Source organism: Hibiscus syriacus, unplaced genomic scaffold (assembly GCF_006381635.1).
Source record: "Hibiscus syriacus cultivar Baekdansim isolate YM2019G1 unplaced genomic scaffold, ASM638163v2 tig00112124_pilon, whole genome shotgun sequence".
NCBI classification, from domain to species: domain Eukaryota; kingdom Viridiplantae; phylum Streptophyta; class Magnoliopsida; order Malvales; family Malvaceae; genus Hibiscus; species Hibiscus syriacus.
In genome coordinates, this window is record NW_024063258.1 from 366,175 (window position 1) to 425,045 (window position 58,871).

Genomic DNA, 58,871 nt, shown 5'->3' on the forward strand with positions numbered 1-58,871 from the left:
GCTATGATACGATCTATGTGATTACATGCACATATGATATGTTATATGAAACGACATATGAATAGGCAATACGTGATACATGTGATGATATGGAATACATGGTTACACATACATGTGGTATGTGACAGAAGAGAAATGACAAGTAATGTGAACTGTTAAATGATAATGCCCATGTTATGTGATATGGATCTAGGGTATAGTTGGCATGCCAAGGGTCGAGGGTTTACCTATGTTCTTCGGGACATATGGACTGTTTACCTATGTTCTTCAGGACATATGGACTATTACCTATATTCTTTGGGACATATGGACTGTTTACCCTATGTTCTTCGGGACATATGGACTGTTTACCTATGTTCTTCGGGATATATGGACTGTTTTACCTATGTTCTTCGGGAATATGGACTGATTACCTAGGTTCTTCGAGACATATGGACTGATTACCTAGGTTCTTCGGGACATATGGACTGTTTACCTATTTTCTTCGGGACATATGGACTGTTTACCTTTCTTCGGGACATATGGACTGATTACCTAGGTTCTTCGGGACATATGGACTGATTACCTAGGTTCTTTGGAATCTATGGACTGGTCCTTCGGGACATTGATCGGCTTGGTGACAGCATATGTGTGCACAACCTCAATGTACTCACATACCTTAAGTTCTCACTAGTGTACATGGCTAATAAAGTGATTAAACAAGCATACTGAATGTGATATGTACGATGGGTTTATAAATGGTTTCAAAGGTAAGTGGTTTGAAATGTGTTTCATGAACCATATGATGTTATGTGTTTTTTAATGATAATGATAGAGATTATAAATGATGATATGTTTATGTATGCTTTATGTTATATGAAATATTATATGTTTTATTATGCCTCACTAATTCATCGACTTAGCGTGTGATTGTTTCACACGTAGGTTTGGAAAGCGAAAAGAAAAGTAAAGGAACAAGACAGGTCAGTTCTCCTTACCGAATGGATCAGAGAGAGAGAAAATATATATTTTTGTATATAAAGTTCTAGTGGCATGTAATCAAAAGAATATATTGTATAAGCTCTGAATAATTTTGTAAATGTTTGAATAATTTAAATGTTATAAAAGTTTTTAAATTACTCACTATTTTATAATAAATTTTTGAAAAGTCAATGTGATACTTCGGACTCGTATCCTGGTCGGATTGGGTTGGGGTTACATAGTGCTTGAAAGCAATGATAATGCTAGTAGACATCATTAAAATATGATTTTATCATATCCTAGTTAGCATTTATGAATGAACTCTTGCATATCATAGCATAAATAGATATTAAGGAGCTTAATTGATAAATGATGTTTGAAAGGCTAAGTTAAACTCCCTTGGTTTTTGAAATGTGTTTGTATTGTGAATAAATGATGCGGGATAATTGTAGAGGGATACTATTCTTTGCTATGGAATTGCTTGGAAACCCCTTTGAATAATTGACAACTATAGAATACGAGTGAATGAAAGTAGTCATGGGATGACTCTACCTACTAGCTCAAGGATTGAATGTTTGCTCCAGTTCATCTAGAGTGTGGATGGTAGTTGTGATAGGTTAACTCCCCTCATAGAAGTAAAAAAATTGAACCTTAAATAAATGGGAGTAAACTTGTGCTTAATGGTTAAATAATGCATAGCATAGAGGACTTGATTAGAATCTTTCTAACTTTTTTAAGCAAAGACTAGATACAATCACGTACACACAAGCATACAATCTTGTTATAGGGAGAAATTCTTGAATTCTTAACTATTCTAGCATGTTGAAGCCAATTGTTTCCGAGGGCTAAAATTTTGTGCTAAATTAATGCCTTGGTCAAAATTTTTCCATATCATTTTTCTTCTGTTGACTACTATTCATTTCTTGAGGATAAACAATAGCTTAAGTTTGGGGGTGTGATAACCCCATAAAAAGGTTATATTTTGTGCTTTTTTAGGTTATTGGTTGTTTAAAAGCCATGTCATAGCATTTAGTTGCATTTAGAGTCATTTAGTTTCATGTGGTGGTAATGTTTTGTTTCAGTATTTTAATGCCAAAATTGATACTACTAAACGGGAAAAGTCTTGTTTTATTGGTGTTGTGCAGGTGAAGAAAGCTAAAGGAGAAGTAGTGACTTGCTGTAGCATTCTGGATAAAGAGATATGAAGGACTGTTGAAGATGATGGAGAAGGAAAAATGTCGCAGCATTGTGGATAGTAAATCTGGGCGCAAAAAAATAAAATAAAGGAGAAAAGATATTATGTTGCCATGCTATCCAACCACACGTGAATGCCCTGTCATGCTCTCACTTTTGGGACCACTTGCCAGCCTTCCCCATTCTTCATATGAAGAGTATGAAATCATAGGGTACAAAGGGAATTTTGGGCCTAAAACCCTAGGAAATTCCCAAGTATAAATAGCTAAGTATACCCTACAATTAAGGGAGCTTTTTGGGGAGAGTGGCATAAGCAAGAAAAGGAGGCGATAACACATAAAAACTTCCATTGTGTTTCCTTCTTCCTTTTCATGGTGTCCTCTATCGCCAAGCTTCAAGGGCATATCAAGCTAGGCCTTTGAGAGAATCTAACTTGCTAAGGCGGTTCTAAGTCACGACAGTCGTTCACGTTGGGAGTCTTCTTCTTCCTTGTGCTTTAATTTCAATCTTTTAAGTGGGTTTGCATTTAACGAATGATGATGGTTGAACTTAGCCCCGCCATGAATTAATTTATTTGGCGCGAGTTTGCTTTGGATGATTTTAGTTTGTGTTTAACAAATGGTTGATTTTTTTTTATGTTTAAATGATTGCTTTGTTCATTGTTTATATATTTAATTGCTTAGACTTGTAAGACCTTGCAAGAGTTGGCCATTTTCTAAGTATGGATGCTTAATATCAAGAAAGTTGTGCTAGGTTGATGTGAGCAATAGAGCTAAACCGGGATGGTGAGGTTTTAATCCGCCTTAAAGATAAGGAGAGGGTTTTAATTACTAAAAGGGATACGACTTAATCAATAAGACTGTGTTGCAGTTTATACTAAGAGGTATTGCCGTAACATTTTCTCTATCAAGTTCCTTACTAGAGATAGCCCAAGAGCACTAATAGTAAATCCTTTCGAGCAACATATTCATGGAACCATTCTTGATACAAGATATTAATTGACTTAGCAAACCCAACCATTTATCCCTATTGTTGTTTGATTGTGTGAGGTTGTCAAGTCTTATTTCACACTATAGAGTTCAACTTTATTTTGCTTTAGCATTTTCTAGTTATTTGTCACAACATTCTTATACTGGTTGCCACAACATTTTACTTCAACACTTGCCACAACATTCCATACTTATACCTTGCTATACATTTCCATCTCACCTATTCATACCATTATATACTTAGCTAGTGACAACCCTGTGCATAAACTTCACTTTAAATCCCACCAATCCCTATGGGAATGATGCTCACTAACTACTATATTATTTGTTTGATTGTGTATACCTGCACAGTTTAACGTGTCATAGCATACATTACACACACAACAACATAACTTGTCTTACCTAAAATTAATCTCATATTTGGTAGTCAACATGCTTAAACCATTTGCAGAAGCAATCTTGATATCCAGATGAACAACTTACCAATCTTGATAACAATTGAAACACGTATAGTGGCTCCAATTAGGCAACACAACCATGTCGTTTGTCTCCATGCAAATCCCACACTCCTTTTCTTTCAAACTCCATTTCTATACCTCATGGTGCAATCTTCTTTCTTTTTTCTATTTGTCAACTCAGTGACGCCTCTTTGAAGTTGTAACAAAGAAGGAAATATAATCGTTGCATACGAAAAATAAGCCACTGAGTTGGACTTTATTCAACGAGTTAAGCAACTAAGAGCAAGCATTTACCATAGAATTCTCTAATGTTGGCTATTCTCTCGTAAATGGACATGGAGGTCTTACCATCACCATAAGTTTACATCAGTAACTAATAGGTACGAAGAGATGTGAAGGTGTTAAATATAAGAATTGCACTGTGACAAAAAGCAACATCTTCTTGTCGATTGCACTGTGACAAAAAGCAACATGTCATATACATACACACATATATGGGGCAAACCGAGCAGTGGCCATTTTAGGAACGAGGCTTTCCATCCTATCACAGAATACAGGGCTACTGGGCTTAGGGTTGAAGGCTCAATTATTTTTTGAATAATTGGATAATTCTAAATTGAGATTTCTCTTATCTGTATCTAATATGATTATTTGAAATTTTTACCGAATATTTGATTCGAATTATCCAAAATAAAAATCAGATCGGATATCTAAATTTTTGAATCAGATATTTTCACACGCCCATAATTATAACAATAATATTTTCAATAGTGCACTGTAAAGGACACTTTATTCGTTAAGCTAGGCCAATTACTTTTCATAACGTTACACGACACTGCAAAATAAACATATGACAAGAACTAATATACCTTGCTTAGTATGATAAAGATTGCTTTACCTTATCAAAATAAACAAACTTTTCTTCGGTTAATCTAGGTGCTTACAAGTGGTAGTATATGTTCTAAAGATTCTTATTCATTTGATAATTAATGCTCAAATACATTACAATCTCTGATGTTCGAACCTAAGACATTAAAAAACAACAACCATTCTTTTAACCATTGAAATAATTTAGTTCGTGCTCAAAATAAACAAGCTAAAATAGAAGAAAACTAAATAAATAAACACTGAATTTGTTAAAGCATCAAAAATTAAAAAATAATGTAGTTTACATAATTACATGTTAGAGAACCAAATTCAGCTCTACAAGTAAGTATAAACTTAAAAGAAATAGGATTATGTATTTAATCATTAAATTATGAGATCGATTATACCTTAATCATTAAATAAAAAAATATTAATTAAAACACAAACTTTACCTAACTTAATCAATTCAAGAACGTTATTGTCAAATGATTAAGAATATTTAGAACATATATATTTTGTGATAACCTTAGCTTAATAAAATATTACTAATAAAATTACTAACATTATAATTTCTTAAAATTTATATATAATACATTTTATCTTCACTACATACATGAAATATTAATGTGATCATAATTCTAAATAAATCAATAAATTTACCATGTCTTATATCAATTTAATCATCTGAATTTAATTTCAAAAACCAACAACCATCGTTCTCGAAATTTGTTTTATTTTTTATTATTAAAATTATATATTCAATAAATTATTATTATTATACTTTTACATAACTATCCCTCTCAATATTTATTTTAACTGGTATAGATATTATAAATATGCATCAGAAAATACAAAATGCAATCAGATTTGGTCCCAGCAAATCCTAAATATTATTGATAGGTATAGTAAAATAATGGTCTCTTATAAAGTTTCAACTTAATATTATTGATAGGTATAGTAAATCCAACTGTCGATAAATAAAATAAAATCCTTAGGCATTTATCATGAATAATTTCTTTTTTCCAAATTTAATATTATTATATTTATAGATTTATTAAGTGTTCTCGGTACTTAAATAAAAATCATTTTTTGAGGTCTTGAATTCGAATAGCTTTATAAATATATATATTATCGAATAGATTAAAAGATTCTAGATAAATATTACCTTGTAATCATTTAAGATTATTTAAAAAAATTAAAAACCAAACACCAATGAAGAATCAACAAAGAGAAAAATGCAATGAAGGATTCATGAAACTCAACAACGAAAGCAATCAAGGGCTAGTTGAAGCAAGCAAGTTGCCAAATAGACAAATTATTATTCCATGGAAGAATAGGTAGCAAGGATTTAAATAACGTTATACTTTTGGAACGGTAACAGTTATATCACGGTAAAATTATCGTTCAAAATCGTTTATATATAAGTACTATATCCATAATAATACTCGCTACTGATATAATCACGATAAACACAACACAATTAAAAATAGAGAAAATAACTTCAGTGACAGAAAATACCTTATAATATACGATTTTAACCAACTTTTTTTGGATTTGCGAAAATGACCAATAAATTCGCAACGCGAACTCCAATTTCGCAACACAGGTTCCAAAATCGCAACGCGAATAGGTAAATCGCAACGATAATAAATCGCAACGCGAATATGTAAATCGCAACACAGAAGTCAAATTCGCAACACGGAATTTTAAATTCGCGACGCTAATTACTAATTCGCGATGCGATTTTCTAATTCGCGATGCGATTTTCTAATTCGCGACGCTAATTCCTAATTCGCGATTCGCAACGCGATTTTGTAATTCAGAATTAGCGTCGCAAATTAGGAATTATCGTCGCGAACTAGAAATTAGCGTCGCGAATTAGGAATTAGCGTCGCGAATTAGAAAATCGCGTCACGAATTAGGAATTAGCGTCGCGAATTAGAAAATCGCATTGCGAATTTGGAAAATCGCATTGCGAATTTGGAAAATCGCATTGCGAATCGCGAATTAGGAATTAGCATCGCGAATTAGGAATTAGCGTCGCAAATTCGGAATTCGCGTCGCGAATTTGGAAAATCGCGTTGCGAAATTGGAGTTCGCGTTGCGAATTTGAAATTTGTGTTGTTCCTAATGCGCGACGCTAATTTCGAATTCGCGACGCTAATTCCGAATTACAAAATCGCGTTGCGAATCGCGAATTCGAAATTAGCGTCGTGAATTAGGAATTAGCGTCGCAAATTTGGAATTAAGTCGCGAATTAGAAAATCGTGTTGCGAATTGCGAATTAGGAATTAGCGTCGCGAATTCGAAATTGGCGTCGCGTATTAGGAATTAGCGTCGCAAATTAGAAAATCGCGTTGCGATTTTAGAATTAGCGTCGCGAATTAGAAAATCGTGTTGCAAATTTCACAATCGCGTTGCGAATCACGAATTAGGAATTAGCGTTGCGAATTCGGAAATCGCGTTGCGAAATTAGAGTTCGCATTACAAATTTGAAATTCCGTGTTGCGAATTTAACTTCTGTGTTGCAATTTACATATTCGCGTTGCGATTTACATATTATCATTGTGATTTACCTATTCGCGTTGCGAAATTGGAAAATTGCGTTATGATTTTGAACCTATGTTGCGAAATTAGAGTTCGTTGCGAATTTGAGATCACGTTGCAAATTTGTTGGTCATTTTCGCAAATCCAAAAAAAATTAATTAAATATGTATATTATAAAACATTTTCGATCACTAAAATTATTTTCTCTTAAAAATATCACGACTACCATAATTTAAAACCTCAATAAGTAAGGTCATTATGATTTGGGTTCAGTGAAGAACTCAAGCAACAAGTTCGACCTTGATTAGGGTTCATGTGACGATGGGACTTGCATTTAATAAAAAAAATATCTTCCCTTGGGGAAACAGATATAACAGCAGAGAAATGGGAGATGGATTTGTCCAATATATCTGAATCAGCTTTAGACTACTCAACCTACTTCCTGCATGCATCAATCTTGCAGTGGACTGATGGGATTTTTAGCTGTCCGCAACATGAAACCTTCTCATTCCCAGATCTGTACAGTTTCACTAGCTAACGAAGGAAACAAGGAAATAACATAAAACGATACTAAAACAGAAATCCTTCTTTTGAAAACAACTGACACATGATTCTTTGCAAACCCTTTTTAGTGCCTGCAGATTGATCTTGGCTAGAAGCTACAAGAAAAGACAACTTTGATCTGCAAATCTTAAGTTGTCATAAATGGCTTATCAAAGGTACTTATCAATGACAATTCCAGATGTTAAGTCACGTTGACCTTAATTTGTAGGGTAATATCCATTAATGAAGAGATATATACTTTATAAGATAATAAGATCTCATAATTAAGATAGAATAATATTGGAAAGAAAAAAAAAACCCATGCAGCTGGTTGATGATCTGATCACACCTGTTTTCAGTTTTCGTGCTTATTTTGAACTTACTGGTTTTGATTTCCATTTAAGAAGTGGAAGAAGGAGGTGGCTGAGGCGCCACTTGAGGTGTTCGCTTTCTTTTCTTCTTCTCGTAACTTATGCCTCTTGCTTTGGACTGCGAATCACGAACCTCACGTAGGTAGAGCCTAACAGCTCTAGCTCCGAAAGGGTTTGCTTCCGGCTTGCCGCCGTGTTCCTCAAAAGCGGCTCTGAGGCGTCCGATGAGAGCATCGAGGCTTCCCCAAGCTTGACGGAGGGGACAAGGGCATGGAGCCGGAGGGTTAGGGTCACCGAAGAAAGGGCACAGTGGAGTGTGGACTTTGGTTTTTCCGAACTGGTCGAGGTAGCGGAGGAATTCGAGAACGTGGGCGCCGCTGCAGCGGGAGAGGAAAGAGGAGGGCGGTGGTTACGGAGGTATTGCCCGAAAGTGTTCCAGTCACGGCGTTTTTGGTTCTCGTAGCGGCTGATGGTGGTGGAAGAAGAAGTGGACGAAGTGGGAGGGGGGGAGAAGGAGATGATGGCCGCCGCCGGTGAGGGGTTTGTGTTGTTGGTATTGGCGTTGCTCATGGTGGACATGGAAAGACTTGCAGGGAAATTTGAGGTTTCGAAATTCTGAAGAGAATCCATGTAAGACCTATGAAAGCAGAAAAGGGTTTTGCAGAATTTAGATAAACCTGAAAAACAAAAGAGAAAGAGTAGATTCAAAAAACAAAGCTATCTATAGAAATGAAAGAAAACAGACCAAAAAAGTCTTTGAAAAACAAGTGGGGATTTTTCAGCAGGGACTTAAGAATGCGTTGAAGGTGTGAGACATTAAGAGATGGGTTTGTTGATATAAGAGTTTGAAGAAGATGATTGAAGAGGATAATAAATGCTAGGTCTAATTCTTTCCCCAGTCCTCCTAATTGTTCAGATCATTGAAAATTTTGTCTTACTATGTTCTTTGAACTTTTAAAATTTAGTATAATTTTAAAAATTAAAAATACAATATTTTTTTAATATATTGGTCACAATTATATAGTAATATCTGTTAAGGAGTTTAATAAAAGTAATTACATATTTATCATCTGAAAAAAGTAATAAATTTAGTTTAATGTGTTAAGAAAATAAAGAAATTTACCTATTTTTTAAAAAATTTATCAAAATTTTAAATCTTATTTTTAAATTTTTAGATCATATGTTTAAAATTTTTTAGTCTATTAACAAATCACACACACCCTACAATAAGTCAGTAAATGCAGTTGTTTAAACTTGGATCTTTTAAAAAGAATAATATTCTCTTTTACCACTAAAATCACTTAATATGTTTAACTTCAACAAAAATTAAATGTAATAAGATTAGTTAATAATATTGTCCACCAAAATTTTATTTTTAAATAAGAGGATACAAGGAAAATTTCCTTATATATATGGTGAGAAAAAAAGAATGATTTATATGGGTGTAGAGAAAATTATTTTCTTAATTAAGGTTGAATAAACAGTGCATGGGAAAAATGATCAAACCGTTTGACACTTTTGAAGAAGACGTCTGGAAGGATCGACATTTTATGGATTGATATTTTATTAAAATTGACGTTTAGACTACATGTAGTTTAAGAAAGTCGTGTTTTCTAGACATTTTCCTAAAGAATTTAGGTAATTCGGTCATCTTTTCACATGTATTGTTCGCTCTACCTTAATTGAGAAAATAATTTCTACAACATCCCATACGAGTCATTTTTCTAAACTATTATTCGTCAACTTTAAATACGATGATCAAATTCATGAATTTAAAAGCAGAGGAAAAGACTTCTAAAAGTTGAAAGACTAGAGGGATTGAAGGAAAAATTAAACTCAAATAGTAATATAATTCATAAAACAATATCTATTTTAAATACTTTCAACTCCAAACGATAACAGATAACAAATAGGAAAAAGAATAGTTAGATCAGGCATTTAGGGGGAAATTAAGCAGCAACTGGGGTCTGGCACAGTTCATTTCCTTTGTATCTTCTTGAATCCTTGGTTTGATCAATCCTAGAAAACTTGAAAGGCTTATGATGTCTACTACTATGGCGGGCTTTTCCCTTTTCCCAACATTGTTTTGATGTTTAAAAAAGGAAAAGAAAAAACATTTGAAAGCTAGGGCAGTGTTTTGTCACGTTTAACTGTAAGTTTTCCTCGCAGAAAAAATGGGGAAGTGAACTCTCAGTTCCATCACTGACTGAGACTGGCAATGGTAAATGGGTAACCCTAAATAACTTTTATCTTATTGCGGAAAGGTAAAGAGGTTTAAACACTTGCATAAAAGAAGAAATAGAAGTATATGTTTTTAAATTACTAACAAAGATGGTCAATTTCGTACTATAATGATAAATGCATGCTTAGAAGTTGGTCTCGTATTTTTAAGATAAATTATGTATTTAATACTTAAATTATCAGTTTAAGTCTATTTTAATACTTAAATTTTTATTTTTTTTTAAAATTTAACGATAAATTTTGCTTAGATTTACTAAAAAATATAAAAATTAAAGTTTTTAACGACATGCACTAAAATGAAATAAAATTAAACTTACGTATGATTTTGAAAAAAATAAAATTTAAGTACTAAAACGGATCAAAATTGATAATTTAAATACTAAATGCATAATTTACCTTTTTTATTCGTTCACTCAAGAAATTTAACATAAAAATAGTATTTATTTCAGATTATAATTATTTTAGATTATTTTTTAGATTAATATTCTTTTGTGTCACGTATATGGTAAAGATGTGTTGTATAAAATATATTTTCAAAAGATCTTTAAACAGAAAATGTCTTTTGCTGACAACAATATCGCATAGATTAGACTAAAATAAAATAAAGAATAAAAATATAAAAATTTATACGAATTTTGTTCAGAAAGAAAATTATGCATGGTGTGTATGTCTTTAACACATATTTACATAAGCACAAGCACAAGTCATGCGACGGTGGTTATACATGTGTAACAGTCTTATTTTTAATCACTCGATTAATATATGTTTAAAAGACTATATTTCAACACTTGAAAAAAGTATATCTACAAATGTTATATTTGAGAAGCTCGTAGTTAAACATGTTGATTTTTGAGTTATCAAAGACATATCCTGAACTTAATCAGACACATATCAATATGATAGTCAAAGACAACTTTTGATACTGGATCTCGAGTTTTAGAAGACAACAACTGACATATTTTAAGACTTGATTTGATCAAGTTCATGACTTGTCTTTGACAACTCAAAATTAACATGTTTGGCAATAAACTCTTCAAATCACACAATTTTTTATATATGAAGTTCTTTTTAAGTGTTTAAATCTAACATTTTAAACATGCATTAACTGATCGATTGTCACTGCACGACCTAACTCATGCTCGTGGAAATACTTGTCAAATACACACACCATGTGCGTTTATTCTTTTTGGACAAAATTTATATAATTTTTTTCATATTTTGGCCCCCATTTTCCCTTTATTTAATTCTAACCCGGCCTTTAAATATTCTGATCGACTCCTGCCACTAAGGATGGAAGACGGGTACAATTTCATGGATTTCGTACCGCATCTGCTCCAATTAGGTTGGGGAAGGATATAAGTTCAGCGGGCAGTAGGCGGGTGTGAATGTAAAAAGTCATACCAGTCGTGGGTAGTGGGTAAGTGATGGGTTTAAAACCTTACCACCTCCGCATTCATCCGTCCCGCATTCACCCCACATCCGCCCGCCCACTAATTTCCCACCATATAATTTTGGACTATTATGAATTTAGGTATAATTTCAGAGAATATTCTATAAATCTTAAGATTTTATAGGATTTAACTTGTAATTTAACCAAATATTAAGATATAAACTCAATTAATCATTGGTTTATTTTATTATACTACTTAATGGATGTGTCTGTTTTATATTTTGTTGCTTATGTCAGTTGTAAGGTTGCTTGCAAGTGGGTATAGGGTTGTACAAGCGAGTACGGGATGAGTGGTGGATATCCAATTAGGTAGTGGGTGTGTGGATGGATTTGAGAATGTACCCACATGGACGGGTGTGAATTTAAAAGTTTTACCCATCATGAATAGTGGTTAGGTGATGAGTATGAAAATATTATATGGGTAAGAAAATGGAAGAATGGGTATCCACTCCCGTCTCACACGTTTACCATCCTTATCTGCCACAACATCAGAAGACGATTTCTATAAAAAAAAAATACCTTCTCATAAGTCCTTTACGCGTGCCGTTCTTTTGACCTAAGTGGCCTAAAATGGTACCAATACGATAAATAATCTCTATATTTTCGCTATTAATTTTGTGTGTGATATTTGGTAAAAAGAAGTTAGGTAAAATTCTATATATAATGTGGTGAGAAAAAAATATTAACCCATTTAAAGTGTTCGAGAAATTATTTTTTAAAATAAAATATATGCTATTATGAAATAGGAAGACACGTGAATTTTTCCATGCTACATCAATCGGAAGATCATGTTTAATAAAATAATAAACTAAAAATGTCATCTTTTAAGTGTCTTCCTAAAAGCGTCAAATAATCTATACATCTTCCTATCGATATTAACCATCTCATAAACTAAATTCCTTAACACCCTGAATGAGCCAATTTTTCTAACACATTATCCAAACATTTTTACAAATGCGTTGGTTTCGGGTTATCATTATTTTTTTTTTTACTTTTTATATATTAATTGAATATAGCTCGATTATATATAAATATATTGATGTAAAAATGTAAAACTTAAAATTAATAACTAATTTTAATAAATTGATTAAATAATTATATTTTATTTTTAAATATTGGTATAAATAAAAGCTGATGCTCATTTGTAAAAGTCAAAATTAACCGAAATGAACCAAAACATAACTTGCATATGGAAAATTCTACGACGCACGTCGCATACAACAACATATCATTAGGACGACGTATTAAAATAAACCACTAGTTAAATTAGTTTTATTAAGTAAATATTAAAAGAGATAAATTACAATTTTGTACCTAAATTATCGTTTTTGTTTGATTTTAGTATAAACTTTATTTTGTTTAAATCATTGACGGTAATGCTCATATGGCATGACATGTCAATTTTTTAATTTTTAATTATCACATCACTTTTTTATTTGTTAGTATTTTTTAATTAATTTTATTCAATTAATTAGGTTGTGACATGTGTAACCACTGTGCGATAAAAAGATAGAAATATTCTTGCTACTACTATGAATTAATCTTGAGTATTTTACATGAGAAATAAATCATTCAACCATTGAGCTAAAATAGTCATTTGAGTAAATTTCACCACATTTTGAATTTAACTTATAGAACAATATCAACACAAAATAAATATTTTTCGATGATTATGATATTCAAATTTTAGACACTTTAAATTAATCACTGAAAGCTTAGTCAGTAGTCACTCAACTATAGTGTAAATTTTTTATTATACCGAATTTAATACTTCATTATATAATTATTAAATTAAAAGTTAATTTTCACTTTATTTAGAAATAAAAAATAATTAAATAATTCATATATTTTTATAAAAATTATATGAAACATTTATAAAAAGGTATATTTATAATGTTATAAAAATATTTATTTATTTTTATAATTTAATTAATTATTTATTTGAAATAATATTATTTTTAAATTATTTATTTAATTTAAATTATTTTAAACTTAAGGCAAATTATACGTTTATTATCCAACTATTAATTTGGTTTCGTACAATATTATTTAAAATTAAATAGATAATTTAAAAAAATATTATTTCAAATAGATAGACAATATAATTTTAAAAAATAAATAAATATTTTAAAATATTTTCATAATATTATAAATAAACTTTTTAGAATAATTTAATATAAATTTTATAAATACATGTAAAAATAAAGTGATTAATATTTGATTATTTTTCAAATAAAATGATTAAAAAATAATCAAATAATATTTTCAATTTTAACATTTGTGAATGGAGTAATTAAGTTAAAAAATCATTTTTATCTCTACAATATCGAATTTAAATTAATTGTTTAATATATTAAATATTGATGACTATAAAAAAATATATATTAAATTTAATATATTCAATAATTTAATAAAAAAAAGGTATAAAAACATATCAACATGAAATTTAATAAGATCTAAAAAGATGGAGAGAGAAATATGATAGATGGAGACATAATAAAGGTAAAGGGTTAAAAATATGAGGGAATAACATGATTTTGTTTCTTCGCCTTTTTTTTCTTTCTTGGTTTCCATTGATTGACAGCACCTCTAGTAAATGACTACAATACCCTTTAATGATTCCATTTGGGCAATAACATAACAAATTGCATCAACCTGAAAGCATAAGTCTATCAAGTAACAGTGCCTTGCAAAATGCCAACAGTTGACGTGGGGAGCCATGGTTTTCAACCCCAGCTTTTTCTTGGCTTCCTTACACAAATAATTATAAAGATTCATCTATTTCATACCAAATCAGTTTTCAACCCCAACTTTTGTTTAATTTAAACTTAGTTTAACATGATTTTCAACTTAAAATATTATCGTATTCAACTTAAAATGATATAGATTTTATAACAATTTCGGTTATCATTGAAAAATATATCATGATAGGTTTAGGATATACAATCGAAAAATTTATATTCTTCATAATATTTTCGGTTGAAACCAAAAATATTATGAAGAATGTAAAATTTTCAATTATAAGTTAAAATGTTACTCTGTCTAACCTAAAAAAGTTGTTTTTTGTTAAAATTTTCGATTGCAACCTATTTATGTTATATTTTTAGTTTTATATTAACAAGTTATATTTTAAATTCTCTCGAAATTCAAAATGAAAATATATAGTATAAATTTTGAAATTTTCATTTTAAATTTAGATATTATAACTTTTGATATTTCAACTACTATACAGAGTGAATTTATAATTTGATGTTAGTATTAATATTTCAACTACTATCATTATTTTATAAATCTAATTTGTTTCTATTATAAGCGATAAGCGTCGAAATTGTCAAATAAATAAATACTCTAGTTCCAAATAAACGATGAAAGTAGTATGGAGAAGTACATGTTGATCCACGTAGACTAAAGAAGTTTGATAAATTTGCTTGTTTCGATCATTGAATTTTAATTGCAAAAATAAAAATGAGGATTTAGAAATAATGAAGTAAATAAATAATAAGAATAAATAATGAATAAAAATAATAGAAAGTAAATAAAGTAAATAAGGTAAAAGAATTCAATTGAGACGATATAGTCTTAGGCTTTGCTTATCCTCAATTTCAATTATTCATCTAAACAAATTTTTTCTTTTGAATGCACATCATTACAATCAACAAAGCCCAAACCTTGTAGCTAATTGTTCTCTCTAGTTAACTGATATTTTCAAGTCCATCTATGAAATTCAATCCTTGTTCGACTAACTACATCTATCATTGTTAGATCCAAGATAACTTTAAGTGTTGGAAAAGCTCGACTCGAGTTATAGCATATCACGAATAATTGAACTCGATCTTGATTCTCCTTAGCAAAATGCCGCTAAGTTTGTTTGTAAAGGCCTGATTTTCGGGTTAGAAGTTTTGGTCTAACCCAAGAGGGATTTAGATAAACCCATTAAGCTTATGAGACACCCATGTCTAACTATGGAGTAGTTGGGCTTGTGTAGAGCCCATTAAGGTGTAACAATGGGTATATTTGAAACAATGAGGAATGAAGAATGACCAAAAGAGAAGTTAACCCCTAAACATTTTGAAAGTTGAAATCTAATTAAAATTAAATGATGTATACATGCAGAACTTCCTCATTTTCTTCATCATTCCTTGCATTCTTCTTCTTCTTCTTCACTTTTGTCTCTTCATTTGGTTTAGTAAGAAGCTTAAAGGTGAAAACTTTCTTGTTCTCCAACCCTATTTCAACTTCCTTAAGGTGAGAAAGGTAAACTCTACATCTAGAACATCAATTCAAACATAATTTCTGATGGTTATGGTGGTCAATGTGGGGGGTTTTAGAGGGTTTTGAATTCTAGAGCTCTTGGGTATTCCAAATCTGTCCCAAAGAGTTTAGAATCATGTTTTTACTTTCTTTAAGCCTTCAAGTAAGTTTATAATATATTCTTTTATTTATTCTAGTAAAAGAAGTGTGTGAGAGCTTAAGGAGGAAGGACAAGCAGAAATAAGTGCTTGGGTGAACCTTGAGTTGTTTCTTCAGTCCCTAGGTGTAAGGTAACACACTTATAACCTTCATCTACTGCTTGTAGATCAAAATATGTAGTTTTGGTGCTTTAATATGTGATTGAGCCATTTGTTTGCACTTGGGGGTTTAAGCGTGAAAACAAGGATTTTTTGTTATTCATGTGCAAAAGTTCTTTATGTAGTAAATAAGCTTTAAATTCTATTTAGGGACCTTGGGTACACTTTAGGAATGAATTGGAGAATTTTAGACTAGTGAAACAAAATTTTCTTACAGTACCGATATTGTCAATCGTGTAAGGGTAAAATTCAGAGGGTCAATGAGGAGAGTATTGATACTCTATCAAGGAGTATCAATATTGCTCGGGTGGTATTAGTACTCAGGGTTAAGTTTCGATATTAGGGGTTTTAATCAAATTCTAGAATGTAATTTTTGTATCGATACTCATGAGTGTAAAATATCGATAGTCCCAATAGGGGTATTGATACCAAGGTATTGTTTAAAAATATTGAAAGCAATTTTGGTATCATTATTCAAGGGAGTATCGATACCCAAAAGATGAAGTATCGATACTCTTAGGAAAGTATCGATACTGAAAGATATACCAAAACATCGAATATAAATTTGGTATTAATAATCAGAGAAGTATCGATACCACAAGAGGGGAGTATCGATACCTTAGGAGGAGTATTGGTACTATCGTGACTATTTAGGCTATAAACCTATTTTGGATTAGATGGATAAAACCAAGGGGTTTAGGTGACTGAAACCTTGTAATAGACTTACAAGTGAAAACCTTAATGAATTGTGTGATAATATAAGATCTTAATAAGGTAATATTCCATAAGACTTAAGCCTTGCTTAATGCTCGAGAAACATTGAGGACACTGAAGTTACTTGTGTACGCCGTTGGTATAATTGAGTAAAAATATTATCTAAATATATCTAATCTAGTGCTTGGGCACTTTGATAACTCCCTAAAAAGACTACTTTTAAGGTCTTTTTCACTTAAGTTATTGTTTGTATAAGGGCTCATTTAGGTCATTTTAGACGCATGTAGATGCATATCATTGCATCTGTTGTGGTCGTGTTATTTTATGTTGTTAAGGTGTTGGATGAAGAGAAAGATTTAGTTTTTAGTGATGTGCAGGAAAACAACAAAAAAAAGGGCGAGCTGGGAAACAAAGTCGTGGCATCACATGTTGCTGAAGTAGATAGAAATGCCTTGGCATTTCCGGTGCAGAAAAAGACAAAAAATATTATTATAAATAGACAGTTGGCTAGGCACATGTCTGATGGTTATAACCACTTTCTGGGGACCACTGCCACATGTGTGGATTGACATCACGCCCGAGGAGTGACTCTAGGGGTATGATGGGTATTTTGGAGTGCTAAATCCCATGAATACCTTAGATATATTTATTATTTAATACACCTCACATGAGAGAGGAAAAGTGGTTACACACTCACACTCGACAGCTTGAATTTCTTACACTCAATGGTGTTCATCCATTGGCGAAGCTCGAGGGATTGGCAAGCTAGGAATTTGAGAGGAGCTACCGAGCTAAGACGGTTCGTGGTGGCTGAGGGGAGCTCTGGCAGCGCGCGTCGAAGGCTTTTTCCTTAATCCCTTTATTGTTGTTTTTTTTCATTTATTTTAGTTGGGTTGTTTGGAACTAATGATTTTCATGTTTTATTTCATGGAATATTCGAACCCTACCATGAACTAACCTTATTTAGTGGAGATGATGTGGCATTATATTCTATTAGGTTCATTTGACTAGAGATAGCGAGAGCAATTTCAACAAACTCCGTCGAGCAAGTGAAGCTTATATAAATTAAATATGCTAGGAGATAAGTTTTATAATCCTTAAATCATTCCCCATCACCCATTCCTGAAGTAGTTTCCCTTGTGAGAATTGTCAAATCATTTTATTTATTTGTTGTTTTTAGCATTTTATGCTGCCTTGGTACTGTTATTATTTTTACGTTATAATTTGCTATGTTGCCACTACATTTACATCCATTTTGCCTCAACATTACCATTTGTTGCCACATCATACCATCATTTCATCCCCACCAATATTTATTGTCTTGACATCCATCATTAGTGCATACCATTACTAACTATACTTAGATAGAGTAGTTCTTTGCTTTGGTTAAAATTTGTAATTTCCACCAATCCCTGTGGAGACGATACACACTCATCACTTTATTACTAGTTTGATTGTGTATACTTGCATATATTTCACGTCCATATTTAGTACTCACAAAAAGGGAACACACTTTAAATGCTAATAAGATGTTGCATCGATGCTATGTGACTTGAGAAAATCCCAAGTTCTCTAGAGGAGTAGACTAGTCGAGTGAGCCTCTGGTTCTATGTGACTCAGACTCAACTCGAGATTTAGAGAGACATTGATGTTGTGTGACCCAAATTTCGCCTAAGGTTCTTAGCAAGTAAATAAGAGTATGAGTTCCATGTTGTTAAGTGTCCCCGAGATACACCTTGATGCTTACTATGGTTGTTGAGTTATTGTATATAATTGTTCATAACCATACTTGTAGTATGTTCATATATTGGATGTATATAGTATAGTTGGATTCCTTGTGTGACACTGAGCTTGTGAGCTCAACGTATGAAATGTGTTTTCGTACGTAGGTTCTTAGGTGACATCAGAGGAGTTTTTTGCCAGGTTTTAGGATTTATAGACTTGATTGCCTATTAGAGTATATCTCTAGTATCTAGTGGGCATGTACTATCCTAGACCCTAGATATTTCATATTTGAGTCGTAAACTCTATCTTTATACTAATATATTTTAGAGACTATTTTTGAGAGTTCCCATATTTAAATACTTACATTTTGTATATGTGTGATTGTTTTGGGTATTTATATTATGTCTGAATGTTAATTTGGTTAAAAGTTTTCCAAAAATAGTTAGCCACTTAGGTGGTTTTGTGTAACATTCTAATCACCCGTATTTCAAGTCGGGTCATGTTAGGGTGTTACATTTAGTGGTATCAAAACATCAGGTTCAGTTGTTCTTAGGACTCGTGGGTTAGAGTCGTTAGGTGTCAATGAAGTACATATCACTAGGTGTCAAGCGTACTTAAATGTATAGAAATGATGATGATTACTGTTTTTCTTCTTGGAAATCATAGGTTATGGCAAATGATCCCGTTTATAATCAGGAGGACGGTTAGGAGAGTCATGCCTCCCTAGTCGGAGATACAAGGACGAGTTCTTTCCTGACTCCGAGGATATGAGTATCTAGAAGAGACGGGAATAGATGAGGTGACATCTTTTATAGAACTCACGCATGTAATGAGGAACATTGTTAGAGCCATCCCTACGGCACCCGCTGTACCCATTCTTTATGTTTCATCCTAGCAACCCCTTAAGAGTCTTTCGTCGAGACTCCATAGCTAAAAGACCACCTAATTTCTAGGTTCGAGTGACGACAATCCTCTAGTCGTTAACCAGTGGCTCCACGAGATCCTTTGTACCTTGCAACAACTTTCTTTTACCCCGGATGGTAACTTAGAGTGCATTATCGCCCTGCTAAAGTATAACGCCCCAAATTTCAGGCTAGTAGTTTTGGGTCTACCCGAGAGGTAAGTGAACCCCATAGAATTTATAATTTAAGTTATTGGCTTAATTGGAATAAACATGATCCTAATTAAGCATAAAAATGAGATTTGTAAATTTCATAAATATGAGAAATTATCTTTAATTTAATTTTGCCGTTTTGGAAAGATGAAGACTTTTTTATCATTTTCATCTCAATTTTCTCTTTATTTTACTATCTTCTCATTTTCTCTTCCTCCCTCCTCTATAAGTTTCTTAGCAAATGTAAGCTCTTGAGCCCATTTCAAGTTTTATTTTCGTTCTTAACCCCTCAAGCAACATGGATTTAACCATTCAAGCCATGGTTTCTTTGTTTGCAAGGGGAAGTTGGGGATTTTATCATCCAAGTCTTGGTGGGGGATGATTTCTAGATAAATGAGCTCAATTGTGGGAATCAATCATCAAAGTAGTGTATTTCTAATCCTTTGGAGTATTTAGATTCCATAAATTACAAGTTTTTGCTAAGATTTGAATAGTTGAGTATTTTAGTGTTCATCTTTAATTTTTCAATTAAATCATATTTTAGGTGTTAAAAAATATGTTTTATGACACATAAGGACCCTAAATAACTTACTAGAACTTCATAATCAATTTAGAACTCAAACAAAGTCATTTGGGGTGAGTTTCAAGTGTATCTCGAGCCTTGGGACAAACCTTTACAACCGACTTGATGAAACTATCTTTCTGAGAGTTTGATGTGATCCTTGGGAAGAATTGGTTATCCGTGCATGAGCCTAAGGTTTAGGGCTAGACAACTTAAACTTCGTAAGTCATATGACACCAAGATTTTAATGGCGAGTGAAGAGCTCAATTGCACCTCAAGGATTGTTTCGACACTAAAGGCCCATAAGTTGATAAGCATAGGTTGTGAGGTTTTTTTTGCTCATGTGGTGGACACTCGTGTTCCAAGTCTAGTTTTAGAGGAGATCCGTGCAGTGAGAGACTTTACTGATGTTTTTCAAGAGAAGTTGTCAGGTTTACCACCCGATAGAGAACTAGATTTTGGCATCAAAGTCATGCTAGGTTCAGTTCCAGTGCCCATTGCTCCATGTCGCATGGCACCGAAGAAGTTAAAGGAGCTTAAGGCTCAAATCTAAGAACTTCTAGAGCATGGATTCATCCAACCAATCATCTCTCTATGTGAAGCGTCATTATTGTTTGTAAAGCATAAAGATAGATCCATGAGGTTGTGCATTAACTATCGTCAATTGACCAAGCTAATCATGAAGGATTGGTACATGTTTATGAGGATCAATGATTTGTTTGACCAACTTAAGGGAACTAGGGTGTTCTCCAAGATCGATTTGAGGTTGAGGTATTAACAACTAAAAGATAAAGAGAATGGCATAGTGAAGACTATGTTTAGGACTCGATATAGTCACTATAAGTTTCTAGTGATGCCTTTCGGTCTCACCAATGCCCCAACCACATTCATGGACTTGATGAAAATGATCTTCCATCGGTACCTATATCAATTCATAGTGGTGTTTATCAACAATCGTGTACTCACATTTAAAAGAGGAGCATGATCATCACCTTCGTATTGTGCTTCAAACTCTGATGGAGCATCGATTATTCGTCAAGTCTAGTAAGTACGAGTTTTGGCTATCAGAAGTGTCATTTTTAGGTCATGTGGTATCTATCGAGAGTATGTGAGTTGACCCTCAAAAGATTCGAGTCATTCTTGAGTATGAGCCATCATTGAATGTCTTTGAGGTGCGCAGTTTTTTAGGCCTTGCTGGATACTATCATCAATTCATAAAAGGGTTTGCTCTGATGACAAAGCTACTGCAAAAGAGAGTATCGTTTTTATGGGATGATAAGTGTGAATAGAGCTTCAAAAGACTAAAAGATATTTAACTCAAGCACCAGTGTTGACTCAACTGGAGTTGGGTAAGGACTATATCGTGTTTAGTGATGCCTCACTGAACGAGTTAGGTGGCGTGTTGATGTAGGAAGGTAAAGTGATTGCGTATGCGTCTCGAGTGCTTAAACTGCATGAACACAATTACCCCACTCATGATTTGGAACTAGTAGTTGTGGTCTTTGCCCTAAAGATTTGGAGGCACTATCTCTTCGAAGAGAAATGCTAAATCTTCACTGACCACAAGAGTTTAAAGTATTTTCTCACACAAAAGAATTTAAATCTAAGGCAGCGAAGTTGGGTGGAATTACTTAATGATTATGAATGCGTGATCGATTATCATCCAGGTAAAGCAAATATGGTGACAAATGTTTTAAGCTGAAAGACAATGTCCGACCTTCGAGCATTGTTTGCGTGTTTGAGTTCAAGCGTTGAAGGTGGATTGTTGGTCGAATTACAAGTCAAACTCGAGTTGGTTAAGGAGGTAAGAGAACTTCAATGGACCGAAAGCCACTTGTTAAATAAAGTTGAATAAACTCATCATGGCAAGGCGCTTGGTTATGAGCTAAATAATGACGTTGTGTTATTTTTTCTAGGACGCTTGTTTGTTCCGTCGAACGAGGAGTTACAAACTAAGATCCTTGGTGAGGCGTATTATAGTTCGTTTTCAGTCCATCATGAAGGGAAAAAGATGTATCGAGACCTTAGTTAGTTGTATGGTGGCCAGGTATGCAAAAGGAAATAATTGAGTTTGTGTCTAGGTGCTTGGCTTGTCAACAAGTTAAAGCGAGACATCAAGTTCCATCAGAGTTGCTTTAGCCTATCTAGATTCCGTAGTAGAAATGGGATAGAGTGACCATGGATTTTGTGACTGGGTTACCAATGATGCGAAGGAAGTAGATGCAATCCGGGTAGTAGTCGACTGACTAAACAAGTCTGCTCATTTTCTGCCAGTTCGCATGAATTTCACCCTAGAAAGGTTGGCCCATAAGTCTTGTAAGGATTTTAGTAAGAGATGTAAAAGAGCTAAGAAATAAAAGGATCCCTCTAGTGAATGTTTTATGGAAGAACCATGGTGCTGAGGAATCAACATGGAAAATCGAAGAAGACATGTAGCTTTAATATACGTATTTGTTCTGTCCAGATAAATTTCGAGGATGAAATTTCTAATTAAGAGAAATGAGTTATAACGCCCCTAAATCTAGGGTTAGTAATTTTGGGCTAAGCCTAATGGGTTTTGGATGGCCCATAAGTCTTGTAAAAAGCCTTGACCCAAGTTTGAGTTGAGTTGAGCTTGGGTTGAGCTTAATTAGAGAGAAAAATGGTATTTTTGTTTTGAGACCAAAATTAGAGTGAACAAGGAGCTAATTACCCCAATTTCTTTTATAAGGCTGATTTTGGTGAGGTCACACGACTAGACTTAGTGGGAGAAGTTGGTTCTTTTAATCTCTTATTTTTCTTACCTTTGTCTTTTTCCCTCATTCAAAAACTCATATTGGTTCTTCTTGTATCTTGAGAAAATGAGCTAAATTTAGTATCTTGTAAGCTTTATATGAAATTCTAAAGGTAAGAATCATAATCTTCTTCACTATATCTTCAAACCAAGCCCTCTTTCTCCCTATTTGGTCATGGAAGCTATAAGAGATGTTTTAGTAGGGTTTAGAAAGTAATGTTGTTTTATCTTAATTTTAGTAGATTTGAGCCTTAGGAAACCTCCTTAACATCATTCTAAGCTCTCAACCAAGTTAGTAACTCACGTGGTTGATTTTTATCTAGTGACAGAAGTTGGACAAAGCTCCAAAAGCAAAAGAAAAGAGAAGTTAGCACTTGGTTGAGTCTTGAGTGTTCCCAACAACTTAGAATTCAAGGTAACACATTTCTAACTCATTAATATCACTAGTAGATCAATAGACGTGTTCTATTACTTTGTATGAGTTCATGAAGCATGTATGAACATTCATGATAGATATCAGTTTATGGTGTTATACAACATGTAAAATGACTTATTATGATCTTCTTAATCTTACATAAGACTTAAACAACGTTTAAGGGCCTTAGAAGAACTTATGGGTAAATATGAGATGTCATTTTCGTGCTCAAACAAAGCATTTTTGGGTTTGAGTATCAATATTGGATGAACAATACTAATAATATTCTTCAGATAGCCAAAAACAAGGTGTTTTTGACTGGTGGTATCAATACCCTGTTTATAAGGTATCGATACCCAAGGGTAGAGTAATGATAGCGTCTTTAGATTTCAAATTCCAATACCAATAATGGTATCGGTACTCCCTGAGTACCGATACCATCTAAAGCAAGGGTATTGATACCTTAAGTAAAAGTATCAATAATAAAGTTAATTTCCCAACATCGAACTTAATCTTGGTATCTATACTCAGAATGTAATTGATACCCTAGTATAAAAGTATCGATACCCCAAATAAGAGTATCGGTACCACAAGATTTCCTCAGATGTAACCATTTTTAGTATATATATTAAGGGTGAATATCGATACTTAAAGGTCAATACCAATGCTGAAAGACTTAGTATCGATACTATTGTCCTAAATTAGGCAAAGAACTCAACTTGGTCCAAGAGTTGGGAAAGGGTCTAGAATCATCAAAACTTCTTGAATAAACTTACAAGCAAAAACAACTAAGAATGATATAGAATAAGATGTCATACAACTAGCCATTATGTGACGTTCAGGAAAACAACAAGGACACCTGAGTTACTCTAGCAATATGAAGATCATCTTGTATGATTAAAATATCTAGATATATATCAGCTAGTGTCAAGGCACTTCAGTTGCTAGCTGAGTGTAGATGCCCCAAGTACTTCAAGAAGTAACCTGGTTGGGTGTATGTTTTCAATGCAGTTCCGGATCTTACCCAAATACCTAAGGGTATCTTAGGTAAGCTAATAGGGTGTACGTCCCGAGATGCAGACCCTCTGACCATACCATGATTCCTACCTTAGCTTGTATGTTAATGTTCATACCTTAGCTTGTATGTTAATGTTCCTATATGTTTATCTCTGCTTGCTAGCATACTCTTGTAGTGAATGCACGTAGTATAATACAATTATTTGTGTAACATTGAGCTTGTAAGCTCAGCGTTTGGAATATGTTTCCTATGTTATGTTCTTAGGAGATCCATCGAGGAGCTTATCGCCGGTTCATGATTCTAGATTCTACCGAGGCACTAGAATACGTCTTGAGTCTTTTCAGAGGGCATATACTAGTATAGACCTTCATGTATTTAAGTAATAACTCTATTTTGAAATACTTGATATGTATTATTTTGGATGCTCCCCACATTTCAAACTTAAATATTTATGTTCCACATGTGGTTTTGTTTAATTATATATCTGAATGATGCTTTAACGTCATTTTAAAAAGAAAAAAAATGGATTATTCACTTTGTTTGTCCCATGTAAGACTCTAGTTTGTCGATCTTCATGTCGATTCAAATTAGGGTGTTACACACTATTAAAAAATTAATGTTAATGTTGATGTATAGTCATAAGATAATATTACGTTACCATTGATTTTTTTTTATAAAATTACACAATCAATTCTGTTAATTTTTTTAATGATAGGTGACCAAAATAAAACCAAAACGTAACATTAAATATGATTTTTTTAAAAAAAATATTTGAGTGATTAAATCAAAACAAAAGTGAAAGTTGGAATTGTAATTGTAATTTTCCCTATTTTATTAGGAAGTTTGTAAATTATTATAAGCCCCAATTGAGTCTGAGTAAACACTAGCAATGGTTCTCCCTCGCTAAAACTATTTCCAGATAAACTGGAATCAATTACAATTATGCATAACTCACTCCCATATGCACTGAAAAGACAAATGGAAGTTAATTTACTGGTCCCCTGGCGGAATCATCGAGTACAACGATATCGGAAAAATATATATTTAATATATAGAACTGAATGTTAATTATCATCGGTAACTATAAAACGTTGTAACTGCCAGTACTCATCCTCATTTCTACAAATATTTATAGCCAGTAAAACCTACATGCAACAAATTGGTAGAACATGAAGAGCTAATCGTGGCAGGCGTCGTTTTAAAGGTAAAAGCATTTACCTCGTGGTTTTTCTCTGGTGGTCATCTTTTTTCAAGAACGATTTCATGTTACACGAATCAGAAGCACAGCCATGATGAAAACGCATGTCATGGCTAACATCAGCAGCCATTGGAAACATGTAGTCTTACAGGTTTCAGAATATATCTTCATTGCACGGACATTAGTATGTCCAGTGGTAGCAAGACTGCTCAATAGCCGTCTCAGTGGAATCAAGTATCTGCAGTACTCCATAATTAGTCTATAGACTAATGGATTGCAAATGTTCCATTAGTTGAACAAAATGGATTGAAGAGATGCATAAACTTTGCAACCTTGGGTTTAGTACTCGAGACTTGATCAAATAGTCTATAGATGCTTAGATACTAAGTTTCAATAGAAGAGTTAAATACGAAAACATCGCATTAATATGTCAAGCTATACTTTTTATACCTTTAAAACTTAGTCACAATGCTAGTTATTTCTTAGAAAGACCTATTTTATTATAAATCTGAATGAAGATAATCCCATTCCCACCCATTAGAAATCAATAAAATGTGACTAAATCCAGACATGAATCCAGTAAAGAGGACCCTCATAACAGCTTCAGAGGATAAATTTGAGTCTAAGCTCATCATAAAATTTGACAAATGGTATGTCTTATCAAGAGTAGGTAATCAATCAGAAATCATGGAATAAAAATTAGAAGTATACAAGTTAACTTTACCTTTTCAGTGTTCTCCAAGGACCGGCTCATCATAACACTACGCTCTTTAAGTTGCTGTGCCAATCCAACCATCTCATCTGTTAAATCCTCTTGAAGCATTCTGTATTGGAGGAGAATTTAAATTAACAGCCATAAACAGCAAAACAAACCCAAATAAAAATGGGATATATTCAAGTTCAAGCTTATCATCATTCAGGTTACTTCTAACATATCTTTGACATAACAAGTACAATTGAGAGATGAGCCATTGACTGACATCATATTTTCAGCTCCTTCCAGCAGAGGGATATATTGTGTCAAGGACAAAGCATAATTTTAACTAATAGCAATAAAAAATGATACCTGTGCTTTTGTATGCAGCATGATAGGGGAGGATGTATCAGCCTCAGCGGTGTCATGAGTTCTATCTTTGATGTTTGAGGTAGGCATGCTCAACGGCTCAAAGCAATCAAAACCATATTTACGATAAAATTCAAGAGCTAATCTGACCTACAGTTATCCTCAGTACTAAAGATTCACTTACACAACTCTCCTTTTTAATCCTGGGGAGGATTGCATGTGGTTTTTTGAATCTGATTTAGGACTCTGCTTAAAAGAATTTCTTGTAACAGGCTCCTCGGATACCTTTATTTCGGGCTACAACTTAACCATATAAAATAATGATTGGAAATTAAAACCTCTATGAATAAGAATCACGAGTCAGAGGACACAAAGGAAACATGCACGCACATGAAGATAAGCAAAAGGTATACAAACTGACCTGACATGGAAGGAAAAGCTTTACTGCCTATACATTTTAAAGTCCCATGCTATCATTTTTTTATTTCCTTCTTACAATTCCAGGTATTTCTTAAATCATACAAATTAAATTGAAAAGTTTACAAGCTGTCATGGAAACAAAACAGTTAAATATGTTGCATGAGAGAAGTAAAGAGGAATCAATTAGCCAAAATAAAAATCTTTTTGTTTATATCATTGTGTTCTGCAACAAATTAAAAGTTACATCCAAGTAGCAATTGAATCAAAGTAAAGCATAAAAGAGAAGAAAGAATCAACCTAGGTAAACCTTCTGGTGTTCTCTCTTCAGCTAACTGTTCTAAAAGTTCTCTCAAAGTAGCAACACTGCAAACGAAAAAAAGAGTTGAATTCTTTACATCATTCCTGAATTCAAAAGGAAAATATATATATAGATAGAAGGGAAATTGAAAAATAACTCAGAGGAAAAAACCAATCAGAGAGCTACGTAAGACATGGAAGCAAAATTGGCATCAAATGCTATATAATTAAAGATTAGGGTTGAAACATGAGAAGACATACATGTACGAGTTTAGAATGATTTTTTTGTTGGGGTGCAGCTGCAAGTAACCTTTGAAAATTCACTTCTGTTTTACTCCTTCCCATATCTATGCCCTGTTTTGTAACCAAATTTTAAATAATTGATATAAAAAACTAATTATCAGAGAAACAATCAATGAACAGTTTATTCATCAATCATCAGTGTACATCAGCAAAATATTCTGCCTGTTAACCTGATGCTTTGAAACAATGAGTCTCATACAGTCAAGTAAACCAATGGATCACATTTCCAAGTCTAATCCAAAATTTTGGTTGACATGTTTGTACATATTTCCTGGTTCAAAGAACCACATTTGGCCATGACGAGCTATAATCCAATAAGAGGAAAGAAATACAGGAAAAAAGACCAAAGTTTATTTTATACTTTCATGCACACACTCTTATACATATTACAGCATAAGTCTCACATTTTTCAGATCAAACGCACCAACTGATTCCCTAATGGCTTACTGCAAAATGCAGTCAACTCAAATATCAAAGTGCAATTGATGTAGTTCAACCAAAATGATGAAATGATGTTGATCTATTCAAGATAAATGGTAACTGTTCCTTCAATATTTAGGTTGACAACCAGCACTTCATTTTATAGTTATCTATCCATTATTGGTTGGTCTCAAAGGGCGGCAATACCCGTCCCTAGCTTCACCATCAGAAATGGGAAATTACTTGAGCAAGTAAATTTTTACAAGAAAATAACATTAAATTAACAAAACGAAGTTAAAATCAGACTACAGAAAACAATTCGATTAACTTTTGCTCGCAGTCTGTTTTCAGAAATGCGTGATTTACAGAATTTCTATGGACATTGTATTCTTCTCTCCAATCACCAACTCTTCTAACACCAAACACTGTAAGACCATTCATTAACTGCAGTCTGCATCAGGGTTTGAAACTTGTTGAGAAAAAGACGGCAAAGATGTACACCAATGATTAAATGGATCTAACTTGAGTTTGCCCTATTATAAGAAACTTTTGTTTGATAATGTCACTTAATTTGGTAATTCAATGTTGTGCCACTCAAACTTGGGTGCAAATAGCAGATACAGCATGTGTCCAACAAGGTCATCTTTATTTGGTTATGTATTTGGAACATTCTTAGAGGGCTATATCACCATAATCATGTTCAAATATGTATAGGAAACGATTACAGAACAAACTAAGCAACATATAATGAATGAACATTAAAAAAAACAAGAATCAAACGGGTAAACACCAACGTTCACAGATCCCATCACCCAGAATCCATTGAGGAAATTGAATTAGTCGTGCAAATACATAATGATCGCCAAACAAAGCTATTTGAGTTTGAGACATTAATCAATAGGTCCAAACAGAAACATAAAAAAAGCTGTAATGTTCATTCCCCAATCTTGGGTTCTTCCCAAAACAAAAAACACTAACGTCCCACATACATTAGAAAGAACCCAAAACGAGTTTGGTGCCAAAAACAGAAACAAGTATGGGAATGGAAATTGAAAATAAGCAAGAAAAAACGCACAAAAATGAAGTTTCATCTTGCATGATTTTATCAAAGATTTTGAGGTAAGCAAAGACATCTGGTTGATCATAGCATAAGAGGAGTAAAGCCAAGTTGAAGAAATACCTGCAGCCGGTTAAGGATTTTGACTTGGTTTTGGATTGAGAATAGCGGAAGCTCCCCTTTGTTCTCTACTTTTCTTACGGCTTTTCGATCACTCTCTCTCCCCGGGAGTGACGCCGCCTTCCTCTTTCGATCCGACTTCTCTGAAACTTTTATTCTATTTTATTTTCCTTGATAACATCATGGGTAAACTACATGGTTACTAAAATTTGAGTATGTTATGTTTCCGTATTATAGTTTTAAAGGTAATAAATTAATTATTATTGACCGAGAACAAAATGATCATTAATATTATCGGTTGATAATAAAGTAATTATTTATAGTTGTTTTTGTTAAAATTGACGATGTAGCAATATTAATAAAAATATTAATATTTAGTTTTACCACCACAATACTACTAAAATATCAAATAGTTCATTGAACAATAATTTTATATTTATTTTTTGTGACAAGAGGAGCTTAAACTAAGCTAAAAATGGGCAGCTAGCACTCGGAGGCATTGACAATGTTCTTCCTTCAAACTCGTTTTTTTCAATCATTTTGGCCATGTTATCAGCCAATCTATTTGCTTTGTGGTGTTCTTGTGAGATTGTTATTGTCCACGTCCTTCCCTTTAGCTCCTGTATGTGTTACGGTATGGTTAGCGATGTCCCTTCTTGAACGTTCCTCCATAGAAATCTGAATGCATCCCCGCTATCTATCTCTAGGATTACTCTATTTTCTGTATTTCATGCATGTGTCCAGGGCCGTGGTAGGGTTTTCGGGGGCCATGTACAAATTCGTATAAAGGGGCCCCTATTTTCTAGATATATTCGATTTCGGGGCAATAATAGTGGCGTTTTCTTGACAAACGCCGTAATAAATCCATCTATAATAACGTTTTATCAATAAAGCCGTAATAATAGTGGCGTTTTTTAAAAAAAACGTCGCAATAGGTCCATCTATAGTGACGTTTAGTGGTAAAATGCCACTATATTTTTTTGGGGCCCATTTTTTGGGGGGCCCTGCGCGGTCGCGCAGTTTGCGCCCCCCAGCCACGACCCTGCATGTGTCAAGCCTTCAAATATTCCCCAGAGCTCCGCTTTTATTACGGTGCATATCCCTATTGCTTTAGAGAATCCTAATATCCATTCTCCATTACTATCCTTGAGAACTCCACAAGATGTGTATCCATTCGTTGAGTCCCTTTCCAGATCTGTGTTGACTTTAATCTATCCGAATGGTGGAGCTTCCCAACATGATACTTTGTGTTTAACCTCAGTTCTGACTGTTGTCAAAGTTGATTCTCTCACTCGTATGCCTTCAACTTGCAATCATTTTTCATACTAATAAACTGTTATTCGTTTATCCTCTATGGGTCAAATACTCGTTGATTCTTATGTTTCGATATCGCCCATAGTATCGAACTAAAGAGAAGGTCCCAATATGTAGCCTCTACTGCGAAGTGTTCTGGCTTCACAAGATTGGTTAGCACTCATTCTTTTAAGTTCATCCTGAGGAATCTGATCAGTTTCTTCCAAATGTCGATTGCTATCAGACACTCTCTAAACAGGTGGTCTATTGTCTCCTTTCTTGACCCGCAGATTCCATATTTGTCATTTGTCTTTTTATTCTTTCACTATTTTTCATAATCTTCTCGCATGCAACTACCCATAGAAAAATCTTAACACGTTGTATTCCATTAAACTGAGCAATAGCTTTTCATAATTTTTCACATGTTTTGACCGGTTACCTGCTTGAAACTCGTAGGATGATCTAATGGTAAATTATTGGTTAGGGTTCCATTTCTATCTTGGGTAATATATCATCTACACTTGTTTAGGAGTCATCGTTGCCATGAGTCTATGAATGATAGTTTAATGTCAAAATGGGTTGATTTTTGTCCACTTCAGCAGCCATGCTCATCGACCATGTCTTCTACTATCGTTATAGGTAAAGTCAATTACATCTCTTGATTTATGACGTGTTATTTTAAAGGTCCAACGTCTCCAAGCCAGGGGTCTCTCCAAAATCTATACCGTTGCCATTCTCGATCGACCAAACCAAATTGACGAGAACATCACTATTAGTTGTCATGCAAAATTATTAGTTGTCATGCAACTAATAATAGTTGTATAATGCATAATAATGGTTCATAATGCATTGTAAGTTGCCAACAATAATTGTTCATAGGTGGCATTAATAATGGATGAAAAGTGACATGGTAAAATCTCACATTTAGTCATTGTAATTTAGGGTATTTTCAAGATTAGTCCTTAAAGCTTCTACTATAAATACCCTAGCTCATTTAGCTTAAAAACCATCCCAAAGCATTCTAGCTTTCTTCCAATACTAGAGAGAATTTAAAGAGTTTCTTGAGAGTTGTTTTCTCTTTTTTATCAAGAGAGAATTATCATTGTTTTCTCCTTGGTAGATTGAGAGAAGTTGTAATTCTTATTTTCTCATAGTGAAATTCTTCTACCGTTGCCCGTGGTTTTTACCCTATAATATTTAGGGGTTTTCCACGTAAATTTTGTGTCTATTTTATCTTTATATTTTATTTTCTCAAATTATCAGTTGCGATTTTGCTCTATTCGATAGCCATCTTCCGCAACAATTGGTATCAGAGCCAGATTTGAGTGTGTAATATCTGCTTATTGTCTTTGTGGTTGCCACCAAAAGATGGATCATCCAACATAAGAAAGTAAGAAGGTATTACCCATTCTTTGAAGGTTCCAGAGAACTATTCACGATAGTGAAATAGTAGGAGCTATCTAGAAGCTATGACAATGAAATTTGATATTGAAAAGTTCAATGGGAGAAATTTCTCATTGTGGAAATTGAAGATGAAGGCCATCCTGAGGAAAGACAGTTGTCTAGCAGCTATCAGCGAAAGGCCAGTAGATTTCACAGACGACAACAAATGGATCAAAATGGACGTGAATACTATGACAAACTTTCATATAGCATTAGCAGATGAAGTATTATCAAGCATCGAGGAGAAGAAGACAACTAAGGAGATATGAGATCATCTCACGAAATTGTACGAGGCCACATCATTGCATAATAAAAGTTTCCTTAAGAGGAAATTGTACACTCTCCGGATGTCAGAATCTACTTCAGTGATGGAGCACTTAAACACATTGAACACTTTATTTTCTCAGCTTTCATCCTTAAGCTGTAAAATAGTAGAACAAGAATGTGTTGAACTTCTACTTCAAAGTCTACCGGATTCGTATGATCAACTCATCATCAACTTGATAAACAATAATGTCAACAGTCTAGTCTTCGATGACGTTGCAGTTGTTGTTCTACAAGAAGAAAATCGGCGCAAGAACAAGGAAGACAGACAAGTAAATCTGCAACAAGCAGAAGCGTTGACAACGATAAGAGGTAGATCAACAGAACGTGGCCAAAGCAGTAGTCACAAACATGGTAGATCGAAGTCAAGAAGCAAGAAGAATTTAAAGTGCTACAACTGTGGAAAGAAGGGTCACTTGAAGAAGGATATTTGGAGTCTAAATAAAAACTCCAATCCACAAGGCAATACTTCAAACACTTCAGATGATGGAGATGCTCTATGTTGTGAAGCGTCAACCACCGTGGAAGGTAGAAAGAGATATGCAGACATATAACTCATTGATTCGAGAGCAACATATCACATGACCTCAAGAAGAGAATGGTTCCATCATTATGAACCTGTCTTAGGAGGATCTATGTATAGTTGCAATGATCATGCCTTAGAGATCATTGGTGTGGGAACCATCAAATTGAAGAAGTATGATGGAACAATTAAAGTTGTTCGAGATGTGCGGCACGTGAAAGGCCTGAAGAAAAAATTATTATCCTACAGATTGTTGGATAATAATGCAAGTAAGATTAAACAGAAATGAATCATGAAGGTGTTCCGTGGAGCGCTTGTGGTGCTGAAAGGTGAAAAGATAGCTGCAAACTTGTACATGCTGAAAGGAGAAACTTTGCTAGATGCAGAAGCCTCTGTTGCCTCATGTAGTTCAGATTCTGTATGCTATGGCATCAAAAACTTGGACACATGTCAGAACAAGGAATAAAAGTCCTTGTGGAGAAAAAGCTACTTCCAGGCTTAACAAAGGTATCACTTCCTTTGTGTGAGCATTGCATAACAAGTAAGCAGCACCGGTTGAAATTCAACACGTCAAATTCTAGAGCCAAAAGTGTTCTAGAATTGGTTCACTCTAATGTATGGAAAACACCAGTTACATCCCTAGGCGGAGCAAAATACTTTGTCTCATTTATTGATGACTACTCCAGGAGATGTTGGGTGTACCCTATTAAGAAGAAGTCAGATGTGTTTTCCACTTTCAAAAACTTCAAAGCGCGTGTGGAACTTGATTCTAGAAATAAGATCAAGTGTTTCAGAACAGATAATGGAGGAGAATACACAAGTGATGAATTTGATGACTTTTGCAAGAAAGAATGCATCAAAAGACAGTTCACAGTGGCAAACACTCCTTAACAAAATGGAGTGGCAGAGCGGATGAACAGAACCTTGTTAGAAAGAACAAGAGTAATGTTGAGGGATTCAAGCCTAGAAAAATCATTTTGGGCAAAAGCAGTCAATACCGCCTGTTATTTGGTGAATCGAGCTCCATCAACTGCAATAGAGCTGAAGACACCAATGGAGATGTGGACTGGTAAACCAGTTGATTATTCAAACCTCCATGTATTTGGAAGTATTGTGTACGTGATGTACAACGCCCAAGAAATTTCAAAGTTGGATCCAAAATCCAGGAAATGTAAATTCTTGGGGTATGCTGATGGAGTAAAGGGGTATCGCTTGTGGGATCCCACTGCCCGTAAAGTGATCATTAGTAGGGATGTTATCTTTGTAGAATATAAGCTACAAAGAAAAGAAGATGATGATAGCGCTGAAAAGTCAGAGACTACACAGATACATGTGGAAAAGGAGTTTGAACAAGGAGATTCTTCTAAAGCAGAACCAGCACATGATGAACAAGAACCATAGAGTTCTGAAGTTCCAACAACTAGTCAATCAGATCGTGTGATAAGACGTCCCAATTGGCACTCAGATTATGTTATAGAAGGTAATATTGCATACTGCTTTTTAACAGAGGATAGTGAGCCATCAACATACCAGGAGGCAATAAACAACTCATATGCTTCACTGTGGATGATGGTGATGCAAGAAGAAATTGAAGCCCTTAATAAAAATAATACATGGGACCTTATGCCACTACCACAAGGAAGGAAGCCAATTGGTATCAAATGGGTCTTCAAAATCAAGCGAAATGGTGACGATCAAGTTGAGAGGTATCGTGCAAGACTGGTGGTCAAAGGATATACTCAAAAAGAAGGTACTGATTTCAATGAAATATTTTCTCCTATGGTTCGACTAACAACAATTCAAGTAGTTTTGGCAATATGTGCTATATTAAACTTACATCTAGAGTATCTAGATGTTAAAACAACTTTTCTTCATGGAAATCTTGAAGAAGAGATTTACATGCTCAAGCCTGAAGGTTTTGAAGAAAAAGAAAAGAAGAACTTGGTTTACAGGTTGAACAAATCTCTGTACGGTCTAAAGCAGGCGCCGAGGTGTTGGTATAAGAGATTTGATTCCTTCATTATGTGCCTTGGATACAACAAACTTAATGCAGACCCTTGTGCTTATTTCAAGAGGTCTGGTGATAACGATTTTTTTATATTGCTGTTGTATGTGGATGACATGTTGGTTGCAGGACCCAACAAAGATCATAGTGAAGAATTGAAGGCATAACTGGCTAGGGAATTTGAAATGAAGGACTTGGGATCAACAAACAAGATTCTAAGGATGTAAATTCACCGAGACAGAAGTAATAGAAAGATTTGGCTTTCACAAAAGAATTACTTAAAGAAGATCTTGTCACGATTCAACATGCAAGATTGTAAGCCAATTTCTACCCCTCTTCCTATTAACTTCAAATTATCCTCCAGTATGAGTTCTAGCAGTGAAGAAGAGAGAATGGAGATGTCTCGAGTACCGTATGCATCGGCAGTAGAAAGTTTAATGTTTGCTATGATATGCACAAGACCAGACATTGCACAAGCAGTGGGAGTGGTTAGTCGGTACATGACAAATCTAGGCAAAGAGCATTGGAATACAGTAAAGAGGATTCTAAGATACATCAAAGGGACCTCAAATGTTGCATTATGTTACAGAGGATCAAATTTACTTATCAATGGGTATGTTGATTCTGACTATGCAGGGGATTTTGATAAAAGCAAATCTACTACAGGATATGTGTTTAAAGTTGATGGTGAAGGTGCAAGCTGGGTTTCAAAATTGCAGTCAGTTGTGGCTACATCCACAACAAAGCAGAATATGTAGTAGCTACACAAGCCAGTAAAGAAGCAATTTGGTTGAAGATGCTATTGGAGGAGCTTTGGCACAATCAAGAGTATGCCTCTCTGTTTTGTGACAGTCAAAGCGCCTTGTATTTAGCAAGGAATCCAGTATTTCATTCAAGGACAAACCACATACGAGTTCAGTACCATTTCATTCGTGAAAAGGTGGAATAAGGGACGGTAGATATGCAGAAGATCCATACTAAAGACAACATAGCATATTTCATGACGAAGGTGATCAATACCGATAAATTTACTTGGTGTCGATCCTCTTGTTTCCTGTCAGAGACGTAAGCAACATGATGATACAAGGTAGAAAGAATGGTGTGAAGATATGATTGTTCCAATCAAATCTTCAAGTGGGAGATTATTAGTTGTCATGCAAAATTATTAGTTGTCATGCAACTAATAATAGTTGTATAATGCATAATAATGGTTCATAATGCATTGTAAGTTAGCAACAATAATGGTTTATAGGTGGTACTAATAATGGATGAAAAGTGACATGACAAAATCTCACATTTAGTCATTGTAATTTAGGGTATTTTCAAGATTAGTCCTTAAAGCTTCTACTATAAATACCCTAGCTCATTTAGCTTAAAAACTATCCCAAAGCATTCTAGCTTTCTTCTAATACTAGAGAGAATTTAAAGAGTTTCTTGAGAGTTGTTTTCTCCTTTTTATCAAGAGAGAATTATCATTGTTTTCTCCTTGGTAGATTGAGAGAAGTTGTAATTCTTATTTTCTCATAGTGAAATTCTTCTACCGTTACCCGTGGTTTTTACCCTATATATTTAGGGGTTTTCCACGTAAATTTTGTGTTTATTTTATCTTCATATTTTATTTTCTCAAATTATCAGTTGCGATTTTGCTCTATTTGATAGCCGTCTTCCGCAACAATCACTCCACACTAGGCTTACTCCATTCCAAAGTCGTATATAATTCTGTCGAGAAATATCCTCTGGTGTGGTACGTTCCATTTGTATTTATTTCTTAGCATCTGTGTCCAAAGTTGGTTTGATTGCGTTACTAGATTGAAGGCAACCTTCACCAAGAAAACATCATTTTGTTTCTCTAATATCTTGAATCCTAGTCCTTGTTTTATCGGGATACAGATTGTATCCTAATTGACCAGACTTATTCCTCTTCTCACTTCAGATTTTCCCAGATAAAGTTCTTAATTATCTTTTCAATTTCGTGATAGGTATCTTTCGGCAGTATAGTTGACTGCATCGAATAAAAGGGAATACTGCTAGTATCGATTTAGCTAGTGTAATTCGGTCTGCAAGAGATAAACTCTTTGTCATCCATCTGACAAGCCTGTCCTAACTTTTCGTATGATATGTTGGTATGTCACTTTTATGACTCAACTATGCAATAGAGGTACCCAAGATATCGCCCAAATCCTAGACTTTGGTGTTATAATACATCTCGTTTAATGTTGTCCTGTAGTGGTCATTAACATTTCTCGAGTAAAAAATATTTGTTTTATCAATGTGTTATGATGGAAGGGAGATTAGGGTTTGATCAGAAGGAATTGGGGATTACTCGAGGAAGGAAAATGGGAAAATCGACTGAAATTGGACAAATGAAAGGGAATTAGGGATTGAGATGTTACCTGAGAGATTTAGGGTTGAGTCAACGAAAAGAATGGGGTTGGGTGGACTGCAGGAGCAGGCTGATATTATTAATCCTTAGCCAAATGGGCCCAGTCAATTAATGACCCAAAACAGAAGAAGTTGAGGGAAATATGCCAGTACGTGAGCCCACTTGGAGATACCCTGTGATTCAACAAATGAGTAGTTAGTTTGTTAGATTTGCTGGCAGAATTACAGCTACAGGTACTTGTGAATATATAAGTTGTACCTGAAATCCAAGGAAAATCATGAATGAAATCTCTCATTTTCTTTACAACAACCCTAAGACACAATAAATTGGTAATCAGAGCTAAGTTTTATTATCCAAAATCTATTTTTCACGCTGGGAAAGACAAAAAAGATGCAAAAGAATGGAACCATTGAAGTAACGAAATAAGCAGTAGAAGTGAAGGAAGAGACCTTACCATCAACAGCAGTAGAAGTTGGAGGGAATGATACAAACCTTGGAGGATGGGATGACGAAGAACAGAGGCTATTTGTAGAGAATCCTACAGCTGGTCAATCAGGTAGCTGAGGAAAAAGACTCACCTCAGTCAGCAAGAAGTCAACCATCAACAGTTGAAAAGCAAAACAAAGGTGAAGGTAAACAACCATGTTTGATTACGGTTCTTAGTGAGCATGAGAAATATTCTTTTCAACCTAATGAACCATGAATATTAGCTGCTAAACCTGTGGGGTTTACTGGTACTCTACCTCTGAATCAGACATTGCAGGAAGAAAATGTTAGGGGCAGTTCTAGTGAGGCTAAAACGGATAGTAAAGGGTTAATTACGAGTTTAGGGCCTATTTTACCTCATCCTAAATTAGAGCTGCAGATGTTTGATGGCAGTAATCCTAGAGGATGGGTTAGAAAATGCCAAAAATATTTTAATCTCTTGGGAGTTCCTGAGGAACAAAAACTGGATGTGGCTGCAATGTATTTAATGGGAAAGGCTGAGACTTGGTTTGATGGTTATATTATGCAGAAGCATAGTGACTTGGCATGAATTTGAGGCTGATTTGTGTCATAGATTTTGTGACAGAAATTATTCAGATATCATTGAAGAATTTAATAAGTTAATGCAGAAGGGTAGTGTAGAAGAGTATCAAGAAAAGTTTGAGGAGTTAAAACCCTATTTACTACAACATTATATGCATTTAGGGGAGGATTATTTTGTTTCTAGTTCTATTAGTGGTTTGAAGGATGAATTAAAACATAAGGTGAAAGTATTGGAGCCTAGAAATTTGTCTGAAGCTTACAGGCAGGCCAAACTTTATGAGTTGGCTAATGAGATAGAAGGAAATAAGTCTAAATTTCCTCAAAAAAAATTCCTTATACTTTTGCAAGTAGTCAACCAAGCAGTGGGACTATGGGTTTTCAGCCTAAGACAATTCCTCCTAATACTAATACCAAGCAGACTTTATTGGAATATAGAAGAGCAAATAATTTATGTTTTAAATGTAGGGACAAATTTGCTCCTGGACATCAGTGCAAGGTTAGACAGTTGAACAGTATGGAAGAAGAAGAAGACTCTACTGATCAGGAATTGACAGAAGAAGAAATTGTAGAAGGGAATGATGTAGCCAAAGAAGCCTTGGAAATTTCTATCAATGCTATTACAGGGAATGTAGGGCACACTACCTTAAGAATTCAAGGGTTTATTAGAGGGAAACCACTTAATGTGCTGATTGATAGTGGCAGCACCCATAGTTTTGTGACACCTAAGTGGGCCAAAGAAGGAGTAGAACTAGTTCAAACTCAACCATTAGTTATTACAGTAGCTAATGGAGAAAAATTGTTCAGTACTGCCAGAAGCAATAAGGTGACTTGGAAGATGCAGGGCTATGAATTTCAGCATGATTTCAGAGTTTTGTCCTTAGGGGGCAGTAATATGGTACTGGGGGTGGACTGGATGAAAGATTTTAGCCCTATAATGATGGATTTTAAGGCCAAAACAATTAGTTTTGAAAAGGATGGACAGACTGTTCTAATTTGAGGGACTAAAAAATTACCACTACTCATACCAATTTCAGGAGAAAATTTTCAGAAGTTAGTTGCAAAAGATACTGAAGTGAATGGAGAAATTTATTTGTTGAATGCTGAAGTGGAGGAAAGCATAATTCCTCTATCTTTACAAGATTTATTATAAGAGTTTAAGTAAGTGTTTGAGGAACCTGAAGGAATGCCTCCTAGCAGAAAACATGATCATGCTATTGTTCTTAAACAGGGAACACAACCAGTCAATCTAAGACCCTATAGATTTGCTCATCATCACAAGACTGAAGTGGAAAAACAGATTGCTCATATGTTATCCTCATCTATCATGCAAGTAAGTAAGAGTCCTTTTTCTTCTCTTTGTTTACTTATTAGAAAAAAGGATGGAACTTGGAGGTTTTGTGTGGACTATAGGCAACTTAACTCTTATACAGTTAATAATAAATTCCCTATTCCTATAGTAGAAGACTTATTAGATGAATTGCAAAGAGCTACATTTTTTTCCAAGATTGATTTGAGATCTGGTTATTGGAAAATTAGAATTAAAGATGAGGATGTGCATAAAACTACTTTTAGAACTCATCAAGGGCATTATGAATTTAAAGTTATGCCTTTTGGCCTTATTAATTCCCCAGCTACTTTTCAAGCTTTGATGAATGACTTTTTTGCAGCATATTTGAGGAGGTTTGTTCTTGTGTTTTTTGATGATATTCTGATTTACAGCCATAGTATGGAAAAACATAAAAAACATTTAAGAGTGGTGCTGGAAATTCTGTTGAAAAACAAGTTGTATGCCAAAAAGAGTAAATATTTTTTGCCAACAACAAGTAGAGTATTTGGGACATTTAATTTCAGCTAAAGGGTAGCAACTGATCCTGGAAAAATAAAGGCTATGTAACAGTGGCCTTTACCTAAAAATCTGAAAGCTTTGAGAGGATTTTTGGGTTTGACAAGGGTATTATAAAAGTTTATCAAGGGGTATGGAGAATTGAGTAAACCTTTGACCAATATGTTGAAGAAGGGTGGATTTCATTGGTCTACAGAAGCTAAATTAGCATTTGAAAAATTAAAAAGGGTTATGTGTGAAGCTCCAGTTTTGGCTTTACCCAATTTTGACCATAATTTTTTTTGGAAACTGATGCTAGTTCCAAAGGAATTGGGGCTGTTTTGTCTCAAGGAAGAAGGCCTATTGCTTATTTAAGTAAGGCTTTGGGACCAAAGCATGCAGCCTTTCCATCTATGAAAAGGAATACTTGGCTATCCTAATGGCAGTATCACACTGGAGACATTATTTAGAGAGTGGTTCATTTGTTATTAAAACAGATCATGAGCTTCTAAAACACTTATTAGAGCAAAAGCTGACTACCACTATTAAGAAGAAAGGTCTTACTAAGTTATTGGGGTTGGATTATACAATTCAGTTCAGGAAAGGCAAAACAAACAAGGTGGCAGATGTACTTTCTAGACAGCAAATGGATTCTGGTGAGTTTTTGCAAATGGGGGTTACTGTATTGTTCCTACTTGGATGCAAGATATTGAGCAGAGTTATGAAGGAGACCTATTAGATCAAGAGAAACTTCCTATTTTAATTATTCAACCTGACAAGAGTGAGGATTGTAAGAGAATGAAAGGAGTGCTATACTTTAAAGACAGAGTTTATGTGGGCAGCAAGGGAGATCTAAGGCAGAAAATTATTATGGCTTCCCATGATTCACCACAAGGGGGTCATTCAGGCATTCAAGCTACTTATCAGAGGATTAAAGATTATTTTTTTTGGCCAAAGATGAAGCTTATGATTCAGGAACATATACAATAATGTGAGGTATGTCAGAGAACTAAAAGTGAGCACATTTCCAAGCCAGGGCTACTACAACCTATTCCAATTCCACACAATGCTTGGGAGGTTATAACAATGGACTTTATTGAAGGGTTTCCACCTTCAGCAAAACACAACTGTATTTTGGTGGTGATTGATAAATTTACTAAGTATGCTCATTTTATGCCATTGTCACATCCCTACACAGTGGTGCAAGTGGCTAAGATATATTTGGATCAGGTTTATAAGCTTCATGGTCCTCCAAAGGTATCTATTTCTGATAGAGACAAGTCTTTCACTAGTCTATTCTGGCAGGAGTTACTTAAGCAATTGGGGACAACTACACTTTTCAGTACTGCCTATCATCCAGAGCCAGATGGGCAAACTGAGAGACTCAACCAATGCTTAGAACAGTATCTCAGAAGTATGTGTTTTTTAAAACTACATTGGTCTAAGGGATAGCCCAGGCAGAGTGGTGGTATAATACTAATTACCACTTGCTATTAAAATGACCCCATTTGAAGCCTTATATGGTTATAAGGCTCCTGTGTTAAACTGGTCAGGGGATTCTAGAGTGGATGTAGTTCAAACTATGATGCAAGACAGAGAGCAATTTAATGCTTTACTACGTGAACAACTCATGCAAGCCAGTAATAGAATGAAGCAGATTATTGATAAACATCGTACAGAAAGGGATTTTAAGGTGGGAGAGGAAGTTTACCTAAAATTACAGCCTTACAGACAGACATCACTTGCTCTAAGGAGAAACCTGAAGCTTGCTGCTCGATATTTCGGTCCCTATAAAATACAAAAAAATTGGTCAGGTTGCATATCGACTGGAATTGCCACCAGAGTCAAAATTGCATCCAGTGTTTCATGTTAGCTTGTTGAAAAAGAAATTAGGAAACAAGGACTTATCTCGCTGAATTCTCCAGAAACGTCTTCTGATGGGCAATTGAAGATTTACCCATCCGTCTTGAATTCACGAGAGATTACCAGACAAAAGAGCGAGTCATGCAGTTCCTTATACAATGGATAAATATGAGACCAGACGATGCCACTTGGGAAGACTACACGGTGTTGAAGAATCAGTTTCCTAATTTCGATCATTGGGGACAATGATCATCTGGTGGAGGGGGTATTGTTATGATGGAAAGGAGATTAGGGTTTGATCAGAAGGAATTAGGGATTACTCGAGGAAGGCAAATGGGGAAAAATCAGCTAAAATTGGAAAAAGGGAAACAAGCTAGCACGTGAGCCCACTTGGAGATACCCTGTGATTCAGCAAATGAGTAGTTAGTTTGTTAGATTTGCTGGCAAATTACTGGCAGAATTACAGCTGTAGGTACTTGTGAATATATAAGTTGTACCTGAAATCCAGGAAAATCATGAATGAAATAACGTTTGTATCTCTCTATCTTCTTTTTTCTTCTTCTTTCTGAAATCTCTCATTTTCTTTACAACAACCCTAAGACACAACACAATGCTAACCTTCTGCTAGAGGTTAGACATTATTTATCTAGGAAGTCTCGAATAGTGCTTGCATGTTGTTCTGTTGTTTCTGAAAAGATCTTCATATCATCGGCAAAAAGGAGGTACGAGATTTTTGGTCCACTGTGAGCTAGACGAATTGGTTTACATTCTTTGTTATCGATGCTCCTTTAGCACAAAAAGATAAGGGAAGATAGGGTCTCCCTGTCAAATACCTAACCTCTCAATGGTTTGAAATATTATGATAATGTCCAATTCCATAGTACCTATGTCGATACTGTGGTTACGCATTTCATAATTAACTATCGTAGATTTTTTGGTACTCCAATGTCTAGTAGGGTATCATTGATGAATGACTATTCGAGGTGATCATATTTTTTTAGGTCAATCTTGATATCCATGTAACCTTTCCTATTTTTCTTTAATCACGTGGAATTCATCACTTCTTGTGCGATGATAATGTTCTCCGTGATCGACCTTATGAGAAAAATGCTTGTTTGATTCTGTGATACCCAATGTGGCATAAATGGATTTAGTTTGTTTACTATCAGTTTTGTCATAATTTTGTATAGAATAGAGCATAGACTAATCGGTCTAAATTGTATAATTAATTTCAGAGCTTTAATCTTTGGTATGAGCACTATTAGTATTTTATTCAGGCTTTCGTTGTAGGTTCCTCCTACGAATGTTTCCTTAACAAATCTTCATACGCTATAACCAATCATTGACCAATTCCATTGGTAAAAGAGCATATGGTGTTGCGGAATATGACTATCGGATAGAGTAAAATAGCAACTGATAATTTGAGAAAATAAAAATAAAAATAAAGAAGACATAAATTTTACGTGAAAAAACCCTAAATAATATAGGGTAAAAACCACAGGCAACGGTAGAAGAATTTTACTAAGAGAAAATAGGAATTACAACTTCTCTCAATCTAACAAGGAGAAAACAATGATAATTCTCTCTTGATAAAAAGGAGAAAACAACTCTCAAGAAAACTCTCTAAGTTCTCTAGTATTGGGAGAAAACTAGAATGATTTGGGATGGTTTTGAAGCTAAATGGATTAGGGTATTTATAGTTGAAGCTAAATGAGTTAGGGTATTTATAGTTGAATCTAAATGGTTAGGGTATTTATAATTGAATCTTAAGAACTAATCTTATAAATATCCTAAAATCCAAGGACTAATTTTTCAATTTTCCCATGCCAAAGAAGCTAAATGAGTTAGGGTATTTATAGTTGAATCTAAATGTTTAGGGTATTTATAATTGAATCTTAAGAACTAATCTTATAAATATCCTAAAATCCAAGGACTAATTTTTCAATTTTCCCGTGCCAAAAGTCATAAAAAACTGCTACCTAATTTTGACAATTTAGCAGCCCATGTTGCTACATTTAGCCGCCCATGTTGCCAATATTTTTTGACTTTCAACAATCACACACTTGAAGATTTGATTGGAACAATCATATATTCACACCATTTTTTCTACCTTGTTCCTTCATGTTGCTTACGTTTCTGACAGGCCACATCAAGTAAATTTATCAACATTGATTGCATTCGTCATGAAATGCTATGTTGTCTATTACCTCCTCTTATGTTGATGGCTCACTGTCCTATGTTAAAAGGAAATATGCAATATTACCTTCTATAACATAATCCGAGTACCAATTGGGACGTCTTCTCACACGATCTGATTGATGAGTTGTTGGAGATTCAGAACTCTCTGGTTCTTGTCCATCATGTGATGTACTGCAGAAGAATCTCCTTGTTCAAACTTATTTTCAACATGTATCTGTGTAGTCTCTGACTTTTCAGCGCTATCATCGTCTTCTTTTCTTTGTAGTTTATCTTATGAAAATATAACACCCCTGCTGATGTTCACTTTGCAGGCAGTGGGATCCCACAAACGATACCCCTTTACATCATCAGCATACCCCAAGAATTTGCATTTCTTGGATTTTGGATCCAACTTTGAAATTTCTTGGGAGTTGTACATCACATACACAATACTTACGAATACATGGAGATTTGAATAATCAGATGGTTTACCAGTCCACATCTCCATTGGTGTCTTCAGCTCTATTGTAGTTGATGGAGCTTGATTCACCAAATAACAAGCGGTATTGATGGTTCTGTCCAAAATGATTTTTCTAGGCCCGCAGCCCTCAACATTGCTCTTATTCTTTCTAACAAGGTTTCGTTCATCCGCTCTGCCACTCCATTTTGTTGAGGAGTGTTCTCCACTGTGAACTGTCTTTTGATGTCTTCTTTCCTGCAAAAGTCATCAAATTCTTCACTTGTGTATTCTCTTCCATTATTTGTTCTGAAAACTTGATCTTATTTCCAGAATCAAGTTCCACCCGCGCTTTGAAGTTTTTGAAAGTGGAAAACACATCTGACTTATTCTTAATAGGGTACACCCAACATCCCATGGAGTAGTAATCAATAAATAAGACAAAATATTTTACTCCGCCTAGGGATGTAACTGGTGCTTGCCATACGTCAGAGTGAACCAATTCTAGAACAATTTTGCCTCTAGAATTTGATGTATTGAATTTCAACCGGTGCTTCTTACTTGTTATGCAATGCTCACACAAAGTAAGTGATACTTTTGTTAAGCTTGAAAGTAGCTTTTTCTCCACAAGGACTTTCATTCCTTGTTCTGACATGTGTCCAAGTTTCTGATGTCATAGCACTGCAGAATCTGAACTACATGAGACAACAGAGGCTTCTGCTTCTAGCAAGTCTCTCCCTTCAACATGTACAAGTTTGATGCTACCTTTACACCTTTCATCACCACAAGCGCTCCAGGGAACACCTTCATGATTCTTTTCGTATTTCAATCTTACTTACATTATTATCCAACAATCTGTAGATAATAAATTTTTCTTCAGGCCTTTCATGTGCCGCACCTCTCAAACAATTTTAATTGTTCCATCATACATCTTCAATTTGATGGTTCCCACATCAACGATCTCTAAGGCATGATCATTGTAACTATACACAGATCCTCCTGAGACAGGTTCATAATGATAGAACCATTCTCTTCTTGAGGTCATGTGATATGTTGCTCCCGAATCAATGAGTCATATATTTGCAAATCTCTTTCTACCTTCCACGGTGGTTGACGATTCACAACATAGAGCATCTCCATCATCTGAAGTGTTTGCGGTATTGTCTTGTGGATTTGAGTTTTTACTTAGGCTCAAACAATCCTTCTTCAAGTGACCATTGTTTCCACAGTTGTAGCACTTTAAATTCTTCTTGCTTTTCGACTTTGATCTACCATGTTTGTGACTGCTTTTTTGGCCACGTGCTGTTGATCTCCCTCTCATCGTTGTCAACGCTTCTGCTTGTTACAGATTTACTTGTTTGTCTTCCTTGTTCTTGCGCTGATTTTCTTCTTATAGAACAGTAACTGCAACGTCATCGAAGACTAGACTGGTGACATTACAGTTTGTCAAGATGATGATGAGCTGATCATACGAATCAGGTAGACTTTAAAGTAGAAGTTCAACACGTTCTTGTTCTCCTATTGTACATCTTAAGGATGTAAGCTGAGAAAATAAAGTGTTCAGTGTGTTTAAGTGCTCCGTCACTAAAGTAGATTCTGGCATCGGATAGTGTACAATTTCCTCTTAAGGAAAATTTTATTTGCAACGTTGTAGCCTCGTACAGTTTGGTGAGATGATCTCATATCTCTTTAGTTATCTTTTTCTCCTCGATGCTTGACAATACTTCATTTGCTAATGCTAGATGAAATTTGCCATAGCATTCCCGTCCATTTTGATCATTTGTTGTCAAATGTGAAATCTACCGGCCTTTCACCGATAGCTGCTAGACAACCGTCTTTCCTCATGATGGCTTTCATCTTCAATTTCCACAATGAGAAATTTCTCCCATTGAACTTTTCAATATCAAATTTCGTTGACATAGCTTCTATTAAGGATAGCTCTCACTATTTCACTATCGTGAATAGTTCTCTGGAACCTTCAAAGAATGTGTAATACCTTCTTACTTTCTTATGTTGGAGGATCCACCTTTTGGTGGCAACCACAAAGACAATAAGTAGATATTACACACTCTAATCTGGCTCTTGATACCAATTATTGCAGAATACGGCTATCGGATAGAGCAAAATAGCAATTGATAATTTGAGAAAATAAAAATGAAAATAAAGAAGACACAAATTTTACGTGGAAACCCCCTAAATAATATAGGGTAAAAATCACGGGCAACGATAGAAGAATTTTACTAAGAGAAAATAAGAATTACAACTTCTCTCGATCTAACAAAGAGAAAACAATGATAATTCTCTATTGATAAAAAGGAGAAAACAACTCTCAAGAAAACTCTCTAAATTCTTTAGTATTGGGAGAAAGCTAGAATGATTTGGGATGGTTTTGAAGCTAAATGAGTTAGGGTATTTATATTTGAAGCTAAATGGGTTAGGTATTTATAGTTGAAGCTTAAAGACTAATCTTATAAATACTTTAAAGTCCAGGGACTAATTTAAATTTTTCCATGCCAAAAGTCATCAAAATCTGCTGCCTAATTTTTACAATTTAGCCGCCATGTTGCCAATATTTTTTTGACTTTCAACATATGGAACCCGTCCACTCCCGATGCTTTTAATGACGCCATGTCAAAAATCACTTGTTTGATTTCCTCATTGGTGATAGGTCGTGAGATTTCTTCCTGAAAATTCGTTTGATTAGTGGAAAAGTAGTTACAAATGTGGTACATATGTTGGTTGTTTACCGTGCTTGTGAACAAATCTTTGTAAAATTTGACAGTCATGCTTCGGAATTGATCTTGGTCGGAACACCAGCTTCCATCTTGGAGTTTAAGGCTCTTAGCATAGTTCATTCTTCGGCGTTGCATGGTACATGTATGGAAGAACTTAGTGTTCTTATCTCCATGGGTTACCAATTGTTTTCTGGATTTCTGTAGCCATAGACTCTCCTCTTACATGGGAACTTCATGTAATACGTTCGTAGTTCTGCATCTAGTTGAGTTAATCGAATCGAGTGGTCCCTCCTTAGAACTTTATCGATTCCTTTTATTCAAGCAATCAATTATTTTTCCGTACTCTTTTAAGTCTAAGAACGGATGTGTTTCAGCTACTGACTTTAATCTTGAACGCCTCTATGTTTTTTAGGATATCATGTTCATCATCCCATGATTCACGCACTAGTGAAGTAAATTTTGGGTAATCATGCGAAGTGATAATGAACCTGAAAGGTCTGTCCGAGGTGCTACTACTCAGTTTCGGTGCGTGAAATAGCAGTGGGTAATAGTCGGATCCTATTCAATCTAAGTGTGAAAAGAGGGATAAAGGATAAAGAGAAGCCTATTCTTCATTGAAAAGGCATCGATTTAGTCGCTTTAAGATATCTCCATGTTTCCATGTAAATGTTGATCCAATTTATTATACTCCCATGAGTCCGGTTTTGAAAATAAAATCTTAGAATCTATTGCTGACACCATTTCCTCCATTTGAGCCTCCTTTCTTTCTTTTTCTTATGGTGGTATTAAAACTAGCATACACGACTGTGAAGAAGAGCCTTCTAGAGCTTCCATCTTCCCGTACACGTCCATGCATGAATATTGGTGAGATGCTAAGAATTTCCACCTGTGTAAACTGTTCCCATAGTACATAGATTCCTCCACTAAAGCCATTAGCCTCCAATCCAAAGCAATTCGGGTATCCAAATTTCGAAATTATTCCGTCTGCTTTAATCCTACTGATTCTAGTTTCAAAGATGGTTGCCACCTTTGGATTGTGTTGTCGACAAAATTCTTTAAAATATCTCTTGAATGAAGGGCTGACTACCCCTTGGCAATTTCAAAATAGGAACTTGATCGTTACAACGTTAAGATAGTAACGATTCACCTCAACTTGTTCGATGCGATGTCTGTGGCCTTTTGGACCTGGACATCAACTAACTCTTCCTGGTTCTCCATGTTTTGGGTGCCTGTTTTTGGCAATACATGACTGCTCGATCTTGTTCCTAAGCTTCCATCATGCCTATCATGTGGCAATGATTCACTTGGGTCTTTAATGAAGCTCGTGTTCTTGATCTATTGCCCCAAAGATTTTATCCAATCGAAAAGGGCAACTTGAGTGTAGTAATTTATATCATTCGGTTTCTTTGTCTTTTCTCTTTATTGATTGCAACAAATAGGTCGTTCCATTGTTTAGTGTGTAATAAATATTATTTTTAGGGTAAAATATACAAATAGTATCCTAATTTTAGGGCATTATTTGTTGAGTCTTTTAACTATTAAAAGTAATAAAATGTTTCTTAACTATATGGTGTTGTTTTGTCAAGTCTCTCAACTATTAAAAGTTAAAAAATAGTCACTTGATTATTCATATATTACGAACTCATCTTTTTATGTTAAAAGTTAACAATCGTCTGAGGTGAACGTTAACATGTTAATTGAGATATGATAAAATCTAATCCATAACTGTTTCAGTTGTATAGTCATTTGAGATTCTATGATCATATTTTATCATATTCTAGTCAACAACTTAAGATCCACCAGAGTTGACCTTTACTAAGCTCTTCTCTACATTGGGCATTATGCATCAATTCACTTGTTTTTTTCTCTCTCAGCAATAACATTTTATTATAAAAGAAAATAAACGAATCAGGTCACCTTATACCTCGTTGCAAATCAGGTCCCCTCTAATTAGAAGGGGAAAAGAGCGAACCAAATTTACAACACCAAAACACCTAGAAATGCCACTCAATACAAATCTTCCAAGACTCTCAAGGAAGTTACGAGTAAAAGACCCCACACGTTAGTACATACATGAACCCACTATTCAGCTAACAAAATCCTACGGATCCACCCTTTAGATACCCAAACAGCACGATAAAACAATCAAATAATCATCTGATTCTTCAGACCATATACTCAAAATTTTCAGGGCCTTGAAACTGAATACCGAATTCTTTACCTAATTTTAGAGTTTTTTTTTGCTTATCTAATTAAGGGCAGTCTAACTTGCATATCTGAGTCTAGCAAAGACCTCTCTTCCAGTTCTAAGGTCTCCAAAGTTTTTTTATCTTCTTTTATTAGCTTGAGACATTTTTTTCTTACTGATATTGATAAGGCTCTATTTTGGATCGTCTCTAAAGATTCGAATTTTTTGTTTTTCTAACAATGACTTGAAAATGTAACAATCTAAACTGATTGGGCCTAAAGTGTCAATTGGACTACTGAGGCAACCCTTGATTTTCAAAATTTGTTCATTTTCTTTTCGAAACATACACATGGTATCAAATTGACAGTTATAAAAATATTTTATAAACCAGAGCTCTGTGACACATATTTTAAATCAAAATAGTGCATCTTGAGGTTTACAAATCCAATACATAAGTAAGGTTCTATGAATACACATGCCCACTAAAGCTATAGTACAGTACTCTGAAGGAGATGTTGGAAGTCCTACTGCGACGATGCTCCATGAATGACTCAAGCTAAATACTTGCGAATGAAAAACATCCGAACGCTGAGCGTACTAAGCCCAACAGTATAATCGCTAATATAGAGTAGCATTATGAATCTCATAAACATAAGCATGCTAAAGACATGATACTAAGAAGTAGGTACATGTATGATCCTAGTCAAGTGCTACCTACTTAAGGTTTAATAGTTCTACCTCTTTAGTGTAAGTGTCACGCTTCCCTTAGTCTCAGCTAAGGGCCTCTCCATGAGAAAAAGTATCACTAAGACACCAACTACAATCACAACAACAAGTAAGCATCATGGTGTAGTTTGAGGTAACTTTAGCATCACAGAGCTCACACCCATATTTGGTTACTAGAGGTACCTTGGGTAAGCCTGGGTCACATAACATCAGCATCTCACAAGTACCCTAGGCGAGGTTTGGGTCAAATAGCATCGGTACCTCATAGGCTAGTCTACTCCTCTAGAGTACTTAGGTCGTGTTCGGGTCACATAGCAACAACACAACATCCAATAAGCATCTGAAGTGCCCTCACACTTATTTGGATATATCCAGATATTATATACACACAAGACGGTCGTCATACTACTAAAGTAACTCGGATGTCTTTGTTGTTTCTCGAGCGTCAAACAGGCTAATCTTATGGAATCTTGCCTCATGACAATATATCATTATCATTACATTATTATCTCACCTTTATTACCAATCTCTTCTAAGAGCTATTGTCTTAATACACACACATCAACCAATGCCACGCAATGATAGCCAAGGTAGTTCAACTACTCGCTAACGAACTTATCAAAGTCAGGCGAGGTCATCCCCTCACTCGATGTTATCTTACCCGTTCTCTCATCTTGAACGTTATGCAAGAGCTTATTAGTCTTTAGTGTTCATGCCCTTAAGGCCGTTATACTCACCTCTATACTTTGTTATCAATACTAACCCAACCCTAACTTGGGTTAGTTAAATGATATCGACTCTAGTCACTTCATCATATTTTTCATCGGTCCACCCTTGATTTGGTAGGGTAAATAGCTCATCTTTGATATAGGTGTTCACGTGGTACTCGATTTCCTCTATTTCACCATTATAAACTACTCGCTAACGAACTTATCAAAGTCAGGCGAGGTCATCCCCTCACTCGATGTTATCTTACCGTTCTCTCATCTTGAACGTTATGCAAGAGCTTATTAGTCTTTTAGTGTTTCATGCCCTTAAGGCCGTTAATACTCACCTCTATGTACTTTGTTTATCAATACTAACCCAACCCTAACTTGGGTTAGTTAAATGATATCGACTCTCTAGTCACTTTCATCATATTTTTCATCGGTCCACCCTTGATTTGGTAGGGTAAATAGCTCATCTTTGATTATAGGTGTTCACGTGGTACTCGATTTCCTCTATTTCACCATTATACGTCATTCACCATTACACGTACTGATGTGTCTTTCAAAATGATCCATCATTCGCGATTACTCGTTACGTGTTCGATTGAAGCTACTGAAATTATTACGTCTATATGGTTACTTTGGTTGTAACCCACTTCTAAACATGTTCCTAGACACCTTTTACCATTTAAGTCCCTCACAGACTAAGTCCCACTATTATGGGTCATCCTTAGCTTCTAAGGTTCTTAACGAGGTCAAAACTAACAATCCAAAGTGGATAGTATCGATGCTCTAAGGTCAAGTATAGATACCCCTCTAAGTATCGGTACAAAAAATGACTTATGTTGCAAAAATATGGCCCATTATAGATACTTTATACCTTGAGTATCAATACTGTAGGGGCAGTATCGATACTCTCCCCAGCAGTATCGATACTCCCAGCTAGAAATCCCTAAAATTCGTACCAAATCATCCAGTATTGATACTGTTCATCCAATACTGATACTCGAACACATAAATGTCTTATTTAAGCTCGGGAAACACCTAAAAATCATCCCAAATGTCTTACTTTGGTTCTTAATCATGTGCCAAAGCTTTAAAAAGTTATTTAGGGTCTTAAAATGGCATAAAAACAACTTCTTTACATCTAACACGTTAATTAATCGTGAAATTAAGTATAAACCGTAAAATACTCAAATACAAAAATCTTAGCAATTCTTCATATTTGTGAAAGCCTTGACACTCCAAATGATTAGAAATACACTACTTTGGTTAAAGAATCCTGAAATGAAGCTCCTTTAGCTTGGAATCACTCTCCACCAAGACTTGAACGATAAAACCCCCACTTTTTTAGTAAGCAAAGAACTCAAGGCTTTGAATCATTAAAATTATGTTGTTGGAGGGATTATGGACGAATTTGAAGTATGAAAGAGACTCAAGAACTTACCTTTGAGCTAGAAACTTTGAGAGGAAAAAATGCTAGAAGGAAATGGGTAAGATGAAGTGAAGAGAAGAAGATGGAATGAGATATAAAAGTCTTCATCTTTTTAAAAAGGTGGAATGGTACATTTGGTCCTTCCTCATCTTTATACAATTCAAAAACCTCATTTTTATGGCTAATTGGGCTCAATTCCAACCCAATGAAAGTTACACTCAACCCAACAACTTAAATTATGAATTCCACGAAGTCCTCTTACCTCTCGAGTAAACCCGAAACTATTAGCCTAAAATTTAGGGTGTTACCAAATATATATGTTGCTTAGCCACCTCGAATTGTATCATTGTGTCAACCCTTAAAACCTCCTCTAATATACTAAGATCATTGTTTTGGATATCCAAAATTTCCTCCCATGAAGCAGAACTCGCAAGCCTATCCTCCATTTAGACACCTTAAATATCAATATTTGATCCACATCATGTCTCAAACTTTTTGATAATTCCTGATTCTTGAAGCCCATATGTTGCACATCCTGTAATTCTTGCCTAGATCTCGAATTTGATAATATCTCATCCGCTATTTGATCGGTATTTGACCCAATCAATTTGATTTGATTATTTACCTCCACCTTTAAATCCCTTGCAGACTTCATGAGACTCAAAGTCTTTAGCTCTCTATCCCATAACTTTGTAGCAAGGTAAAATATTCATGTCATGGACCGCTAACACTCCCATAAATTGCTTCATCATTCTCAGACCCATGCGTTAAAGGACTGTAGCTTTCTCCATGCAGAATTTTATCATTAATGCTTACCTCGGGTATGCAACTATATGTTGAAACGACCATTGTTACCCTTTCGTTTATCTCAACTATAGTGGAACCATGGACTCAGTCACAATTTGGCGGTTCATCTCCAGAAGTGTGGAATCTACATCATCAATGCTCTTAGCTTCTTTATCCGGAGACACGTTGGCCATTGCTTCATGAACAACCGGAGAGGAAGCAACCTCCATACCCTTCATCGACGACGGTTCTTTCCAAATGAAGTCTGGGAAGAAGCAAGGTTCGAATTCAGATCACAAACTCAAAACAACCAATCCTCCACTCTTAACTTAAAACTCTCTTTCTCTCGGGTTTGAAAATCTGTTACAATTTGGAACAAGTCTGTCAAACGAACCGGGATTCTCAGTTCTATCATCTAAAGCAACGAGTTCTCCCAATTTCCTTACAATGTTTCGAAAGGTTATACGATTCCACACAAACGGTGGGATCTCTTCACACGAGAGCCAAGCACTTCGATTATTACACTGCATCATTTAAGGTCTAATTTCGACCTTCTCAAAACACTTATCCAATGCACATTTTTGGTTGTTTTAGTACTCTATCTCTACTCTCTTCTTCTTCAAAGATGATAAGGACTGCAAACCCATTTAATATCATAATAGCCGGACCTAAAATACCTTCATTGTGCATCCAAAATGCCAAATATTTTATCTTCATGAACTTTTTACACCAACCTACAAGGCTGTCTTTAAGAACCAAAAGTTTTTCCTCGTCAATGGAACCTTCAATGAAAGACTCAAAATGATGGTCAACCTCTCTCCTTCTCTTAACCTCTGAAGGCTGAGAATCAATTAATTTCTTTCTCCAGAACGCGTCTTGAATTTGAAATCTGGTCATGAAAACCCAAACTTTATTGCCTTGTTTAAAAAAGCCATCGAGACTGTTAATAGCTCTTCTCACTTCCTCTATACTAATAAAATGGACAAAATTGAACCTGCTACCCCTAGGATGGCAATTTAACCTAAATCCAACGGTTTCGATTCAACCCGATCCGATAAAGTTAGATTTTATTTTTAAAAAAATTAGGTTTAGATCAGGTCGATTTGGATTTTTTAATAGGCGAGGTGAGGTCGGGCTGAGTTCGGGTGGAGGGTGAGACTTTGACCCGATATGAGGATAATAGTGTAATTTATTTATGAAAAATTATTATTATTTTAATTAAGTCCTTATTTTATACCGGATCGGATCGGCTCAAATCGAATTTATACTCTAAAACTTTAGGTCAGGTCAAAGTCAAGAGGAGGATGTTAGCAAAAAAAACCCGACCCACTCTATCCCTAACTATCCCCTTGCTTTTCATTTTGGGAATGAAAGAACAGATAACCTCACCATATTTGTCGTAGGTAAGCCAAAGCCTTTTGAAATGAAGGGATTCTGGGAGATTGAAGACAATCTACGTGACACATTTCCCCATTGCAAACCTTCTCTCCTTCGCCATACAACCACTGTTTCTACATGTGTGTGTATATATATATATATATATATATGAATGTGTGTACGTCTGTTTGTAAATATCATATTTCCTTGAAGTTTGAAAATTTGGAGATCTGTGTACGAATGTGCTCTCTAATAAGGAGCCTATAGAAAATTCTTTTTTCTGGCCATAAATTATCTCCATCATATAGAATATTTATTGCCAACATTTCGACCCATAATGAGCCTACCTACTATCACCAAGCTATAAAATATCTCGAATGGCGTTAGGAAATGAATGAAAAATTACAGGCCATCGAAGCTTTGTAGACTTAGTTTGTTGTGCACTTAGCTGAAGGCAAATATCCCATAGCTAGCAAATGGGTGTATAAGATTAAACATAAGTCTGATGGGAGTATGGATTGATATAAAGCTCGATTTGTGGCAAAGATATTTACTTATCTTGAGGGATTTGATTATACTGAAACATTCTCCCCTATGGAAAACATGGCTGCATGCATTCAAGATTTTGTTTACTTTAGTTGCGGTTAATGATTGGCATTTGTTGCAGTTGGAGATAAAATAATGCCTTTCTGAAAGACATTCTTGATGAAGAGGTATACATGAAGTTTCTACTTAGTTACGACTCACATCAGCAAGGGATGATATGTAAGCTTCACAAATCGATATAGGACTAAAGTAAGCATCCATGTGGTGGTACAATGTATTTTATGACGTGATTCTAAAATATAGATCTCATCAATCCCCTCATAACCATTCACTTTTTACTAAAGGGAAGAATGATGATTTTATTAGTTTATGTGGATGATATAGTAGTTGCTGGGAAGAATCAAGCTACCTCACAAGGTGTGAAACAATTTTTATAGGGTCATTTCAAGCATAGAGGTTTGGGTTATTTGCGCTACTTTCTTGATTTCGAAGTTGCACGTAATTCTTGAGGCATTTCCTTATCTCAAAGGCATTATGTTTTACAATTGTTGGAAGATAGTGGTATTCTCAGGGTTAAACCTGTCGACTTGCTTATGATACATTTTTTTAAAACTCATTAGAAATGCTGGTGAGTTGTTACCAAATCTTATGGTATGTAGGCATCTTGTGGAAAGGTTGCTTTATCTTGCTAACACTAGGCTCGATATCACTCATGATGTGCATGGCCTTAGCCAACATGTTTCAGCACCTCAATAACCTTATTTATATGCCGCTTCACATTTTTTTTGGCTTATCTAAAGAATGCCCTGCTTTGAAATTATTTTACTCCAAATCTCTTCTGGTCTTCAACTTAGTGGCTTTTGCATCTATGTTGTGGATTCTTTAATCTTGTCCTACCTTAATTTTGTCTGGATAATTTAAGTCGAAATAAAGATGATCAAGGACGAGTTTGAAGAGGATCGAGTATTGATGCTAATTGTCTCAAATGAAAATTCGATTTGAAGGTGACCGAGTTTGAGTTTTAAGCATTGGATTATATGGGCCTGGTGACCATTCATGTTTATCCATTTTTTATCATCACCCAAACACATTCAAATAAAAAATTAACCAAAACCAAACATTAAAATCCGAACAATGTCCATTGTTATAATACAAACCTAAACCAGAAACCAAAAAACATTCCTAAGCAGGACAAATCATTTTAACAAAACTCAAAATTACCAATGTCTCAAAATACAATCAGAGTCCAATTTTACGTGTCCACTTACAAACTCGTTTAGCTATTACCCATATCCTTAAACCCCATTACAAATTACACAACAAATAACCCATTTAACAAACTAATTACATCGAACCGAACTCATGTGATCCAAGCAGGCCCAAATCAAGCAAACAGAAGAAACCCCAAGGTTTCTGGGTTTCAACTGCCACCTCCTCTCTAACCGAGTCTCCCTACTTCGCGCATGCAACGTTCTAGAAGCCTCTAAAAGCTTCTCGAGTAGGGATGGCCAGGAAACTCGAACCCGACAGGTCGGATTTTTAAAAAAATTCAGATTCAGGTTGGGTATTTTAGAGAATAGGTTCGGGTCGGGTTGGGTCGGATCGAATTCGAGTTTATGGTGGAAAAATCTGACCATACCTGACTCGAAAAATAATATAAAAATACCTTATATATTTATGGATAATTGCAAGAATATCCTCTTTATATTTTTTTTCAATTAAGTCCATATTTATTAAATAAAATTAATAATTTTATATTAATTTAGGTAGGGTCGGGTTGGAGTTGGGTTTTATCTTAAAAGTCGAGTCGGGTTTCGGGTTTTAACTTTAGGCTTATTTTCACTTTAGTCCCTTAATTTATAGAATAATTTGATTTGGCTCTTGCATTAAAAATGCTCGAGAGACCATTTCGGTTATTCAATTCAATAATTGGTTAAAACAAATTGGGATCAATATTAGAGCCTCCATTTTTAGGTTTAGTCCCTTAGGTTCCTTAAATTACATAATTTGACACTTTAAGTTAGAATTTGCCTTAATTAACCCACTTAGCATAATTAGGTTTATAAATGGTTTTGTGATTGCATTTTGATTTTAAAAATTAATAAGATAATATTCACTTATCAATGAATTAATAGTGTATCCTCTACGTTATGCTTAGGGGGTGATCACTGGTAATTCACGAAGTAAATCAACATCATTTTCAAAATCACATATCATGATTTTTAAATTAAATAAAACCTCAAACTCAAAATTTTCAATTTTTAAATATAGGGTAATCGATTAGGTACCAATTTCCGGGCGCTGTGAGGTGTTAATCATTTCCTACGCGTAACCGACTCCCGAATTTATTTTCTGATTTTCGCATACCCAAATTTAGTATTTTTGATAAAACAAAATGTTTTATTGAAATTGCATGAGTTTTTTTATTTCAATCTACCTTAAAATGATTGGTGGCGACTGTCAACATTTTAAAAAAATCATTTCAAAAGAAAAGTCTAATCGTTACAACTAGTTGACCCCCCAGGGTCGGTTGCATGTGAGCTGAATTGATAATTGTGTTACTTGTTGCATTTCATGTTTCGATTCCACGAGTTGTTTTGTATTGTGATAATCAAGTTGTCTTTCATATTACGAGTAATCTGGTTTTTCATAAACGTATAAAACACATAGATGTAGATTGTCATTTTATTTGAGTCAAGGTAAAGGGGTTTTACTCAAGCTACTTCATGTTAACTCTACTCATCAATTGACAAATATTTTTATTAAGTCTCTCTATGCACCATCCTTTTACAAATTTATTGGCAAGATGGGACTCTTGGATATTCATGAACCACCATCTCGAGGACAACTATTACGTATATGATGCTTATTCAAATTATTATCTTGTTAGTAAGATAGCCGATAATCAGGAGCAGTTGTTTAAATTATAATCTTGTTAGTAAGTTAACAGAAAACTAAGAGCTGCTTCTCTTTTAAAGATCTTGTAGACTTTTTGATTTGAATAACAAGAACGAGTGAATCATTTCCTTTGTATGATAAGGATCTTATTCTTCATCATATCCTAGAATTCATTTGAAATATACACATACAATTACCGTATGGTCTCTTGATCCTTACATTGCCTTTTCTTAAGTGTTAACGGTGAAGTCATCTTATCTAACCTTATCATGACATCTTCTAAATCTACAGTATAAAAATTATTTCTATTTTTACTCGTCATAACGTGAATATGATGTTACGATCCAATATTAAAATTTCATACTTCAAGAACATCATTAATATGATTGAATCAAAACTAAATACAATTTAACACCATATTTTATCAAATAAAAAAATATATAATGATCATACAATAAAAGATGAAATTAATGTTAAAAAAAAGGAACACAAAAAGGTTATAGCCATACACAACTTAACTAACTTACCTTATAACCCTAATCCTTATTATCCCTAATCTTTATTATCTATTTATAGAGATAATTACTTTATTATAAACAAAATTTGTGTAGTAAGAAATCTATGTCAACTAAGTTTTCTACTTTTTATCTGAAAACTAATACCGGAAGTAAAATCCTATCGAAATAGAATTCTGGTCAAACTTTAATAATCCAACGTATCCAGGTCAAACTTTCATAATCCAACGTATTCGTTAATGTTTCTTTAA

At 34.6% G+C, this 58,871-nt stretch overlaps 1 protein-coding gene and 2 pseudogenes across 1 annotated transcript; 1 reads left to right on the forward strand and 2 right to left on the reverse strand.

Annotated features, from left to right (window-relative positions):
* Positions 1–7,852: 7,852 nt before the first annotated feature.
* Positions 7,853–8,732, reverse strand: LOC120174796 (annotated as a pseudogene).
* A 16,894-nt stretch (positions 8,733–25,626) lies between these two features.
* Positions 25,627–29,573, reverse strand: LOC120174808 (annotated as a pseudogene).
* An 11,722-nt stretch (positions 29,574–41,295) lies between these two features.
* Positions 41,296–42,321, forward strand: LOC120174809. The gene is made up of 3 exons (XM_039181551.1): positions 41,296–41,623; positions 41,763–42,077; positions 42,161–42,321. The coding sequence occupies exons 1-3, from the start codon at positions 41,296–41,298 to the stop codon at positions 42,319–42,321; spliced, it is 804 nt and encodes a 267-aa protein (XP_039037482.1).
* The last annotated feature ends 16,550 nt before the right edge of the window (positions 42,322–58,871 follow it).

Excerpts from the sequence above, each read along its gene's own strand:
- LOC120174809 (XM_039181551.1), top strand. The coding sequence starts at position 41,296 with ATGGACTTTATTGAAGGGTTTCCACCTTCAGCAAAACACAACTGTATT. Across the intron at positions 41,624-41,762 it reads CTTAGAACAGTATCTCAGAA|GGGATTCTAGAGTGGATGTA; the intron begins GTATGTGTTTTT and ends TAAACTGGTCAG. Across the intron at positions 42,078-42,160 it reads AATTGCATCCAGTGTTTCAT|ATTTACCCATCCGTCTTGAA; the intron begins GTTAGCTTGTTG and ends GGGCAATTGAAG.